The following is a 72,089-nucleotide window of genomic DNA, read 5'->3' as shown; positions in this document are numbered from 1 at the left end:
ACCTGCCAACATCAGAACCCAGCTCTCACATCACAGCAAACAGCAGAATGCCAAACACTCCAGGAAAAGGAGACTTAGACATAAAATCATACATCAAAATGATGATGGAGATCTTTAAATGAGAACAGGAGGAAAACCATAAAGAAATAGAAGCAGCTTTTAAAGAGGAAACTGCAAAAACACTCAAAAAAATCAAAGAACTAGAGAGAAACAGAACCAAAGAGATGACGGAATTGAAGAAGGAATTTAAAATGGAAATGGAAACAATAAAAAAAAAAAAAAAAAAAAAAAAAAAACACTAAAAGAGACAACCATAGAGGTAGAAAACTGAAAAAAAAAAAAATCAGGAGTCACAGATGAAAGCATCTTCAACAAGACTACAAGAGAAGGAAGAGAGAAAATCGGGAGCCAAAAACAGCATTGAAAACATAGACAAAACAGTCAGAGAAGATGCAAAAGCCAAAAAGCTTCTAATCCAAATAGTCCAGGAGATCCAGGTCTCAATGAGAAGAACAAACCTAAGGATAATAGGAATAGAAAGGGGGAGGAATATCAAATAAGAGGCACAGTAAATATCTACAACAAAATTGTAGAAGAAAACTTCCTTAGCCATAAGAATGAGATGACCATGAGTGTAAAAGAAGCCTACAAAACTCCAAATATAATGGACCAGAAAAGAAATTCATTTCGGCACATAATACTCAAAATGCCAAGTGCCCAAAGCAAAGAAAGAATACTAGAAGCAGTAAGGGAAAAGGGTCATGTAACATATAAAGGCAGGCCAATCAGAATTACACCTAACTTCTCAACAGAGACTATGAAAGCTAGAAGAGCCAGGACAGACATCATGCAGACCCTAAGAGAGCACAAGTGCCAGCCCAAGCTGCTATACCCAGCAAAACTCTCAATCACCATAGATGGAGAGATGAAGATATTTCAAGACAAAACTAAATTTACACAATATCTGACCACAAATCCAGCACTACAGTGAATCATAGGTGGAAAACCCAATACAAGGAGGGAAACTATATCCTAGTAAAAACAAGAAAACTCCTAAGCAAGAAAACCAAAAGAAGAAAGACACACAGGGAGAATTCTACATCCAAAAGCAAAAATATCAGGAAACAGCAACCACAATTCCTTAATATCCGTTAACATAAATGGACTCAATTCCCCAATAAAAAGACATAAGCTATCAGACTGGATATGTAACCAGAATCCAGCATTTTGCTGCATACAGGAAACTCATCTCAGAGACAAATACAGACACTATCTCAGAGTAAAAGGTTGGGCAAAACCCTCCAAGCAAACAGGCCCAAGAAGCAAGCTGGAGTGACCATTTTAATATCGAATAAAGAAGATTTTCAACCAAAATTTATCAAAAAAGATAAGGAAGGACACTTTTTACTCATTAAAGGAAATATTAATCAGAAGAAACTGTCAATCATTAAAATGTATGATCCAAATATAAGAGCACCCATATTCATAAAAGAAATCCTACTAAAGTTAAAAAAAAATACATTGCAACCCACACAATAATAGTGGGAGACCTCAACACCCCACTCTCATCAATGGACTGATCATGGAAACAGTAAGTTAACAAGGACCCAGTAAAACTAGCAGATTTTATGAAACATTTGGAAATAATGGACATCTAAAGAGCATTTCATCCTAAAACAAAAGAAAAGAATACACCTTCTTCTCAGCACCTTAGGACACCTTCTCAAAAATTGACCATATAATCAGTCACAAAACAAGCCTCAAGAGATATAAGAAGATTGAAATACTACCATGCATCTTATCAGATCACCATGGTCTAAACCTGGTCTTTAATAACAACAAAGATAATAAAAAGCCCATATACACATGGAAACTAAGCAATGCTCCCTCAAATGATACCTGGTTAAAGATGAAATAAAGAAAGATATTAAGGATTTTCTAAAATTTAATGAAAATGAAAAGACAACATATCCAAACTTATGGAGTACAATGAAAGCAGTATTGAGAGGAAGATTCATAGCTCTGAGTGCTTCCAAAAAGAGACTGGAGAGAGCATACACTAGCAACTTGACAGCACAGTTGAAAGCTCTAGAACAAAAGCATGAAGATACACCCAAGAGGAGTAGAGAGCAAGAAATATTCAAACTCAGAGCAGAAATTGACCAAATAGAAACAAAAAGAACTATTCAAAGAATCAACAAAACCAAGAGCAGGTTCTTTGAGAAAATTAACAAGATTAATAAACCCTTAGCCAAACTAACAAGAGGGCAAAGGAAGAGTATCCAAATTAACAAAATCAGAAAGGAAAGTGGAGACATAACAACTGAAACTGAAGAAATTCATGAAATCATTAGATCCTACTACAAAAGTCTATACTCAATAAAGCTGGAAAATCTGGAAGTAATGAATTAATTTCTAAACAGATATCAGATATTAAAGTTAAACCAGGACCAGGTAAAACAATCTAAATAATCCCATAACACCTAAAGAAATAGAAGCAGTCATCAAAAGGTTCCCAACCAAAAAAACCCCAGGTCTAGATGGGTTCGGTGCAGAATTTTATCAGACATTTATTGACAACTTAACACCAATACTCTCCAAACTATTCCACAAAACAGAGTCAGATGGAACACTACCTAACTAATTTTCAAGGCCACAATAAACCTTGTTCCTAAACCACACAAAGACCCTACAAAGAAAGAGAACTTCAGACCAATATCACTCATGAACAGTAATGCAAAACTACTCAATAAAATCTTTGCAAACGGAATTCAAGAACACATCAAAATGGTCATTCACCATGATCAAGTATACTTCATCCTTGGGATGCAGGGATGGTTTCTTGTACAGAAACCCATCAAAATAATCCACCATATAAACAAACACAAATTAAAAAAAAACACATGGTGATCTCATTAGAGGCTGAGAAAGCATTTGACAATATTCAAACCCCTTAATATTAAAAGTCTTGGAGAGAACAGGAATCCAAGCCCCACATGTAAACATAATATAAGCAATATACAACAAACACATAGTGAACATCAAACTTGATGGTGAGAAACTTGAAGCAATCCCACTAAAATCAGGGACTAGACAAGGCTGCCCACTCTCCCCCTACCTATTCAACATAGTACTAGAATTCCTGGACAGAGCAGTTAGACAGCAAAAGGAAACCAAAGGGATAGAAATTGGAAAGGAAGAAGTAAAAACATCTCTGTTTGCATATGACACGATAGAGAATATAAGTAATATCAAAAATTCCACCATAAATGTCTACAGCTTATAAACAAGGTCAGCACAGTGGCTGGATATAAAATCAACTCAAACAAATCAGTAGCCTTTCTCTACTCAAAAGGACAAACAAGAGGAGAAAGTTATTAGGGAAAAGATACACATCACAATAGTCACAAACATTATGAAATATCTTGGTGTGACTCTAACTAAGCAAGTGAAGGACCTGTAAGACAAGAACTTCAAAACTCTGAAGAAGGAAATCAAGAAAGATCTCAGAAAATGGAAAGATCTCCCATGTTCATGGATTGGAAGGAGTCATCATTGTAAAAATGGCCACCTTACCAAAAGCACTCTACAGATTCAATGCAATCCCCATCAAAATTCCTATCCAATTCTTCATAGAATTGGAAAGAACAATGTGCAATTTCATCTGGAATAACAAAAGACCTAGATTAGGGAAATCCATCCTCAACATAAGAAATTATCTGTGGGAGTCACAATCCCTGACCTCAAGCTATATTATAAGTAAATCGTGTTAAAAACTACGTGGTACTGGTACAGAGAGAGGGACATGGATCAATGGAATAGAATAGAAGATCCAGTAATGAGCCATCACATATATGGTCTCTTGAGTTTTGACAAAGGTGCTGTAAACATTCAATGGAAGAACAACAGCCTCTTCAACAAAAGTGTCAGTCCTACTGTCACTCGGCATGCAGAAGAATGAAAATAGACCCTTTTTTATCTCCTTGTACAAAGCTCAAGTGCAAGTGGATCAAAGATCTGCACATTAAACCAAGTACACTGAAATTGTTAGAAGAGAAAGTAGGGAAAACCTTAGAACACATAAGCACAGGAGAAAATTTCTGAACAGATCAACAATGGCTGTTGCTTTAAGATCAAATATTACAAATGTGTCTTAACGAGATTGAAAAGTTTCTGTAATGCTAAGAACACTGTCAAGAAAACAAAATGGCAAACAACAGACTGAAAAAAGATCTTTATTAACCCCACATCTGATAGAGGCCTAATATCCAAGGTATAAAAGGAACTCAAGAAGATAGATGCCAGAGAACCAAACAATCCTATTAAAAATGGGGTACGGAGCTAAACAAAAAGTTCTCAATTGAGGAATATCTTATGGCTGAGAAGCATTTAGGGAAGTGCTTGATTTCCTTTGTCATGAGGGAAATGCAAATCAAAACAACCCTTTAATTCTCCCTCACATCAGTCAGAATGCCTAAGATCAAAAATACAGATGACAGCAGATGCTTGCAAGGATGAGGAGAAAGAGGAACACTTCTACACAATTGGTTGGTTTGTAAACTGATACAACAGCTCTGGAAATCAGTCTGGCTATTACTCAGAAAATTGGACATAGTACTAACTGAAGACCTAGTTATTTCACTTCTGGGCATATACCCCAGAGATGCTCCACCATGAAACAAAGACACATGCATCACAATGTTCATAGCAGCCCTATTTACAATATCCAGAAGTTGGAAAGAACCCAAATGTCCTTCAAGAAATGAATGAATACAAAAATCGTTGTACATTTACACAATGGAATACTACTCAGCTATCAGAAACAATAACTTTATGAAATTCTTAAGAAAATGGATGCATCTAGAGAATATCATCCTGAGTGAGGTAACCCAGTCACAAAAGAACAGACAACCCAGAAACAACTCACAGAATATATGATGTTCAAGAAAGAGAAAGGCCAAAAAAAATCAAAAATAATCATGGTTAATCTTTACACACCAAGAAAACTTTGACTATTTCCAGGCGACATCTTTTTTTATGTGCACTTTATGCTCATTGTAACTAGTAAGATTTTTTTAACAACTTTATTTTACAAAACAAAGATAAATGTACAGATTTTAAGCATTTTTTGCATAAAATTATACAATACATTTTTGTCAGTATTTTTTTTTAAAGATTTGATAGTGTGATAAAGATTCACCAGTAACAAGATATATTACAAGGCAATTGTGCTGAAAACTGAATGGTACTGGTACAGAAATAGGCATGTGTATCAATGGAATAGAATAGAAGATCCAGAAATGAGCCCTCATGTATATGGTCACCTGATTTTTGACAAAGGAGCCGAAAACATTCAATGGAAAAAGGACAGCCTATTCAACAAATGGTGCTGGTCCAACTGGCACTCAGCATGCAAAAGAATGAAAAGAGACCTTTCTTATCTCCTTGTACAAAGCTCAAGTGTAAGTGGATCAAAGATCTCCACACTAAACCAGATACACTGAAACTATTAGATGAGAAAGTAGGGAAAACCTTAGAACACATAGGCACAGGAGAAAATTTCCTGAACAAAACACCAATGGCTCAAGCTCTAAGGTCAAAGATTAACAAATGGGACTTAATGAGATTGCAAAATTTCTGTAAGGCTAAGGACATTGTCAAGAAAAGAAAACGGCAACCAACAGAATGGGAAAAGATCTTTACCAACTCCACATCAGATAGAGGCCTAATATCTGGAAATTACAAATTTCCAGTATACAAAGAACTAGTAAGATTTTAAGGCATACTATGAAACCTTAAAAAAGCTAAGTACTAACAAAAATGTATTCATATGCTTTTATGCAAAAATTCTTTTAAATCTGTACATTTATCTCTGTTTTATTAAACAAAGTTGTTCAACTAAAATAAACCATTATGTTTAATCTTTACAGACGAAGAACATTTTGACTATTTCTATGTTATGTTTAGTAACACATAATTTATGATCTTTGTAAATTGTAAGATTTTAATAAATACTATCAAACCCTAAAAAATTAAGTACTGACAAAATATATTCATATATATTTATGTGAAAATGCTTTTAATTATCAGTTCATGTATCTCTGTTTTTTTTTTTTTAAATAAAGTTGTAAGAAAAAAAGAACACAAATTGGTTTTATAAAGTGGTCAGTATTTTTTTGTAGATAGGAAATACTTGGCAATCTCTCTTACTACTATTCAAACATTTTATTAATTTCTAGACAAAAGTGGTTTTTGATAGATAGAAAGTTATTTGGAGTCTGGACACTATCTTAAAATCTGAAATAAAAGTTCATTGTATTCCAAGTCTTCAAACCTATTGGCAAATATAATAAATGTCCTATAATCTTTGGAAAAATCCAATATTTTACAGGACATGTTATTTCAGGAGAATTATAAATTCCTTTTTATCATAGGAACAAAATTACCTTGGCATGTCTATATGTTTTTCTCATCTTTTCTTATCTCTAGCCATTTATGTTATTAGTGATAATTCTTACAGAAAATTCTGTCCATTTCTGTGAAAGACAAGTTGATGGTACAGAAGTATGAAGAAACCCTTAATAAATGTATAATTCTATACTCTCTGAAATTTAAAACTTATTTTTAATTTATCGACTTAACTTTTCTTATTGTTGCTTCTATAAATATACTCTATACATAAATTTCGATTCGTAACTTTTTAGTTAAATCTACCATAAAAAATGCTGCCAGGAAATAAAGGGACGAATAGAGGAGTAGGGATTGGAGAAAAGATCATCCAGAGACTGCCTCACCTGGGGATTCACACAATATGCAGCCACTAAACCACTCTTGCTGATGCCAAGTAGTGCTTCCTGGCAAGAACCTAATATGGATGCCTCCTAAGAGACTCTTCCAGAGCCATACTGATATTGAGGAGGACGCTTGCAACTAACCATCAGACTAAATAGGAGGACCTCAATGAGGGAGTTAGAGAAAGAACTGAAGGACCTGAAAGGATCTGCAACTCCATGGGAAGCACAAAATGATCAACTATCTAAACTCACTACAGCTCCCAGGGACTAAAACACCAACCAATGAGCACACATGGCGAGACCCATGGCTTCAGTTGCATATGTAGCAGAGGAGAGCATTCTCTGCAATCAGTGAGAGGAGAGGCCTTTAGTCCAGTGAAGGCTTGTTTTCCCAGTGTAGTAAAATTCCAAGTTGCTGAGGTGGGAGAGAGAGCTTAGGACAGGGAGAACCTTCATGGAAGCAATGGGAGGGCGAGGGGGGATGGGATTGGGGATAAAAAGAGAAAAAAAAGACTAATTTGAAAAACTAGAAAACTGTGATGGGGAAAGTAAATGTGGGCTAGGTAAAAGACTCAACATCAGTGGTTACATTGAAATAAATCATTAATGGCTTATATTTCACTTCATAGTTGATCAAACCTGAAGCCAAAGTTTGAACCTTTTCAATGCTAAAATTAAAAGGTTGCGTTCTCATGTTTGTGTTTAATTGTATATTTTATATGTTCACTCTGGATTTAAATAAATGTATAATGCACATAAAAATGAAGGAATATATTGTTTAATGTATTTTTCCACCATGTTTTTTGGTATTTATTTAATATATTAACAAATATCCACAAACAAATATCTTCTGTGATTTATTTATTGGAAAAGCATTGAATTTACAATATTTATTGTTTATAATGCAAGGAAATGAAAAGTTGCTGTAGTTCAAATCTAATATGCATAAATATTATTACTATTGCAATTTTAACATTACACATTATAAAGTAAACATGGAGATAGGCACATCTATTCATACTATCTATTCTGAGAGTTTATCTTTGGTCAGGTGATCATGACCTTCCTTTCTATGAGAATATCAAGGGTTTTTGTTTTTTTTTAAATACATATCTTGAACTTTTCTCTGTTAAATAGGTTCAAAGATTATGGTAATTTTGTACATTTGAAGCAATATTTATTACTCACTGCATTTGACTTTAATTCTTTTACTCTTCAGTATCAGTTTTATTTGTTTGAATTCTCACTTTATTTTACTGACTCACAGAGAACAAATGCTTAACACATAATTATTGAAAGGTCAGTAAAGGGCTTCATATTTTCACATATAAGTGTTTAATGAACTCTTTAATGAGGTACAAGTTAATTTTAAACAGGTCTAGAAGAGAAATGCAATGCTTCATTTTATTTTCAACTCTGACCTTTATTTTCAATACCAGGGAATTGAAAATTTCCATACAAAATGTTGATTTTTTTCCTCCACAGACAATATTTTCATTTGTTAATTGTAGAAACATATGTAGAACAGGAAGTTTTCTTTGTAAAATACAACTAACTTAAATGCAATTATACTTTCTCAAAAATTTAAATAAACAATTCTTCATTTTCAGTTAATATGCCTTTTGTAATTAGGTATCGTATTTTTGTAGTTTTAAATATTTTCAATCCACTATTTGGTTATTTTTAGTAAAGCTAATTCAGTCCATTAAAATTTTCCATGGATTCTTTAATAACAGTTATTTTCGAAAAGAATAATTTTACAATCTTCTTTACTTGCATATAAGCCTTATATGTTAACAAGGCTGGTTAATTTTATCAAAAGCTATCTCTCCTGATAAGTTTCTTCTGCTTCCATAAACACAGCAACAGAGAAATGATGGTTCTTATAATTTTTCCTTTTCATCATGATGCCTTCCCTGTTATAGAGGCCTGCTTTCCTTGTAGATTGACTGTAACCACTAAGTTCTTCATGAATACACATGTGTGAAATTGAAAAAAATATTACCTTGTTCTATCATGTAAAACAGTCTGCTAAACATCATGGCTCTACTTTTTCCATTTACAGTTACGATGCAGAACAGTTTTGAGCCCTTGACCTAGGCAAGCCCAGGAGAAAACAGAACTTACTTTTGAACAAGGACAGAGATCAGAATTCCCATCACTTCCAAATCAGCTTTGATGAGAAAATAAACTAAAATTGTGCTGTTGTCAAGTATACATTCTAGTATTTCTCTAACTCAGATCTAAATTATAGTCTTGAAATAGAACCCTGTCATCATATCCCGAGATCTTAAATCTTCGGTGATATAATCATCTCTTGCAAGTCATTTGGAAGTAGATAAGGTAGATGATTTCTTACTGACAGTAAAGACCAGAACACTCAATAACAGAGTCAACTGGTTATTTGTGTTGCCTTCATAAGAGTTTCTGGATAATAAGTTTTTCTCAGTAAATATGTACAGACACTTAACTAGAAATTAAAATTATGAAGTCCGTGACTTTTGTTTATAGAAACAAACTATTATGAAGTCCAATAAGAGAAAAGAAAATCTCAGAAATTTCAAAAAAAAGTCTTACAATGTATGAATATAACAATGTGGATTGTCAAAACAAAATTAAAAATAAAAATAAGTATCTTAGGATTTAATGAGATCGTTTAGGAGCTAAAAGCATGGGCTCCTCTTTTAGAGGACCTTGGTCAAATTTCAAGAGCTCAGATGGCATCTCAAAACCATCTCTAAATGATGTACCAGGAAAAACAATGACCTTCTCTGAACAAATACACATCATACAAAGTATCAGTGCACATTTATAAAGAATGCCTCATAGGTATATTTAAGTATTTTGATTCAGAATACCTCTAAAGCCCATAATAAATAAAAGAGGAGAGACATAAAGATAACATATAAGAACACGAACAGGATAATTAGACTCTATGAGAGGAGTAGGTATCATTATTGCCATATGGAACTGAAAAAAAAAAGAGGGGACTTATCACTTCTGCTAGCACCTGTCGTACATTTATCTACCCACAGACCATAGTCCTTTATCACCAACTCAATCACTCAACACCATAAACACACTCCTCACAGACTCTTTCAGTCTGTCTTGATGATAACTAAGGTCCTTACCACTCATTATAATAATTTCTATAGGTAACGTTTGGAGATCACAACAAATATCAGCATCAATCTTCAGAGTCCTGGAATCCAGTCCTAGGGTATACATCCAAAAGTATTCTTATATATTTCCTAAGAGAGGAGGACTCTTCAGAAAAGAGGACAGAAAAACTGGCAAGAAGAAACAGATCAAAGTGTTTCCTATAAGCCTTGTCTCCTAGTTTGTAGCTATCCTCATAATATCTCCGCCCCCTCATGGCTGGCCAAAGGTCAACTGAACCAGAATGAAACCAGTGCCCATGCCAAACTGGATTTGAAAAGGTTATAAGACCTCAACCCTACACAAAGCACTACAGGTAACAGAATAAAACTTGGAGCAGGGGAGGCATCTCTCAGACAGAAAGTGTTGATCAATTGGTTATCCACTACAAATGATCAGCTTTGAATAAATACAACTAACAATGCACAAATGTAGGAGGTTGTATTTAGAAATATTTATATATGTACAAGTACATACATAAATACAATAATGAAAAGAAAGGTCATGGATTTGGAGAAGAGCAGGGGAGGTATATGGAAGACTTTGTGGGGAGGAAAAGAAAGGGGAAATATTAAGATAAAATCTCAAATATAAACAACAAATAATACTGGAAGCTAATTTATTTTTGAAGAGATATTCAAAACAAACAACGGTTTCAAATTTAGAATCTGTTGAAATTTTTGTGACTCTTGTCAACTTTACCTTTCTAGTGCTTGGGTGTATAAATAATGCAGTAGCTGGATTTCAAAGTTTCTAGGGAGAAAGAGTCCTAAATGTAAGGATCTCAGGTATCAAGTAATGAAAATTATACTAGAGTAAAAGGGAAGACTTAAAGTTGGAATTTCAAAGTTGGGCAGTCTGAATATGATGAGTAGTAGGGGTTTCGATAATCTAAATGACCAAATAAGAGTAGGCATGGGGTTCTGGGACAGCAACATCCAGCTAACTACCCACACTTTTGAAGTGTTAAAGCAGTCGTTTTTAGCTAGGTGTTATATATCATATATCATGCATATCAGATACTTGCATTAAAGTATAAATGTTACAGTTCTGAATTATCATCAAAATACTTTTGAGATTGGGGATGAACACAGTATGATGAACTCTCATAATAAATAAAGGGTCCAAGAATAAGGGAGTTTGAAATTCACCACATTAATGAAGCATACATATGCCAGTATTGTCATTTATATCTTCTTGCTTCTAATGGGACCATTACTTTTCCGACTAGACAATAAGGATGTATGAGAATACTCTTCTATGGTCTATAGGTAGATAAATATAGGACAGGAAGAATACTCTTCCATTTATTTCAAAAAAGAGATGCCATATAAAATGTGTTACCTAAGAACAAATTTAGCTTCTTGGTAGTTGTGGAAATAAAGACAGTTCTTTATAATAATAGCAGTAGTGATACCTTTTAGAAGGGATGGAAGTAGTTCTGATCCAGTGGGTAGCAGGCATCTGATCAAGTGGGTAGCAAGGTAAATAGCATATGTATGATCAGAGATGGATAGAAGGGAGCTTCAGCATCTGGTAAATCAGTAGGCAGTATATAAGTAAAACATTATTAGCTCCTTAATATGTGGAAAACACATAAAAAATATATGACTTCCCTTGGCTCATTATTTGATACACAGGTAACTATTCCTCTCTCTCCTGTTTTTACCAAAACCCTATAAAATCATTATACAAGGCATTTCAAAAGCTTCTCTCTCTCTTAGGAATCCTAACTATCTGGAGCTCCTCTCAAATATCATTAATTTCTTACTCTTCTTATAAATTTTGACTGACATTGCATATTCACAAAATACCATGGCTTTATTAGTTACTGATGTGAAACAATAAACTTTAGGCAAAAGACTATAGGTGATCTTTAGAGACAAAATCTTGTGTATATTACTATTCAACTTTGAGTCCTGAACAGCTAGGCTGTGAGAGGTACTATATATTCTAAGAAATTTCCTGCTTCTAGGATGTAACTTACAAATTAGTTAAATCATTATTTTCTTTCGAAGAGTTATCTACATAAGACACAGACAATGAAATCACCACCTACAACATTCCTTACGCTTTAGACCTATAGAAACTATTTCCTCTCATTGTGCCATATCAATGTAACATGTTCAGGAGTGCTTAAATACTGGCATTAGCTGATAAGATATTATTCTCCCCCAGCATTGTAGTGAGAGACAATTACCCTGAGCCTACATCATCCTTGACTTTGGATATATGAGTGTTTCAATAGAATTTTCTTTTTAATCTTAATCATTTGTCTTTTCTCATGAGATATAAATCAGAAATCTTAGATGTCCCATTTGTGAATGTTTTCACTTTTACAGAGATGTAGGTATGTTTTAAGTGAAGTGATTAGATGAGCAAAGTATGGTAGATATAAGTTCATTGCTTAGTAGAATTATTTGGAAACATCCTTGAGTAAAAGGTGACAATGTCACTAATTTAAGAATCTTAAAGTCCAGATGGAACAGTTCAAATAGCTTCTAGTCATAACAGTTAATGTCTTATCTTGTGAATTTGACTCCATTTGTTCTACCCGTCTGTACGAAAGCAGAGGAAAATAAATAACACTGAGCTCTTAGGAAAAGCAGCAAGAGTTATAGAAAACGACATAGGAGACAGTAACATGTTTTTATTTAATAGACATGAGTAACTGACAGATGAGTCATACATATTGCTGGAAAGAGCCCAGATGCCCTTCAACAGAGGAATGGATGCAGAAATTGTGGTACATTTACATAATGGAGTACTCTTCAGCTATCAAAAACAGTGACTTTATGAAATCCCTAGGCAAATGGATGGAACTAGAAATTATCATCCTGAGTGAGATCACCCAGTCACAGCAGAACCCACATGGTATGCACTCACTGATAAGTAGACACTAGCCCCAAAAGCTATGAATATGCAAGAAACAATTCAAAGACTGAATGAAGCTCAAAAAGAAGGAAGGCCAGAAGATGGATGCCTCAGTCCTTCTTAGAAAGGAGAACTAAACATTCATGGGAGGAAAAACAAGGTTAAGAGGAGCAGATTGAAGAAAAGATCATTCAAAGACTGCCTCACCTGGGGATAAACCCCATATGCAGCCACCAAACCCAAGCACTAGTGCTGGTGCCAAGAAGTGCTTACTGGCAAGGACCTGATATGGATGGCTCCTCAGAGGCTCTGCCAGAGTCATACAGATACAGTTGGGGATGCTTGAAGTTAATCATTGGACTGTAAAAGGCTACCCCAATTAAAGAACTAGAGAAAAGTCTGAAGTTGCTGAAAGGTTTGCAACTTAGTGGGAAGAACAACATTATCAACTAACCAAACCCTCCAGAACTCCCAAGGACCCAGGGACTAAATCATCAACCAATGAGTACACATGGAGAGACCCATGACTCCAGTTGCTTATATAGCAGGGAATAGCATTGTCTAGCATCAATGGGAATAGATGCCTTTGGTCCAGTGAACGCATGTTTTCCTAGTGTAGGGAAATGCCTAGGCACTGAGGTGGAGAGGGTAATTGGGAGAGAGATCACCTTCATGGAATCAAGTTGAAGGTGAGGGGATGGGGGGGGGTGGAAGGGAGAAGGAGGTAACATTTGAAATGTAAATACAGATAACATCCAATAAAATACTTTTTAAAAATTCTGAGATCTGGAATATTATCTCAGTAATGCATTAAACTTTACATTGATATGACACTGCCATGAATTATATGTGCTATATACAAACATTCCATTGTTTTAGTTAATAACTTTTATGCATAAAGAATGCTACATTGCATTTTAAGAAATGGAGGAACCTGGGGACTTTAATATTTAGTTTCAAAACAATCTGGAAGTGTTTTTTGTTTTTCACCATTGTCTTGTCTTGTGTGATATGAGCATATGTAAAATGTATAGGTAGGTATGTATGAGTATGAACTGACATAAGCCATAATACACCATAATATATATATATATATATATATATATATATATATATATATATATATATATATATATTATATGTATATATATATATATTATATACATGTATATGTATATATATATATATATATATTATATACATGTATATGTATATATGTCAGCAGACAACCTTAGGTTTCAGTCATTACTGACAAACTTGTTTGAGAAGAGCAAATACTTAAACACTAAAACCCACATAAAAAAGGATTTTTGTGAGTAAACATTGATCCTAATTCTACCATAGCAATTGCTTTTCCAACATAATCCTCCCCCACATGCTGGAAATTTCTCCCGAGTGATAGTATTACACTGAAATATACTTCAGGATATCAGATTAATATATGTTTTAACTAACAATACTTATCTGGGAAATGTGTGAAAAAACAAACTGAGCAAGAGTTTATTGGTGTTTATAATAAAGAACAGTGTGAATTAAAGCAAAAGTACTCGAATGTTTCATAAACACCCATACAGGAACACAGTGCAGCCATTAGAGGGATGCATATTTTTAAACTGCTTTTCCAGAACTGGCTGTGTATGAGACACTTCTGCTCAGACTAATAGAAATGGTAAAGAAAAGCATAGCATTAGTTTCTCCTTAAATGGGTAAGAGGAACTTATTAAATATGACTCGTGGTGTTTCCAGCCACATCTCTTACAATATGCCAGACAATTTATTTCTATTCTGTCCTTTAAATGATCCAACTGTACAAATCGAGGGAAGAGCTCATTATAGCTGTGAAAAAAGCCAGGCTTGATACAAATATTATGCATCTTAACCACAATTACCTGATTTTTATACAATCATGGTAATAAAATAGACAATAACTTATTTAGTAGATTGAATTCTAGATTAATGCTGTCATTTTACTTACAAAAAGACTGTATCTTGTGACACAAGATAAGAATTGAACTTTGAGGTACTTTGTTTTAATGCACTCAAAATTAGTGAATTTTCTAAGCTTTTAATCAAAAAGCACCCGAAGGTCAGACAGCAAAAACAAGAAACAAAACAAAAAAATAGAGTGTAGTTTTATTCTTATTCAATTCTCTTACCTTTTGTATCTTAAAACACACATTATTTGTATTTTTTTCTCAGGCAACCAATGAAATATATACTTGAACACAGCATTGGATTTTCCCTTTAGATCTAATCTTGGAGTGGTGGTTTGAATAACAGTGGACCTCCATAGACACAGAGATTTGAATGCAGAGATACTCATAGGAAAGGTGCTTGTGTTGTAGAAAGTGTATCTGTTACTAAGAGAGGGCTTTGAAGTTTCAAAAGCTCCATCTAGTTCAAAGTCTATCTCTTCCTCCTGTCTGTGGATCTAGTTGTTGAAATCTAAGTTCCCATGTCTATGTCTGTGCTGATATGCTGTCTGCCATGATAATAATGGATTAAGCCACTGAAACTACACAAACCTCTGTTCAATGCCCCAAGAACTGATGTGGTCAGGATGCCTCTTTTACAGCAACAGAACGCTGGTAGAGAGATGGTAGGTATTCTAGTCCATCTCTTTTAAGTAAAATTAATTTGTTCAGTATAGCTAGTGATTTAGTCTAAGCAAGATTAACTACAAAAGGAAGTGTGGTGTAGTGAAAAAGGCGCTTCCAAGGATAGTTAGAATACTTCAAGTGGATAAAAAACACTCATAGAGGCAGGGGATGGAGGGCGGGATGGGGGATTTCAGAGGTGAAACAGGGAAAGGGGATAACATTTGAAATGTAAGTAAAGAAAATATTCAAAAAAATTATAAAGGAAATCAGTCAGCAAAAAGAAATTTAAAAAATTAAGAAAGGAAGGAAGGAAGGAAGAAGATATGTGCTACATTTTAAAAATATACAAAGGAGGAGAAGAGTCTTAAAAAGTAACTGGTGATGGCTCTGAAAGATCGAGTTCACCCTTGAACATAGCCTGGCTTTAGATTCTATTTTAAGGAAAGGTGAAAATTGCTGAAAAGTGGAACAAGTATTCAAAATGCTGTTAAACATTTCTTTCTGAATCATGCGTAATGCTGGTTAAACTTCCAGAAATGACTTTCTAATTATTCTAACAGAGACAAAGTAAACAGAAATATGAAATCAGTTTACTACGAGCCTAATGAAAAGAATGTACACAAAACAGCCACTGAAGTGCCATGAATAATTTTTCCATTATAGTAAACAGAAGCACCATTAGGAAAATAGAGAAATACTGAAACACTAACCCTCAATAAAAAGAAATAAAGATTTAGAGGTATTTAATTCAGGTATCTGATTTGTTTGATTAGTTCACTTTGAAGCACAGAGATATATTTTCTGGAGTTGAGTCTTACATTTTTGAATTTTCCCACCACAGTTTCTTTCCAGGGTTTCATGTCATGTCTTGCCAATGTCTGTCTCAAAAATGATTTGATATTTTTTGTAATTGGGAGCAGATTGTTTTCTTGAAAATCTGTTTCTCAAATGGATTAGTTAAAGCATACAATTTACATTATAGTGAGTTGTCATATTGCTTTTGAGAAGCATTAAATACTAAGAGTGTCCATATACACAGGATGGCAAAAATATGTAATTACAATGTAGCATGAGCTAGAATTCATCCTGATGTGCAAATATGATCATACAAATCCTCATTTTTAGGTTGAAGAGCTTTCTCTCTCTCTCTCTCTCTCTCTCTCTCTCTCTCTCTCTCTCTCTCTCCCACCCTCTTCCCTCTTTCTTCTCTCTTTTTCTCTTTGATCCTCAAAGTATACCCATTAACTACATAATCAAACACAGTTAGGTGGGAACAAGAAATGAAATAACTCTGAAGTTGCACCATGAAGTCATGGATGTGTTTGACACCAGAGTATATTAAATTAGATTTTATTTAAATTAGGTTTCTGAACAACAAATACAATCCACACATGCTGAGGTGAATGCAAATTGGGTAATTTAAAGCAAGAAGAAGCATTTTTAGAAGCCTTAAAATGAAGAGTAATTACACCCATTTAGATTACCATCAAATCTATAGGATTCAAATTTCAAGTGAATTAAGCATTAAAGAAGGATAGATTTATCTGACAGTTTCTGAAGAGCTCCTCTGATTTGCAATATTTTTGGTTGACACTCACGTACACAAGACCAACTACTTTGAAAATGAAGTGCAGGGAATAATGTCAAGAGATCAATTTGGTGCAATCACTGTTCTGGACTTAGCATTGCGCAGTGAGCTACAGTAAATTACTGAAGTGCCTCATTTTGAAGGGCACATTAAATCGCATTTAATTATATCTGCTCAAAACATGAAGGGATTTTAATGCAAAACCCAAAATATCTAAAATTAGATTGAAGAATATGTTAGAAACATTTGCATGCTCACAGGGAACTTCAAATCACTTGCTGTTGATAAAGATGCTATTTATTCTCAAAAAGTATATCCAGGGGGGGTTAGTGGCTTATCTCTTGCTAATCTTACTCTGAGCTCCTATTGACTCTCTTTGCTCTAATTGTTGACATCTCAAACAATTTCTATTTACTCTTGCTTAGCGTGATGCCTATAGCCCTGCAGGGAGCCCCTTTGAATTCACACACTTAATTACTTCCATCTCTCTAGGGAAGTGTTAACTCTGGCAGAAGGACAGGGGAAAGAGTTTATTAAATGGTGCCATAAAATAGACAGTGATATTGAAAAAGGCTGGGTATGAAAGGAGAAGTCAGAAGAGTTCTTCTTTGGAAAAATATTCTGAAGGGAAAGATGGCATGTCCCCTAATGCTTTATCTTCACAGCAGATGAAGGTCATCTAAATATATAGAAAAGTGCAGTATCATTTTATGTCTTCTCTAGTATTAATTAAAGGTCAAAACAACGTATAAACTTTTATTATTTAAAGGTCAGGCCAAGTACATAGGGATGTAATATGTATAAAAGATGCTATCAGATGACCATATTATACTAGTTTGGTTTTGATCCAATAGTCTTACTCAAATGTTATCTGGTTCTCCCATCTTTGAAGCCCTTTTATGCATCTGCTGTTATCTTCTCTGAATAAAGCCACATTCCATAGGTGCTTATGCTCTGCTCTGTTGAGGTCCTCATAGAGTTAACTCTACCAAGCAGAGGTATGGGATATAGACACATAGGGTGCATTAGATGGTCTTCATGTGTGATTCCCTTTCATTGCTTTTGCATGATCAACACTCCTTTGAGCACATCATACTGCATAGGTCTTCCAGTTAGTTCCACTTTCCTTACCATTGAGAAAAACACTTCACATGCAAAAGTGTCATTGTCCTCATGTTTCCTATGTTGTTGTTCTTTTCAAAACTCTACCTCACAATTTCTGTGAAAAAATACTCTGAAGATAAGGATATTCTATGATTTTATTATTGATTGCTGTGAATTTATTAAGCCTATAGATGTTCAATTATCTGTGGACCGGAAGTCTGTTTGCACTGATAACAGTATTATTTTTATGCATTTAACCCTTTAATAGAAATGTGAGTTTTGACTTCTCAAGACCACCTAAACATTAATGTGAGAAATAAACTGCCAAAACCTATCTCTGCTTACAGAACCATGGCTGGAACACTCCTCCCCACCCCATATCTCTTACCAGCATTAGGAAATCTTATTTAAAATGATTTACATGGTTTTGTCATTTTATTATTACATTTGGTATATTATATCAAATTGGCTTTCTCAAGTAATAAAAATAAGATTGCCAACAGTGTCTGAAAGCTCGGCTTCCTATTGTCATGAACTTAAAGGCACCTTCCAAACATAGGGAAAAAGAGCAGTTGATACCTTAAAACTAAATCACATGTGCATAGGTCCCAGCACAGTGACAACCAAATGATAACATCCTACAGGGTTTCATTTCTTCATCAACTTTAGAGATCTTGTTAATGCTTGTAAGTTTGTTTCATTTCATGGGATGGAGAAGAAAATGAACTGTATTTTTCCTTATCTAGTACTGCATTTTCAAAGTTGTTTCATCTTTCAAAGGCATGTAAATGTGATAATTATAATGAGAAAGGAAGTCTGAGTTGGTGGAGACAGGACAATTCCATTTATTATGCAGTATGGATTTGGTCATTTTGAGTCTTTCAAAATTCTCAATGGTTAAAAGATGAAACTCTGTATATTCAGTGCCATGTCTTAACTATAAAAAATGTATTTTTTACATTAACTGTGGTTTAAATTTTTTTATAAGCTGGAGACTAGAAAAAATAGAAAAGGTTTAATGTTCTGTTCTTAGTGTCAAGTACATATTCGAGTTGAGAGCTGTAGCTTACATGCAAAAATATATCTCAACTTATGAGTTCATAAGAACAGACTGTTTTGATGAAGAAAAATGTTTATTTTTATAAATATTAAACTAACACCATTGCTTCCTATTATGTCACATTATTATATTATACAATATCCGGCTACCATTCATGGCATCTTTGTTTAAATTTCGCTTGACTTTTTGAAACATGACTTAAGGAACCAAATTTGCTTCATGCGTTTTATGGACCATAAAGTGTTTATTTCCTCTCAAAGTGTGATTCTTTTTATGTGTGGTAAAGCATGGGTTGTCAACTGAATATGTCGAAATGTATAATCTTTAAACCTTTTATGGAGAATTCTGCAAATAGCACATCTTTTCCTATATATTTTCATCTGACAGTCAATGGGAAGCTAAACTTACTGCTACTGTTGGAACCTATATTCTGCTACTAATCTGAAAATAAATTCTCCGTCAAGGTTGTGGGCTTGAGATAAACTTCTGTTGTAAAAGTATGTTAACAAAATTAGTCCCTCTTGTTTTGACAATTCTGACAGGTGAACTTTTTAGGTCACTTATGCCCTGTTGATTCAAAGGGGCTAAAAGAATAAGAAGAGCTAAACAATCCAGAGCAAAATCTGACCTTTGAAAAAAGTAAAGGAGCTTCTTACATCCCTGGAGTCTGGGGCTTTCCAGTGGCTACCCCAGTTCCCAGGAGCCAACAGGGATGTCCTTAGCAGAAATACTCAACAAAGGGGAGATAGAGCCTGTAGACCACCTACTCTGCCTCCCAGGATCCAGTGTAGATGACCTTAGTCAAAATAACTAACAAGGGGGAAACACAACCTGTAGAAATCACTTTCAGTGGATAGGCATGCTCCTTAGTTGATTGATGGAGCCACCCACTTACCTCAAAATTGTTAACTTAGAGATGTTGCTGTCCAAAGAAAAGACAAGGACAAAAAACCAAAACAAAACAAAGACATCCAGAAACCACCTCACCTAGGGATCCATTCCATCTGTAGATACTAAACCTTACAACATTGCTGATGCCAAGAAGCACTTGCTGACAGAAACCTGGTATGGTTGTTCCCTGAGAGGTTGCACCAGTACCTGACTAAAACATATACAGATACTCTCACCCAACCACTGTACTAGGCCCATGAACTCCAAAGGAAGAGCTGGAGGAAAGACTGAAGAATTTGAAGAGAAATGCAACTCCACGGAAAAAGCAATATCAAATAACCGGATCATCAGAGCTCTCAGAGACTAAACCCCTAACCAAAGAGTATACATGGGGGCATTAAGGTCCCTGCCCCCTCTCAATACACACACACACACACACGCACACACACACACACACACACGCGCGTGTGTGTTTGTGTGTGTGTGTGTGTGTGTGTGCAGCAGAGGACTGCCTTGTCTGACATCATGGTAGCAGGCAGCTAGAGTTCCAGAGAGCTATCTATGCCCATAAGAGCAAGAGCAGAGTAAGCCAAGTGGAAGTGGGCTAAGGATATACATTCTCCAACATCAATCCCCTCAATAGAGATTTCACCCAACAAGTCTCATGAGTCCAAAAATCTATACTCTCCAAACACCACTACGAAGTGCTTAATACCTGAACCTATGAGGCACATTTCACATCCAAAGCATTACCTGTCTGTAGAAGTGGCTCTGTGATTAAAGAAAAAAAAAATTGCCTCTCTTGCAAAAGACATGGCTCCCTTCCCCAGCACTACACAGTAGGTCTCAATTGCTGTAACTCTAAAAACAGGGTATTGGATGCCTGCTTCTGAACCTCATACGGTTTCATACTGTAAACTCTTTTTCACATCAGTTTTAACTAATAATTTTATGTTATTCACAGAATCATTTAACACCTGAAACCAAAGTGATATAGAAATGTTACAAAGGTATATTCCACTAAATAGGTATTTATACTCATCTGACCCCAGAGTAGTTAGCTCACAGTGCTGTACCTCAGTGGGTTTCAGAGTATCATGTGTGGACATTGTGTGTTGACCTTTACATTAAATCTGAAAAATCAAAGCGATTTTGGTAGAACTCTAAGACATTGCACCTCTTTCTGCTTTCTGAATGTTTTCTGGAGTTTCCAGTCCTCAAAACTGGAAAGTCTAAGTTTGAGAGCTACAACACAGCGATGCTAAAAAGCAATAACATATGTTTCAAATACTTTCACCAACATATATATTTTACTATATATAAATTAAATATTTATACATAAATACATATATATATATATTAGTGACATCTAAAGGATTAGAAATAGGTAATTTCTGAGCTGGTTGGTGACTACACATATACATGTATATCTATACGTATATATGTGTATGTGTATGAGTACATGTGTATGTGTATATGTATGTATATGTATCATATAAAATGTTTAAAATATATAATTTGGCTATGGCATATAATAATTGTCCCTTTCCACCAATATTTTCTTAAACTAGGTTTAAACTAGGAATCTGAGAAAGGTTTATAAATCATAAATTTATGGAGAATTTATAATGTACCTTGTTAATATTAGAAAAAAGTTGATATGCAAAATAAAAATCCATTTACTTAGTGTGGAATTTATTATTGGGAACTGTAGTAACGCTAACCAAATGCAAGTTAAAATTATGTAGCGATCTCATAAGCGAATAGAGAAAACTGACAGACAAAATATTATTTAAAACCATAAAAAACAGCAGAAAATAAATATTAATTTCAGGGTTAAATAGAGAGAAGAAACTCAAATATCAAACTCTGAGCAAATTAAGGGTACTTTTACCATTGCAAACACTCTGCAAATTAAAAAAACAAATAAAAATTTTGCATACAATTAATATTTAAATATCTATGTTATTATGAAAATGTACTGAAAGTTACATTGAATTTTTATTATGTAAATAACACACAGTGCAATGCTAAGTCTTGGACTTTAATTATACATACCAATTTGTACAAAGTCTAAGCACAGTGACAAACAAGCTTAAAACTTTGATATTTCTTATGACTCATTTGCCTAATGTGCATCATAAAATCATAGCTATGTCATTGTAAAAGAGTCCATGTATGACTTTACCCATAATATGCCTACTTGGTGTTTTCCAAGCCAGTAAGAAACTGTATATAGATGGTTACATTTACTTTAGAATCCAGTCTGCCTATTCCACATTTTTTAAAGAGAGTCTTAGACTTCTTTTGTTTTATTGGATATTCTCTCTATTTACATTTCAAATGTTATCCCCTTTCCCACCAATACCATTCCCCTTCCCCTCCCATTGCCTCCATGAAGGCGCTTTCTCTCCCAACCTCTGTCTCTCAACTCAGCACCTTGGCATTCCCCTACATTGTGAAACAGAGCCTTTCATGGACTAAAGATCTCTCCTTCCATTGATGCCAGGAATGCTATCCTCTACTACATATGGAACTGGAGCCATGGGTCTCTCCATGTGAACTCATTGATTGGTGTTTTAATCTTTCAGAGTTGTGGTGGGTTTGGTTGGTTGATAATTGTGTTCTTCCCATGGGATTGCAAACACTTCCAGCTTCTTCAGTCCTTTCTTTAGCTCCTTCATTGGGATCTCCTTGTTCAGTCTGATGGTTAGTTCCTCAGATGGCTCTGATAGAGCCTCTGAAGAGGCATTTATATCAGGTTCCTGCCAGTAAGCACTACTTGGCATCAGCAATTAGTGCTTAGGTTTAGTGGCTGCATATGAGATGGATATCCAATAAAACAAAACAAAATAAAACAAAACAGAACTGAGGCAGTCTCTGGATGATCTTTTCTCCAATCCCTGCTTTTCTAGTTGTCCCTGTATTTCCTCCAATGAGTGTTTTGTTCTTCCTTCTAAGGACTGAGGCATCCTCATTCTGTTACCCAGTTACAAAAGAACATACATGGTATGCACTCACTGATTAGCAGGTACTAGCTCAAAATTCTCGGAATATCCCAGAAAAAATTCACAGAACTTATGAAGGTCAAAGGGTCCCTAGACTTCTACCAACTCATTTACTATGCAGCCAATATCAGACATTTATGGCCAGTGAAAGGTCTCAGTTGAAAGACCTACTTGGAGCCTTGCAGAGAACTCAGGTCAGCTCCAAAAACTCACATCAGGAATCTAACAACCACTGTAACTCTAGATCCTGAGGGATCTGGAACCTCTGGCTTTTATGAGCACCAATCATTTACCCAATAATTATCCATAATTAAAAACAAATGTTAGGTAATAAAATAGTTTAGATATCAAGTTTACTAGACTCAAAACATTTTCATCATTGAGATGTGTTTCCCTCTCCTAGGATATTCCATCTTCATATGCATTTCAAATTAGAGTATCAGTATACTGAAATACAATATTAATGTACATATTGTCAGGTTATTTGAAAATAATAGTCTCATGGAGGGAAAGGAGGGATGGGAGTGGGGTAGGGTAAATGGATAATATCTCAAATGTAAATACAGAGTATCTAATTTAAAAAAGAACAAAAAAAAAAAAGAAAAGAAAATAGTACTCTGGAATAGATGCCTCCTCTGAGTCTCTGCCAGAGCCATACTGATACAGAGGAGAATGCTTGCAGCTAATTATCAGACTGAACACAGGGACCCCAACAAAGAATATAGAGAAAGGACTGAAGAAGCTGAGAGGGCCTGCAACCCCATGGGAAGACCAACATTATTAACTATCCAAACCTACCATAGCTCCCAGGGACTAACTCGCCAACCAATGAGTTCCCATGGAGAAACCCATGGCTCCACGTGCATATGCAGCAGAGGATGGCATTGTCTAGTATCAATGGGAGGAGAGGACTTTTGCTACAGCAAATGGTTATTTTTCCAGTGCAGGGGAATTCTGATGTAGGCAGGGAGGGTAGGAGAGGGAGGTTGAAAGAGGGAGCCCTTCATGGAGGCAATGGGAGGACAGTGGGAGATGGGATTGGCTGAGAGGGAATGGCACCTAAATTTTAAATACAGAGAATAACCAATTATAAAAGAGAGAGAGAGAAAAAGAGCAGCTGCCCTGTATTATTCAGAAAGCAATGTTTCATCCAAGTTTTCCCTTGCCATTTCCTCTTAAAAATCTTTCCCCTCACTTCCAGAGTGATCCTTGAGCTTAGGTGAGAAAGGATTGGAAACATATATTCCACGTGAAGGAGGACACTCCATGAATCCTTTCACCTGTACTCAATTATTTTTGAGTTTCTGTTAGTGCTACAAAGTAGAAAATTCGGTAATGGGATCTGATTGAGGAACTAATCTATATGCATACAGTTACAGATGCAGTGTCAACTCTGGCAAAAATATCCCCCAAGAAATGCCTCTGCCTCAGAAAAAAAAGTTTTACAAAAATCACTCCCAAGACATATTTTATATTATTGTAGGTATGTTGTTATTAAAGACCAGCCTTAGTCCATGGTGATCTGATAGGATGCATGGGATTATTTTGATATTCTTACATTTGTTGAGGCATGTTTTGTGACCAACTATATAGTCGGTTTTGGAGAAGATGCCATAAGGTGTTGAGAAGAAGGTATATTCTTTTGTTTTAGGATGAAATATTCTATAGATGTCTGTTAAAGCCATTTGGTTTATAACTTCTGTTATATTCACTGTGTCTCTGTTCAGTTTCTGCCTCCATTATCTGTCCATTGACAAGAGTGGGGTTTTGAAGTCTCCCATTATTATTGTGTGTGGTGCAATTTATGCTTTGAGCTTAGTGTGTGTAAAAGCATAGACCAAAACTTCTGCAGAGGAACTACTCATTTGTTTCACCGAGCAGTGAACATTGAGGACATCATTTAGTGCATGTAAGTGTTCATATAGCTCAGGAAAATTCTCTATGGCTGAGCTGTTGCTGTTAGGAGGATATAAAGGAGATTCTAGGGTTATGCAAATTTAGCCTTTTTATATTTTACATTTTATACTCATTACCCCACACTGGAGACACTAGATGGCAAAAATCGAGGCAAAAAAATAGCAATAAACATGTTTTACTGTATTTTCCAATAGTAAACATAGGAGTTATGAGAATTTTCATGATTACTATACATATAATCATTCTGTTTTGCTTCTAATTTTAATAATATGTGCTTACTGTGAATAAATAATTGTATTGATTATAAATTTAGAGATGCAGACATTACACACATTATCCCTTACACTCTATGTACTATTTTTGCATTTTGTTGGATATTTTACATATTTACCTTTCAAATGTTATTCCCTTTCTCAGTCCCCTTCTCTCCAGTACCCACTCTGCCCTGCTTCTATGAGAAAGCTCCTCCTCTCACCCACACACCCACTCCCACCTCAACACTTTGGCATTCCCCTACACTGGGAAAATGATCCTTCACAGGACAAAAGGTTTCTCCTCTTATTGATGCCAGACATAGCATTCTCTGGTACATATGTGGCTGGAGCCATGGGTCTCTTCATGTGTATTCTTTGTTTGGTAGATTTAACTCTGTAAGCTCTGGGATTATGGTTGGTTGATAATGTTTTTCTTCCTATGGGTCCTTCGGTTCTTTCTCTAATGTCTCTCTTGGGGCCACCTGCTCAGTCTGATGGTTAGCTGCAAACTAATCTGTATCAGTTAAGCTTTGGCAGAGCCTCTCAGGAGATATTCATATCAGGCTCCTGTCAGCAAGCACTTCTTGGCATCAGAAATAGTATCAGGGATTGGTGGCTTAATACTACATAGTAAATAATGTGATTATCAAGTGACACATATTATAGTTAATTTTGTGATCAATTAAGGTCATGATGAATGACAAAAATGCCAAGTGACTACGATCGTACACATGGATGGGAAATTCAAAGAAACAGGCAACATTTGAATTTTATAACGATTTTAATGGTTCTATAATGCTGGTACTGCTGCCTTCTCTGTAGATACCATGAATTATTAGGAAACCTTAAGAAACTATGCCTTACTGTGAGCTGAAAAAATCCTTGACTGACATTTACTTTTTGTTCTCCTACCACTTTTTCTCCTAGAAAATCCTCATTTACCTTCACGGTTGTTTTATAGCATTTGGAGTCTTGAATGTTAGCAACATTTGACCCCTGAACATTTCTATCTTCCCTCAGACTTGTCCAATATTAGCCAACAACAAAGGGTCATCTATCACGGTGTCACACTTGCCCGGAGAATTTCTTAAGGGCTCAAGAAGAATTATGTGGTTAGTCTTTAAGCCCTGAGATTCCTAAAGATGAATTCTCTCCTTGCTGTACAGAGATCATTCAGTCATTGGTGAAAGTGTGCAGTGTACCTGATTCATCTACTTAAGTTTCTTCTGCTAAGAGAACATGAATGATTATCTCTTTGGAAGATAGTTCAGCAGAAGCCTAGGTTATGCTCCATGCTAGATAGAATTAATTGTGCTGGACTGGTGGGAAATGGCCAAAGGATGCCTGACATTATAGTGGTAGTAACATAGCAAGTATGTATTGTTGTTTGTTTGTTATTTTCTTTGTTTGGAGGAAGAATTGGAGCTGTGTAAATATTTTTACATGATGCCTCAAAATGACAATGGATTCTCTGAAACACTGTTTGCAAAAATTTTGGAAAGAAGCCACAAGCTGAGCTGGACCTCATGCCAACCAGTAATTTTTATAAAAGAGTAGTTTTCTTCAGTAAAGGATTAGACATGCTATAATTTGTCTTTGTTCTGAAATCTTGAGTCTTGAAGAGCAAGATGCTCTGGACTTAAAACTGACATTACTTTGGACTTAAAAATGACAGAGTTCTAAACCTTCCAGCACTTCCAAATGGCCAGGCAATTACGTTCCTGGGCACTGATCTCAGAGAAATGAAAACTTATGTTCACACCAATACCTGTACACAGTTGCTGATGACAAGGTTATTTGTTACAGTCTCAGTGTAGAAAGAGCTCATATTTTCTCCCTGGTACATAGTTAAACAAACCATGGTTTGCTCTTGTAACAGCTCACAACTCAGTAATGGGAATTTTGATATTAATAACTAGAACATTTTAATAAATTTCAAGGTAGATCCACCACATTAAAAGGCCAGATTAAACAACATATATATTATGTAATTAAACATATTATATTGTTATATAATATGATATATATATATATATATATATATATATATATATATATATATATTAAATTTGCCAAGAAAAAGTAAAATGATAGAATTTATAGAGAAACATTGAGATGATAAATATGGATACAAATATTATGTGGCAATAATAGAGAAGGCTGCACTCACAGGATGGGGAACTTTAAGTACTGAGGGATAACTACAGCTGTAAGGAATAAATAATCATTTCTTTTTGTACCCAGTGGGTATGTTAGTAGAATTAGATTGGTTAATGTTCGATAAATGTTAGGATAAGCTACAGTGTGATACTTTATTCTGAAAACAATAGCATTAACAAGACAACAATGACAAATATTGCATTACATGGCCAAAAATATCTTGCACATTCTTTAAGTTCAGATTATTCATTTTTGAAAAGAAATATTTGAAAAAATGTTGTCATATGTAAAAATTCCAATTAATTACTCAGCTTGTGACCAAATCACAATATTAAAATTTGTACATCCAAATACATATTGTGTACAAATATTGGGAACACCAAGTTGTATAATTGTAATTTTTCTAAAAATTCAAATTATATACTAAAATGAGTACCAATGTACACACAACAACAGTATCTAGAACAGTGATAATGCAGCAATAATTTTTATATGTGCAGTCATAGAGATAACACTTAAAATAGTGTGAAATAAAGTTAGGTAACAAAGAATAATTCACAGTGAAAATGTTAATTTATTTAAAGTACAAATGATATTAGTCTGTGGAGGTAGAATTTTCTCATTATATTGCATTGTAGACACAGATTTGTAGAGCCTTACACAGTAAACATGTTTGTGTGATACTTTTAGCTTATCAAGGTGAAAATGACCCGAATTAACAATCCACATATATTTGTAGTACTTTATGATTTTGGTTTTCCATGTGCAGCATGCATGGGATAAATTCTTTCTGTGTTGTGGTTCAGAAATCATACTGATTACAGCAGATATGATATAAGGATTTTACTCAGCTCTTAGATTCTGAGATTGTGTTGCATTTGCTGATTTGCATTTCAATAACCAGTCCTCTTCATCCTCACATTATTTACATAAAAAGAGCATTTTCTTCTCTCTCAATATATCAAAAACTGGAGTCTGAGTACCAAAAAAAAATATTTGTTGCACTTCTAGAGGACCTGAATTCTATTCTCAGTGCCTATGTCACAGGGCTCACAATCATCAATAATTCCATGTTCATGAAATCTATGATTTCCAGCCTTTAAGGGTTTCTGCATTCACATGCATAAACACACATGCAGACACATGCATATGCATATAAAAAAGTAATAGAAACAAGTATTTAAAAATCTTTCACAAACCAAATAAAATAGAACTTAAATAGTTCACAAAGATTTATGGCAATTTTTTTTCTTTGAGCCAGAGCTGTCCTGTAAAGAGGTACATATTAAACAATAATTCAGGAATCAATTCTGAGTTCCAGAATACATTCTAGTCAGGCACTACTCTACCTTCATGATAAGCCTCTACAGAGGTTCAAATTGTTCTGCCTACTACAGATCTATTAATTAAGCAGTAATAATAAGTTATTAGATACGATATCTTTACTCATATAAACATTGTAGAGTCAATAGGTAAGTTAATGACCATTCAACTACATAGAAACTGAAGATATTAACATTGCAAGGGAAGGGGTATGATATAAGTGAGCAAGAGAATAAATTAAATGAAAAGTTAAACTACTACCTTAGCAATGACTTCTTTGATATGACAGTAACATTGCACCAAGAAAATCAAACTTAGACAAGGAGAAGCAAGTCTCTGTGTAATCTGCATATAAAATATGAGCTCACAGACTGAAAACACTCCTGAAGAATATGAAGGACAGAGTTATATACCATACGTTATATAAAGATTCATAGCAAAATATATTAAGAGCTAATAATTCAGTAGCAAACCCACATATTTATTAATGAACTAATGTACAAAAGACTTAAATATGCACTTTAAAAAGCTCTTTTTAAAAAATGTTCCATAGAGGTACCTTAACATTTATAAAACAACTCTGGGGCTGTACCAAATGCACAATCCTTCCAGATTGACATCGGCTCCCTTTGTTTTTTCTTAATATTGTTTAATTATCATTATACTGAGTTAATTAGTTAATCACTAGTCTCTAGTGATATGTAAGGCAACATGATTATGATATGTACAACAATAGTGTTTTAACAACTCCCTCAGTATAGAAATATCAAAGATAAATATTTAAAAAGAAGAGTTAGGAGAGCCAATGTATCTGATCACTTCCTGCAATTCCTGATGACCTGAGTTCAGTCTCTGGATTCTGTATGGTAGAGAGAGAATCAACTTCTGCAAGATGTCCTCTGACATCATATATGTGCTCTAGATTACACAGACATACACATTCATGTAATAAGTGGATGGATGATAGATGTTAGACAGACAGATAGATGGAACATTTTAATAAAAAAGAAAGAAAATAGTTTTGTGCATTACTATTACAGTGTACCATACTAAGACAGTGAAGGCATTTGTTTTTAGATATGAATGGATAGAGTGAGGCATATGCATAATATTCAAATATTAGCAGGCAGGACCCAGAAAAGAATTCTTGCTAGATACAATAACATTAGAATGAAACTGTTATACTAAGATGAGTCAAAAGTAGAAATATATATGAATCATGCTTATAAACACACACACATGCACGGTTTTAAATACTACATATTTATGTATATGGTCATTAAAATAAAATATATAGCAATGGAGAGAAGAGTGGTAGATCAAGGAGCTGGGAAAAGTCCACAAGGTTACTCTTTGAGAAGTATTAAGTGTCAGTTATGTAATGAGAACTAAACCTTCAGGTCAACCTTCCAGTCATGGAGACAATTAAAATCTTGTAATGACTTGACAAAACCAACTCAGCTGTTACAGTTTCAGGAATAAGAAATGATGAATCAAATAGAGCCAAGCTACAAAAATCTTCTAATCATCTGAGCCTATTATGACTGAAAAAAATGGTAATACTTATGTTGGAATTTAAGAATTCTCAAACTTCAGTGATTTTTTTCTGAGATTACATTTGCTTTATTCTTCTCTATTGTCTGTTCTCTTACGCTTTAAAAGAATTTTAGCAAGATCATTCAAACCATTATATCCATAGTAAAAAATCAGCAGTCTCATTCTGCAGAAAAGAAAATGTACATAGTAACATAAAATATCATTTCTGACACTTTATCAAAGGAGCCTTAAAAATAACATGCACACTGAAAAATCAAGAAAGAAATTTGGACAGAGTATACTGTATGGAAATTCTTGTTTGATGGTTAGGGTCTCTTTTCATGAAAAATCTACCTAATAATCTGTACCATTCATTTACCTCAATAAAATGTAGAAAGTTACTATGGAGAATACACTATTGTCTGTTCTTGTAAAACAATGATATGTCATTCTCCTGCTAGATTTACTATCCTTACTGTGAATTCACCAGAGATATTTACTATACTCACCACTAGCCTCTCTCAGTGATAAAAATAGTTTTTATTAGAAGACTAGAACATTGAGTTTTTATTAAAACACTATTGATCATTTTAAAAAGAAATGTGTGCTTCATTTTTTTTTGAAATGTAACCGCAGTAACTGAAGTGAACATGCAATGATGAATGTTCAATTTTCATTCCTTATCTTTTGTTCACACTTTCCAAGACGTCATCCCTAATCGTGAAAAGAGTCAAGCTAATTATCCTTTAATTTATCTACTAATATTTAAATCTCCTACTTTAATTGTATTGGAAACACAGGATGCTCTTCAGAATGAGTATATATCCTGTTGGAGAGAACATCAAGGTTCCAAATTCCTCAACTTTTAATGCAGATTTTTTTAACAACTTTATTTTACAAAACAAAGATAAATGTACAAATTTTAAACATTTTTTGCTTAAAATTATATATTTTTGTCAGTACTTTTTTCAGATTTTAAAATAATTTTTACATAAAACTATATGAATATATTTTTTAGTCAGTACTTGATTTTTTCAAAGGCTTGACAGTATGCATTGAAAACCTAATAGTTACAATGAGCGTAAAGCACATGCAAAACAAAAAGCAACATGGAAATAGTCAAAGTCTTCTTGTTTTGTAAATATTTTTTTTTTGTTTTGTTTTCTTTATTTCTTGGACTTCATACAGTCTGTGAGTTGTTTCTGGGGGAGTGCAAGCCTCTGGGGTTAGCATCCCACTATCAGTGACTGCATATTATGTCTGTTCTTTTGTGACTGGGTTATCTCACTCAGGATGATATTCTCTAGATGCAGCCATTTTCTTAAGAATTTGGTTAAATCATTGTTTCTGGTGGCTGAGTAGTATTCCATTGTGTAAATGTACCACAATTTTTGTATCCATTCATCTTCTGAAGGACATCTGGGTTCTTTCCAACTTCTGGCTATTATAAATAGAGCCGCTATGAACATTGTGGTGCATATATTTTTGTGTATTAAAGTGTCTCTGGGGTATATGCCCAGAAATGGAATAGCTGGGTCTTCAGGTAGTACTATATCCAATTTTCTGAGGTATCACCAGACTGATTTCCAGAGTGGTTGTATTAGTTTGCAACCCCACCAACAGTGGAGTCTAATGCAGATTTAAAAGACACAATATGGACATAGAGACTTGATTTCCACCTGGAAGGCCCTGTTGTGCAGACCAAACACTGAGGCCATTTGCCACCAGGAACAGCAGAGATCCAGGAACACAGGACTGGTGAGACTGCACTGCAAGTAGCCAAGGTACAGAGAGGTCTGGGCTAAGCACATGGAAAGTGTTACCCCCCTATTGTTTTAGGAGAGCAGGAACTCTGCCTTAGGGACTTGGTTTTCACCCAGAAGGCACTTGCATGTGGACCAAAAGCTCAGATCATTTGACACCAGAAACAGCAGAGATCCAAGACACAGGCCTGGTGAGACTGCACTATAATTGCCAGGATACAGAGAGGTCTGGACCAAGGGCATGGAAACTGCTGCCCCCTGACTGGTTCAGGGGAGCAGAAACTCTGCCATACAAACTCATTTTCCACCTGGAAGACACTTGCATGCAGATCAAACGCTCAGGCCATTTGCCACCAGGAACAGTGGAGATCCAGGGACTCAGGCATGATGAGATTGTGCTGTGAGTAGCAAGGGCACAGAGAGGGCTAGGCCTGGAGCACAGAAAGCCCAGCCCCTGGATTGGTTAAGGGGAGCAGGAACTCTGCCATACAGACTTGGTTTCCACCCAGAAGGCCCTTGCATGCTGACCAAACTCTCAAGACATTTGCCACCTAAAACAGTGGAGATCCAGGGACACATGTAAGGAACAAATCACTGACAACAAGATCATGTATAATCACAGACAACAAGATGGCAAAACGAAAGGGAAAGAACTTACACAATGGAAAACAAGACAACCTGGCAACATCAGAACACAGCTCACCCATTAAAGAAAACAGCAGAATGCAAAAAACTCCAGAAAAATAAGACTCAGACCTGAAATCATACCTCTAGATGTTGATGTAGATCTTTAAACAAGAATAGGAAAAAAGCAAAAAGAAATAGAAGCTTTTAAAGAGGAAACGGGAATAACACACAAAGAAATCAAAGAACGAGCAGAAAACAGAACCAAAGAGATGAAGGAATGGAAGAAGGAATTTAAAATAAAAAAGGAAACAATAAAGAACACACTAAAAGAGACAACCCTAAAGGTGGAAAACCTAAAAAAATGAAAAAAAATCAGGAGTCACAAATGCAAGCAACTCCAACAGACTACAAGAGAAGGAAGAGAGAATCTCAGGGTTCGAAGACAACATGGAAAACACAGATCAAACAGTCAGAGAACATGCAAAAGCCAAAAAGCTCCTAATCCAAAATGTCCAGGAGATCCAGGACACAAAAGAAGACCAAACCTAAAAATAATAGGAATATAAGAGGGCAAAGAATATCAACAAAGAGGCACAGGAAATATCTTCAACAATACAAGGAGGGAAACTACATCTTGGTAAAAACAAGAAAATATCTAAGCAAGGAAACCTAAAGAAGAAAGACACACAGGCAGAATTCTACCTCCAAAAGCAAAAATAGCAGGAAACTGCAACCACTATTTCTTAATATCTGTTAACATAAATGGACTCAATTCCCCAATAAAAAGATATAGGCTATCAGACTAGATACATACACAAAACCCAGCATTTTGCTGCATACAGGAAATTCATCACAGAGACAAAGACAGACACTATCTCAGAGTAAAAGGCTGGGAAAATACCTTCCAAGCAAACGGTCCCAAGAAAGATGCTGGAGTAGCCATTCTAATATCTAATGAAGTAGATTTTCAACCAAAGGTTATCAAAAAAGATAAGGAAGGACACTTTTTACTCATTACAGGGAAAATTAGTCAGGAGAAACTCTGAATCCTTAACATATATGCTCCAAATACAAGAGCACCCATATTCATAAAAGAAACCCTACAAAAGCTCAAAAAGTACATTGCACCCCACACAATAATAGTGGGAGACTTCAACACCCCACTCTCATCAATGGACAGATCATGGAAACAGAAACTGATCAAAGACACAGTGAAACTAAAAGAGGTTATGAACCGATGGGAATTAATAGACATCTACAGAAAATTTCATCCTATATCTAAAGAATACACCTTCTTCTCAGCACCTCAAGACACCTTCTCCAAAATTTACCATATAATTGGTCACAAAACAAGCCTCAATGGATATAAGAATATTGAAATACTTCCATGCATCCTATCAGATCACTATGATCTAAGGCTGGTCTTTAACAACAGCAAAGACAACAAAAACCCCATATGCACATGGAAACTAAACAATGCCCAATTAAATGATAGCATGGTCAAAGAAGAAATAAAATAATTAAGGATTTTCTAGAGTTTAATGAAAATGAAAACACAAGTTACCCAAACCTATGGATTGCAATGAAAGCAGCAATGAGATGAAAACTCATAGCTCTGAATACTTCTAAAAAGAAATTGGAGAGAGCATACACTAGCAACTTGACAGCACAATTGAAAGCTCTAGAACAAAAGGAAGCAGATGCACCCAAGAGGAGTGCACAGAAAGAAATAATCAAACTCAGAGCAGACATTGACCAAATAAAAACAAAAAGGATAATTCAAAGAATCAACAAAACCAAGAGCAGGTTCTTGAGGAAATTAACAAGACTGATAAACCCTTAGCCAGACTAACTAGAGGGCAAAGAGAGAGTATCCAAATTAACAAAATCAGAAAGGAAAGTGGGGGGCATAGCAACTGAAACTTAGGAAATCCAAGAAATCATCGCATCCTACTACAAAAGCCTATACTCAACAAAGCTGGATAATCTGGAAGAATTCGATGAATTCCTAGACTAATAACAGATGATGAAGTTAAACCAGGACAAGGTAAACCATCTAAATAATCATATAACACCTAAAGAAATAGCAGCAGTCATCAAAAGGCTCCAAACCAAAAAAAAAAAAAAAAAAAAAAAAAAAATCCCAGGTCCAGATAGGTTGAGTGCAGAATTCTATCAGAAATTTATTGACAACCTATTACCAATACTATCCAAACTATTCCACAAAATAGAATCAGATGGAACACTACCTAACTCACATTTCGAAGAAAGGGTAACCCTTGTTTCTAAAACACACAAAGACCCTACAAAGAAAGAGACCTTCAGACCAATCTCACTTATGAACATTGATGCAAAAATACTCAACAAAATCCTTGCAAACACAATCCAAGAACACATCAAAAAGATCATTCGACATGATCAAGTAGGCTTCATCCCTGGGATTCAGGAATGGTTTGATATATGAAAATCCATCAATATAATCCACCATATAAACTAACTCAAAAAAAAAAAAAAAAAAAACACATGGTCATCTCACTAGATGGTGAGACACATTTGACAAAATTCATCATCCCTTCATGTTAAAAGACTTGGAAAGAACAGGAATCCAAGGCCCATACCTAAACATAATAAAAGTAATATACAGCAAACCAATAGCCAAATTCAAACTTAAGAGTGAGAAACTTGAAGCAATCCCGCTAAAATCATGGACTAGACAAGTCTGCCCACTCTCCCCCTACCTATGCAACATAGTACTGGAATTCCTGTCCAGAGCAATTAGACAGTAAAAGGAAGTTGAAGGGATAAAAATGAGAAAGGAAGAAGTAAAAACATCACTGTTGGCAGATGACATGATAGTGTACATAAGTGACCCTAAAATTTCCAGCAGAGAACTTCTACAGATGATAAGCAAGTTCAGCAATGTGGCTAGATATAAAATTAACTCAAACATATAGTAGCCTCCCTCTACTCGAAGCACAAACATGCAGAGAAAGAAATTAGGGAAAAGATACTCTTCACAATAGTTACAAATAACAAGAAATACCTTGTTGTGACTCTAACTAAGCAAGTGAAGGACCTGTATGACCAGATATTCAAATCTCTAAAGAATGAAATCTAGGGATATCTCAGAGAATGGAAAGATCTCCCATGCTCATGGATTAGAAGGATCAACATTTTAAAAATGGCCATCTTATCCAAAGCAATCTACAGATTCAATGCAATCCCCCTCAAAATTCCAACTCAATACTTCATAGTTTGAAAGAGCATGGTGCAACTTCATCTGGAATAACAATAGACCTGGGATAACAATAGCTCAAGTGCAAGTGGATTAAAGATCTCCACATTAAAACAAGTACATTGAATTTATTATGAGAGAAATAGGTTATATCTTACAACACATAGGCACAGGAGAAAATTTCCTGAACAGAAAACCAATGACTGGTTCTCTAAGGTCAAAGAATGACAAATGGAACTTAATGAGATTGCAAAGATTCTGTAAGGCTAAGGACACTGCCAAGGAAACAAAAAGGCAGCCAACAGATTAAGAAAAAATATTTACCAACCCCACATCTGATAGAGGCCTAATATCCGAGGTATACAAGAACTCAAGAAGCTAGACACCAGAGAATCAAACATTAAAAAATGGGGTACAGAGCTAAACAAAAATTCTCAGTTGAGGAATAGCAAATGGCTGAGAAGTACCTATGGAACTGCTTAACAATCTTAGCCATCAGCGAAATGCAAACCAAAAAAAACCCCAAGATTCCACCTCACACCAGTCAGAATGGCTAAGATTAAAAATTTAGATGACAGCAGATGCTGGTGAAAAACAGGAACACTTCTCCACTGTTGGTGGGGTTGTTAACTGGTACAACCACTCTGGAAATCAGTCTGGCAGTCCTCAGAAAATAGGACTTAGTACTACCTGAAGACCCAGTTATTCCGCTTCTGGGCATATACCCCAAAGATGCTCCAACATACAACAAATACACATGCACCACAATATTCATAGGAGCCCTATTTATAATAGCCAGAAGCTGGAAAGGACCCAGAAGTCCTTCAGTAGATGATGAATACAAAAATTGTGTTATATTTACATAATGGTGTACTCCTCAGCCATCAGAAACAATGACTTTATAAAATTCTTAAGAAAATGGATGCATCTAGAAAATATCATCCTGATTAAGGAACCCAGTCACAAAAGACCAGACATAATGTGCAGTCACTGATAATTGGATACCTACTCCAGAAAGCCATGAACACCCCAGAAACAACTCACAGACTATATAAAGTTTAAGAAAACAAAGGTAGAAAAAAATGAAAAATCATTATGCTTAATCTTTACACACCAAGAAAACTTTGAGTATTTTCAGGTTAAGTCTTGTTTTACATATCATTTATAGTCATTGTACCTAGTAAGATTTTATTGCAAACTATCAAACCTTTAAAAAAATCAAGTACTGACAAAAATGTATTCATATACTTTTATGCAAAAATGTTTTTAAGATCCGTACATTTATCTCTGATATTTAAAATAGAGTTGTTCAATAAAAAAATAAAAGACACAATATCATAATCTGATATGAACTTGGAATATGTATTTTGACTATTTCAATTTTCCCGTTATCCTCTCAACTCCTCTAATGACACACACTCTCTCTTAAATTAAAATGTTTTTGTCTTATAACTACTATCACATATAAGTACACACACACACACACACACACACACACATATATATATATAAACATATACATACATACCTACAGATATATTGTATACATTTAGAGTTTTTTTTGTTTTGTTTTTTTTGTTTTATGTGTCTATAGGGACTAATTCTGGATAACCTCTCAGGGGCCTCATCCCTGGAGAACAAAATTCTTCCTCTCTCACTAGCCACTGGTTTCCATCTAGGGGTTGAGCTTTGTGAAACTTCAACCATGTACTTTGTCAGGCCATCAGGTCTCTATCTCCATAAAGTTCTGGTTTAGGTAACCATATTGTGTTATTACACTTTAATAACGAATTTTTATTTAAGACCTAATGAATGATTATGTGCAAAGAAACTTATTTTAATGAAATGAATACTTAAATTTTACTTGTTTTGTAAGACATTTCTGATATCTGAAGTTTCGATCCAATGCATTGTTCCCTTATTGATTTTCTTGCTTTCCGGTGAAAAACATGAACAGTAAACTTTTGGTGTCACTCCTTCTCTGTTTCATCTTTATGTATGTGCACACATTCCAAATCAACACAACTAGAGATGAGTTCAGTTTGAAGAAATCAATGACAATGCACAGTTTTCCTGTGTAGTTTCTGTGCTGATAATCAAATCACCAGTTTATACATAGTTATCTTCCTCCCATTAAGATAATAGACCATCAGTCCTTGTCCCTAAGGGTGCATTATAGTTTGCCTACTTTTATGAAAGTGAAGGCACATTTAGTGGCAATATTCTTTTACAATCTTTAAAATATGTATTGGCCTCTGTGCTTGTTCCCTGCTTTAGTATATTCACTCTTGCATTACTAATTGTCATTTCCTCTGTAGTTCAAACAGAAAGGAGCTCCTGGTGTCATGAAGACTTTGGTCACTGGGGAGGGATTTGTGTTGGAAGCATGGGAACCTGAGTCTGTCCCTCAGAAACTACTTGACAGTGCAAAATTGCATGATTCTACCTCTGTAGGGACACAAAAAGAATGGTGAATGGTACACTGCACAACTAATCTACTGTGATTGATGTTATTGAAGTCAGTGAGACCCACACACACCACACACATATGGATGACACCAGATGAACACTGTGGAAACACAAACATGTGCTAACTCCCTTATGCACATGGTGTACTACAAATTCACAAACTCAAAAAACCACCAAAACTAACTGCAAAACCAAGCAAGAAGATATGCGAGAAGCTGCAGGATTTCAGTTCTTAGCCACCTAGGTACTGAGAACTGCACATTACTTGATGAGAGATGAATGCTAAGTCGGCACTAAGCTACGAAATTGAGGCAGCTTTAACATCCAACCAGATGCAATCTGGTGACTCACACATTCTCCCCCAGCTAAGCCATTCATAATGCTGACCTGTGGAATGTGTGTAAGGCCACAGTCATTGTTTCAGCTTGCTGTGCTCAAGGAAAACTGATGTAGGTAGAAAGGAAATATAAAAATAGAATTAGAATGTTGATTTCCTTGTTGCTGCTTTACTTGCTTCTTCAACTTCCACTATTCGAACTTCCAATTTTCTAAACTTGGTCAAGTAAGTGCATTTGTATAGGGTGATTTCAGCGATACGCTCTAGTAAGTGTCTGCTGTTATTATATCAACCATAAGTAAGAGCAGTGTCTAAGCCAATAATACATTTTCCTTGTTGCCACTTTTCATTAGGAGATATAATATCAACTATTTCTAAGGTCAAATTTCAAAATAGGTAAAATACAAAGTTTAAGTGAAAAATAATCATTTATATTTCTGCTCAACAGCTTTATCCCAATCATATTTGGTTTTGAAATATAAAAAATGTTTTCAAATGCTATTAGAATTTTCACAAACAGAAAGTAATGGAATGCCATGAATCATACCATAACATAATATGCTCCACCTCTCCACCTCATAAAGTATGAGGGTTAACAAAATTGCTCAGTGTGTAAATGTGTTAATGTGTTTGCTGACAAGCTTCTCCATATAACCAACCTCTGGGGCTCTTGCATGGAAGGAAAGAACCGATTCTCAAAATTCAATCTCTATGTAATCTCCACATCCAACTTTAAATGCACATATATACCCATGTAAATAAATGCATTTTAGAAGCTTAGTTCAAAAATATTTTGAAATATTTATACACTGAAATTTTAAGGAGATAGGTAGTTCTATATTGTGTTACTCTTAGATCTAGGCAATTTCTTCATCAGAAGATGAAATACCACTCTTCCTCTGCATTTCTACAAAAAAAAATGCTTTAAAGAGTTCCCATTTTATATTCTCTACTTCTGACTGAATTTGAAAATAAAATGTGAAAAGGGAAATGTGTTTAAAAATAAAGCAACATGCAACAGCTTACACTCAGGTACTATCATCTGAAAGAAATATGTACGTGTTACCTGCTCTGGATACTTCATATTCTCTTTCACTGAATTTGGGAAAAAGTGTGTCTCTTAAGCCACATCTCATGGAATGTGGATGGAACTTCATCAAACATTTGCAGAGACAAATGAAAAAGTCAATTTTCTTCCAGTAACAAGGACACATGGGTTTCTGCCTCAATCTGTGCTGACAACATTGACTGTGGTCTGAAATTAGTCCCAATCTTCCCAAGCATTCTTTTTTTGGGTCTCTGCTGAATAAGACAATTAAAAATGATGACACTGGAAATCTGTGTGCTGCTGTAATGGGTCCACCTCATGAGAAGAGACAGCCAAGAAAAGCATGGAACACAACAGCACAAGAAAGCAAAAAGATTTCTATATGGAAAACACAAGTTGTGAACTGGTATACTGGAGGAATCAGAATAGATACTTGAGCATCATAAGATATAAGAGTTACACATGCTGATAAACTAGTAATGGGTCATTGAAAGAAATCAGGACCTCAAGAATTTCTTTATTTGTAAATATTCCAAACTGTGAAAGAACCCACTACTTTGAACGAAAACTCAGTGCTAGAAATGAGATATATAATGTAGTTTGCAGAAATGAGGTTAACTTAGGATACTGTTTCCCCCATCTTGGAACAAATACATGCACAATTTATGTTAAGTAACTCCTTATAACCAAGTATATATCACTATCAAGTTGATCATAATATTATCTTTAAATATGATAAAAAACTACCATATAGTCTTTTATGAGAAGGGGAGAACAATAACTTTAATTGCATTGACATATTCAAGTTCACTTGGATTTAATTAATTAAAAATGTAAAAAATATCCAAATAAACATGGTTCATTAAAAAAAAGGTCTAAAGGAAACCATTGCATTTTAGAATTACTATATATATGAGTTTCAATATTAATAAAATTCCTTAATTCACACTACTAAAACATAATTTCCTCAAACTTGGGGAACTGAAGAATATGGCATGTGGATAGAAAAAACAAACAAACAAGACCCAAAACCACAATTTAAGTATTCCAATTTGCAAAATTGGAAGCCGTTTTAGAAAGATATAGTTTGATAAACAATATCCAGACTCTAAAAAGATCATACTGCTCCATTTTTATTATATTAGATATAGGCAGAAATGCACAGGTTGGCTTGGTTTCCTCAACAAGTTAATTGCTAAGATTGTATAGAGAAAGGATTTGCAGATGCTAACAGGGGCTAACAAACTGTTTTGAAAAGCACAACCTACTTGCAAAGTAACATTGCCTTCAATTCTTTATTTTCATTGGTATTACAGTTCAACATCAGAAAGAATGTGATTAATGAGTTAAATTCCTTTACTCGCCATCCAATTTATGCTAAATATACAAAATTTTCTAAACATATTAATTATTTGTACTTATCGTTTTTCCATTTATCTTTTTTGTTATGTTCATTCAGGACTATGAGTGGATGGACACCAGCTACATATCTGCAAATTTATTTATTTATTTTTTTTGTATTGTTAACATTTGTAGGCAAGTGTGACATCAGTTGGGAATAGCAGCATAGAAATACTGAGTCATAGGTCACGAAACAACTGTGTAAAATCAATAGTATTTTGGAACTTTCTAAAATGACTACTAGCAAATAAGAGAAAATCTCGCAATCTGCAGCTATATTTTCAAACTATATCTTAAATGATAATTGTCAGAAATGTTTGGTAGATGGCTAAGTCATTTATTGTAAGCCTTCAGAATACTTCAGATATTGTAGACTCTAGATTCTACAGTTTAATAATTAGTAACCCACCAACTTCTGGCACTAACATACTCTCCAAACATGTGTGTATAAGTAAATTATAAGCTAAGCAAGTTATCCACAGACATCATGCAGGAGAGCAATTATTCTTTAGTGTTTAGTTAACCACATAAAAACTAGATGTTGATAATTCTTGTATTTAGTACCAAAACTCATAAAAATTCATGAAGGCTGGTGTAAACTTGCTGAGAGCAAGGAGATCATAGGATTTGTAAATGTAATTTATAGGCATTAACAGCATAGTTCTCATATTTTAGAAGCATTTAAATAAATATTTTCAATGCTTTGATCATTGCATTAATACTAATCTGAGATGCATAATATGCTAAAGAGTTCCATGTCAAAATTAATTTTAGTTTATAATTTATTAAAGTAAATACATATTCATCAATAATTACATCATTTGTTCAAATGCAAAAAATAATATACTATAATATTTAAAAAATCCCTTATTAACCTGAGCAGGACTAAACTTCCAGAGATGAATCTATGAGTAAAAATATACATGTTGGCCATCTTATTTCATGGGGCTGTCAACTGCACACAGCCAGACCAAGGTGAGAACTCCAAGTTTTCAAGAAAGATAGGTTTACTCAAATATGACAATTCTTATAAATGTTTAAGAAAAAATCAGTTTATCTCCCGTTTAAGACATTTTGGAAGGTCCTTAATAATTTTGGAAGAATAGACTAGTAATGTGTCTAGATATTAAATGAAGATTTTCTACTACCAAAGAGAATTCATGCAACCATCCTGTTCTACATATGGTTCTTTCTGTGGAAGATACCATATTAGGGGACTAGAATAAATGGATTACTGCATTTATTGACCTATGGTCATGTCCACTAAGGCCATGTCCACTAATTGATAAATAATACATTTTCAGTGGGGTTTTAAATTAGACTATCAAAATATATAATAACATAATTAATTCAAGAAAATAATCATTATTGTCATCATTACATACATAGACACATCTGCTAGTACACACTATTTTACTTTAGCTTCTAATAATCTTACCAATTTCTTTTTTTCTCTCTCACCTTTTAGTTTTGGTGTTGAGAGGTGTTCTTTCTGAAGAGCCCTGGCTGTCCTCAAACTCAATACTACATAGATCAGCCCTTCCATGAACCTCCAAACAGTTTCTTACTCCTGCCCCTACCTCCAAAGCACTAAAACTGAAAACATGGTGCTGTTCTTTCTGTAAAAAAATTACAAAATGAAAAGTAAAAGTATACTTTTAGAAAAAGTATATTCATAAATTCCTATATATTATTATGATATTATTATATGATGGGATGCTGACTTTGTGAATTTCCTAAGTTCAAATTTTAATTGCCTAAATATTACTATAATTTTAAACCAATCAAATTCCAGTTTTAATGAAATGTTTTTTCAACAATTGATTCTGAAAAGGAAAGTCATATTATTATCCTTTTTTATATACTTTAAAGTATTTATTCTAAGTGATAGCCTAAAATTTTAAGCAATGTATCTTTTATTTTTATCATTTTTCATTCATGTCTCTTACCAGTATTAATAAGCTATTCTTAAAAATTACATTTACTTTTTGCATTAAGAAAAAAGTCTTTTTCAAAAGACTTATTTACTCTCGTTTTAAAAAATTATCTGGAATATCTGCTAACTCATTTAACACAGTTGACTTAGAGAAAAAGTCAATAAAACTAATATAATTAAACATTCAGTGCAGTGACTCTGAGATTTTAAACAATGTATTTTAATGACACTGTACCACTCACATGACAATTTCAATATAGATCAGAAAATCTCATTTAGTTAAAAGTCTTTTAGGAGATAACTGTTTTCTCAACTCTGTTTTATATATGTTATGAATAAAATAAAACAAAAACTAGACTTAAAAACATGTATGTATAGCATTAGAATCTATTCCCAAAACATTCATATGTGAATAATTTCCATGGATTTATTGATTTTAATCAAGAAAGTTGTAAGATGCTAAAATGCATATAAGCTTCAAGAACTGAGTCACCTGTTTCCTGTGATTGGATAGATCTTTTTCTAGTGTACTCTCTATGAATACAAAAGGTATTGACACTCAGTGAACAACCAGATGGCCTCTTCTATCCTAGCCCTAGATTCTATTTCTTCCAAGTACATAGTGGTGAAAAAAATCATTTAAAGTAGTTTTTTAAAAACTATTTATTTAACTAGCTTAATAGCAGAAATTCTAATATTGAAATCTGGTTGATAAAATTCTTATTACCCTAAGCCCAAATTCTTTACTTATTGCTGTCTTATTAAGAGGTTGAACATTTACACAGGGCATCAGTCCAGTGTAAAAAGTGAGAGCCAAGCACTGGCTCAGGTTGTTGGACATGTGCTATAACTTGATTCAATCTCATGTTAGCTGCACTAGGGCCAGCTATTTATGGAATATCTGTCCTCCTCAGATGCAGCAACGTTATCAACAAAACACAGATAAAAATAGTACAATGGGGTTATTTTTCTGCATTCTTTGATGAAGAAAGTGGATCATGACAGAAACTTGTTCTTATTAATGGGAATGGGAGAGAGTGAGGGAGAGATGGAGGGGGAGAGAGAAATAGAGAAGAGAGAGAGAGAGAGAGAGAGAGAGAGAGAGAGAGAGAGAGAGAGAGAGAGAGAGAGAGAGATAAAGAGAAAGAACTCTGTATAGAAGGTCACTGAAGCAACATGTTGCAGATAAATTGGTTCTCTCCATTTCTGCTTAATGGGAGTTTTCTGGTAAATAACAGAGTATAGTTATTTATTTACTAGTTTTTATTTACTATTTTGTTTGTTGTTTTGTTTTGTGTTTTGAGACAAGTTCTCTCTATATTGATCTGCCTGTCCTGGACCTCAATATGTACAGCTGAATGGCCTTAAACTCACAGATCTGAATACCTCTGCCTCCCAAGTGCTTGGACAAATGACCTCTACACCTAGTTATTATCAGTGTCTTCATAAGCATGAATGCATGAGTGATCTGATAGGGCTGTCTACTATGTGAAACACAAAGAAAACATATACACGTTTTGACTATGATAATTATCTTTTATGCACTTGCATTGAGGAAAGAAAAAGTAATCATACTAACCAGAAGTGTGAAGTTATAAGGCATAATATTTTTATGTTACTTTCAGTTAAACTATTATTATGTACAGACTCTTCTTAGACATTATATAAGTAACCATATAATTCAACTCAGCAAGCCAAATAAATGTAAATAGTGTAGTTTAAATCTCAAAATATGCATGTAATTTTATTTCCTTCTTCCTGCCTGACACATGAGCATGGGGTGATTTCAGATTTGTGAGGTTTTTCTTCTTTTGTCACACCAAGCATCCTTCAGGGCCCAACTAAGTAGATTTTCTCTCTGCTAATGTACCACTTAACCTTCACAATATGGATGGTTTATTTTCTACTCAGGAAATAAATCAGCCCCGGAATCATTCAATCACTGTGGCCAAAATAGGATAGGAAATGGGGAAGTGTGAAGAGAGTTGTTTGGAAATTGGTGGTATTTACAATTATTGATGAATTATGCCTTGTTATGAAATTCATCCTAGTGAACTGGTGGCAAATTAGTGAACAATGCTGCAATCGTTCTTGTAAAGTGCCTCTGCACCCTAAATAAACACAGCTCTATGCAGTTTTAGGTCACCACAGTGTATGTCCAAGAGCATTTCCCTTAAGGACACAGGGGTAGTGGCCGGTGTACCATTAGGCTCTGCATTATTAATTCCTGTGGGGTTTATATGTGTTCTATCTTCAGAACTTGATTCTTCAGCTACACTCTTACTATGGATGGGTTACTCTCCGTTTGGATGGATTCACAAATGGATAAGGTTGGTGATATTTCTAGGCAATCAAATCAATATTTCTTTCTTATGTGAATAATGAATGAAGTTTATATGCACTATTTGAGAGGAGCTGAAAAACAAAATAAGTACTTCAAGGAAATATAGTGCAAAAGTCAAACACGGACACAACAAATTCTAAACGTAATGTGTGGCATATAAAGATATGCCTAGGATTTTTTTTTCCCCATGGCCAAGCATTTGCCTAAATATTGGTCACGAAAGCTGTTGCTCCCAGGGAAAGAACTTGCTTCTTTGCATCATAAAATCTAAAACTGCTATAATGACAGATGCTAATTGGTAGCCATTAAATTATTTTAAATTAGTCTAAATTGTATAAAAGGATGTGACATTTATCAGAGTGAAGCCTCTCTCCCTGTGAGGAGATAAACATCACAAATTGAAGCCAAATCTGAAATGTGAATGTAATGTCTATCTTGGGGGACTGACTAGGGATCTAGGAAAATTCCACAAAGAAGTCAAAGAGCCATGAAATGAATATGGATAATGGCTAAGAGGACTGTTACTCAACTACCAAAACATAGGCAGAAGTCACTTATATAAAAGCTAAAATTCTGAGTGGGTATCAGCATATGGACATCAATAGTGCTTTTAATTTTTAAACAGTAAGAAGTGGTAGTATGTGTTGCCTAATTCCATTACTATACTACTACCACCTTGGTTCTAATTCAACATCAATCTTGTTCCTTGGTAATAAGCCAAAGTGTGACTATGTGTGTATGTGTGTGTGTCGGGGGGGGTGGGAATTTGAAGGTATGATGAATACAGATAAAAGGGGAGGGATTGAAAGAGGTTGGTCACACAGAATTAACACAAAGACAGAGATCAGTATGGAATGGGGAACTTTCCCCACACAGGAAATTAGGTTAAAGTGTCTGGTGGGGACTGACTATACTGTATGACTCAGTAATTTTGATTCTAAAGCTATAAATCACTCATTCACAACATTTGAGGTTGAGGCCTTTGGAGGGTAATACAGGTTTGATGAGTCTTGATTGGACTCACTGAATGATGATGATGATGATTATGATGATGATGATGATGATGATGACAATGATGATGATGATGATGATGATATATTTTGATAGCTTTGCTCACAAAGTTGTCAGCCATGTTGACAGCAGAGAAATGGATGTCTGAATGTTGTCTAAGCCAGAGCTGAGTCAGTTCTATCAGTCAATGATGTGAACTGAATACAGAGGTAGGGGGTGAGCTGCCAAACATTACTGTGAAGATCTTTACTGAGTCATGCAGGGTCATGGATATCAGAGGAAAAAGGAACCTAGGAGCCTGCCCTCCTTTGGTGGGTGGGGTGTCTAATCACAAGTCAAAACATGCTCAAGACAAACTGAAACCTTGGGAGAGATTTTAGCTAAGGGTGTCAGCACAGAGACCTAATTTACAGCTCTGGAAAATAAAACAGTTATCTGAGTTAAAGCTGTTCTTTGAGAGCAATCAATTCTGGATAATAATTAAAGACAAATGTGAGAGTGGTAAGGAAGGCAGCAGAGAGGTAGTCTGGAATCCAGGATTCTCTGGCTATTACTGGCTAACAAGGTACAATATAACAAGCTTTGCTAAAACAATGGGAAGGGAAACAGCAGCCGAAGACAGTGGCATGGGGGATGGAGCACTGAGTAATAAGGAAGCCAACCTAGGTTTCTCCAGAAAACCCAAGATACAGACCACAGCACTCAAAAATCCTCAACAAGCCAAAGGGTCCAATTGAAGACTCCTCTATCCCACTGTGGAGGGAGAAGAAAACAATCACAAGGGGAGGTAAGAAGGGAGGGACCTAGGTGGTAAGGGGACAGGGAAGGGAAGAGGGGAACATGATCAGGTATTGGGGGAGGGGAAGAACTGAAGCCTTGAGGGCCAGCAAAAAGATTGGAAATAGTCAAACTAGGGAGGTAGGAAGTGAGCGGACCCTCCAGAATGTACCAGAGGTCTGGGAGGTGAGAGAGACACTCAGGGCTCAGAGCTCAAAGCAAGGGACCTTAGATCAAATCAAGTGGGCAGGAGGAACTTGAAGTGTCCACCTCCAGGGTTGACATTACACATTCCAAACCGACTCATAACTGTTCCTGTCTGAAAAAACTTCCGGGACAAAAATGAAGAAGAGTAAGAGGAGGTCCAGTGACAGGCCCAAAGTGGGATACATGTCAAGGGGAGGCCCCAAGGCCTGACACTTTTACTGAGGCTATGGAGCTCTCACAAAAAGGGACCTAGCATGACTGCCTCTGAAAGACCCAACAAGCAGCTGAAAGAGTCAGATCAGATATTTACACTCAACCGAGGGACAGAAGCTGCTGACCCCTGTGATTGAATTAGAGAAAGCTGGAAGAAGCTAAAGAGGAAGGAGGACCAGCAGTCTCAATTAACCTAGATCCCAGAGATCATCAGACCATGGGCCACCAACCAGGCAGCATACACCAGCTGATATGAGGCCCCAACACACATACAGCAGAGGACTGCTGAGTCTGAGTTCTGTCAGAGAAGATGCACCTAGCTCGCAAAACACAGGAGGCCTCAGGGAGTGTGGGGGTCTGGTGGAGTGAGTTTGGGGCAGTGGGAACATCATACTGGAGAGAGGGCACTATTAGGGAAGTAGGTATGGGATGGGAAAGAGTCAGAGGGTAGACCTTAATGGAGATAAAATCTGGAGTAGAAAAAAGAAAAAGAAGGTACCCAGTGCCTGAGGCTCCAAGATTGCCAGGCGGTGACTCTGAAAAGAGCTCTGGATTTTGTGGTTCTGGGAACATTGCCATCTGAAATAATACTTGTATTCTAGCAATGTGGCCAAATATTATTAGACTAGAAAGGGGAGCATTGTCATACATCAAATCAAACAATTTTCTAACACAAAGTAAATGTTGAGACGATCATTTGGCATTTTCTGAATGCTGAATGGATAACTTACCACCACATTTGTTACTTGACTTGCACAAGATTCAGAAGAGGAGAACTATGTGTCTGAAAATCAGTGATTAATAATCAGTTATGGCTCATGAACTGATTGGCAGCAGTTGCCATGAGAGAAGATGGTGTGTGGGAAGAATGAAAATTTGCTGGGTAAAGAAACACTTGTGGATGTGGAGAAAGAGGAACATGTCACTCTTGGTGGGGATGTAAACTGGTACAACCACTCTGGAAATCAGTCTGGCAATTCCTCAGAAAATTGGACATAGTACTACCTGAAGATCCAGCTATTCCACTTCTGGACATATACCCAGAGAAGCTCTAACATACAGCAAAGACACATGCACCACAATGTTCAGAGCAGCCCTATTTATAATAGCCAGAAGCTGAAAAGAACCCAGATGTCCTTCAGTAGATGAACGGATACAAAAATTGTGGTACATTTACACAATGGAGTACTACTCAGCTATCAGAAACAATGACTTTATGAAATTCTTAACTAAATGAATGCATCTAGAGAATATCATCCTGAGTGAGATAACCCAGTCACAAAAGAACAGACATAATATGCAGTCACTGATAATTGGATACTAACCCCAGAAAGCTCTGAACACCCCAGAAACAACTCACAGACCATATGAAATTCAAGAAAAACAAAGGCCAATAAAAGGAAAAATCATTATGCTTAATCTTTACACAGCAAGAAAACTGACTAATTCTAGGTTACATCCTGTTTTACATGTAGTTTATGCTCATTGTAGCTAGTAATATCTTAATGCACACTATCAAACCTTTAAAAAATTCAAGTAGTGACAAAAATGTATTCATATGCTTTTATGCAAAATTTCTAAAAATCTGTACATTTATCTTTGTTTATAAAAATAATGTTATTCAATTAAAAAAAAAAAGAAACACCTGTGATCAGCCTTAAGAGAAAATGCATCCTGTGAGACACAAAAAGTAGATGATAAAAGTGGGGGAGAAAGTCGTGGATGGAATGATACTGAAACATCAGAAACACAGGAAGACTTGCAATATTGAAGTTAGCCGTCAGAAGAGTAGAGATTTGTTAGCCAAACAAAAGAAGCAGTAATTTCCAGAAGAGTATGAAGATCCTCAGAGGTATTTAGAAACCTAGGTACTTGAACCACTTATTATGAGACAACAAAGTTACTAGAAATTTTATCATTTTTTTGCATAGGAACTATACAAATATGTGTGTGCAAGAAGATTTTTAATCAGAGAATTTCGTTCCCATGAATGTGGTGCTTATACATGTGATTTAAGTGAGGTAAAGAGATGCTTTAAAATAAAGGTGTAGAATTTATTATGTTTTCTTATTACATTTTCAGTTCAAGAACGAAGTCATACAACCAAACTCTACCTGTAGGGTGAATGCTGCATTTGTACCTTTGAAATTTTGTAGAAAGGTAGATAAAGAAGAAAGGAATGTTATACATATAAACAGAAAGAATTTTTAAAAGTTAAACATATTCATTCATTACAGGTTATAATGGATTTCCAGAAATCAAAACCCATTTTGTAAAAGTCATGCAACCAACTGAACGGAACCTACTAGACTACCATAATTAAAACACAAGGCTGAAATTGGAAGGTATATATCAATGGACACACATCTAGACATCCAGTCTCAAACAAGCAAGTCCCAGTAAATCAGAGAGTAGCTGCCCCAGATGTCTTTATACATGAGTAAGCAAAATATGTGAGTAATGGATAGGTAATGCTGGGAAAAACATAAAAACCCTAAGAGCAGAAAAATAAAAATATTGCACAGAGGCACCACAAAAAGTTCCCTACTAGGTACAAAGCATTTATGACATCTTTGGGGTCCCTGTCCGTTCTCTGTGATCAATAAGAATATACTGGTAGAATAAAGAAAGAAGCATAGGTATTACTAGAAACATACAAACACACACAGATATACACAAGTATATAAATATCAAAACATAATTGAATACTAAATTCTGCATGCGCATATCTATGCTGAACATGTGGGTGCACATATGTGTAGTTTATCATATAATAATGCATATGAAATTATAGTTTATATAATATACATATACTGATAAGTATAATATGCACATGCATTTCATTAATTTTTGTTTGGTTTTCATCCTATAATTATCGTAGGCAAAATAGTTTCAAAAATGAAGAAATATAAAGGCAAAGTCAGTGATTATAAAACAATTGGATTTTATGTATATTTCATAAAATTATTAATTAAATAATTTCAGCAGTTATTAAACTATTTTTATACCCCCTAAAATGTCTCATTTATATTTTCACAACAGCTAGAGATAAGATCCCTGCAAATCTATTACTAGATCATGCTATTTAATTTATCATAGCTCTACATAATATAACTCATAATTTTTTGGACATGTAGATACGTATATACATACACACATATATGAGTTATGCTGACAAAAATGAGTTATTCTGGTAGCATTAAAAAACTCATGGCATAGTTGTTCATAGTTATAAAGTTACATCGGTCAAAGTCAGTTTAATTTATTCCTCACAGATGAAACATCTATGAAAGCACTGTTGGTTTAGCATCTTGGTAGAGAAGTTACTGGATCCTTAAGGCCTTGGGTTTAGTCCTCCTCTCCAGGAAAGTCAAGACAAAAAGCAACCACAACTATTAATTGTCTATAAGAAGGAAGCTGTGGCAACCTCTGTGTGACTGGTGTAACAGCATCCTTTAAGTAAAGATGCATTTGTCCTTAGCAGAAAAAATAGGAAATACCTTCTTAGCAAGTAAGTGGCTTGAGAGAGCTTTGATGTTCTACAGCACACTGCTTTCTTTTAAGAGCTGTATAAGAGTGGTACTTTTGTCTGTGTCTACCTTTGATTTCCCATCCCTTTTACTCCTCTGGTCATTTTCTTTTTGAAGGATCCCACATCTTAAGATGGTTTTCTGGGTCATTTCTCGGTTATCTTTTCTTCAGGTCTTTCCCTCATCAGTATGTTCAGTTCAAACTCCTGCTTGCAGAAGTGACATCTTAGATATTCCTTCAGTATCCTGTACCCTGATCACATCAACTTGTTCTCTTTTTCTCTTTAGCTTTCAGTAACTGTCATTTTTGGATACCCAAGTGTCCGGAAGTTTGTGGTGACATCATTCCCTTTCATTGCTTCATATCTTACTCCTGACTATCTAAAATGGTAAGCCTTTCAGTCATTGTAACTCATGAAATCATATGTCTAGATTAAATTACAAAATTTTGTTCTCAATTTCTTACAGATTTTCTGTAAGAAAAATAAATCAATCAGTAAATAAATAAATAAATAAACACATAAATACATAAATAAACGGTCACACATGATAGCTGTTATTACTGGTGAAAGGCAATGTACTCTGGGCATAGGAAAAGTCTGGCTTTCTGCCATTGCACACATGAAGCACATAGTTCAAATATCCCATGTATAAGAAGAAAGCAAATAGTTTGAGTTGGGCTATGTACAATGGAACTTTATTTTAGAAAGAATTCTGTCATTTTCTTTGCCAAGTCATTAAGCTTGAACTGTGAGCTAGAGTTACCCTCTTCTCCCTCAAGTTGCTTTTGTCAAGAGAGAACACCAAGACTTAAGATGGTTGCTTAAATATATTAGTCATGTGATCCAAGTTCTTAAATCAGTTTAACACCAGTTTGGGGGCAATTCTGGTACATTGTAGCAAGTATCATTAGTTTGTCAAGGGCCTTAATCTTTAAGATGCAAAATACAAAATAAATTTAATTAATATTTTTGAGTGACAGCAGCATCATTTATTTTTCTGAGATTATAAGTGCATTCATTCACCTTTCACCTTTCCCTCTTCCCTAAAATTTGCCCTGCAATCCTTAAAAATGACTTTTCTTCTTCAGCGGTTTTTGTTAGATTCATATTTGTATATGCCTGATTGTTCATTTCCGTGTCCTCATTTAGTAGCCTTTAGACTCAGTGAATATCTTCTGTTTGTGGTTGAACTACATCTGTATAAATGCAGCATATGCTATCTATTCACTTAAAATCTCCTAGAGCACAGAAGGAAATGAAGAGATGAACATTCACATTAGGACATGTCATGTTCAGGTATGGCTTTATGGCAAGTCTTTAAAAGGGAGGATACTACATTATTTATCGTGATATTCCTAAGTACCTAAGGCAGTGCTTTACTAGATAATAGGATGTAAATATGTGGTGAATTGGATTTTGCCACATAATGTAGTCAAAAACTCCATTTGTACTATCCATAATATGATTTTACTCTATTATTTAGCTCTTTGAGGCAATTTAAGTGTTTTAAATTGGGCTCATTCTAATAAATATCTGCTGGACAAGTTTCATTAATTTTCTAGACAGTGTAAAGAGAGAATTGGAATGTGGAGAAAAGGTCCAAAAAGGCAGCCCTGTCTTCATGAGTACGTGATTCTAAGGGAACTTGGACAATGTTATAATATTCTAAAAAAATGTGTGGTTTAATGTTCTCCTATCATTTCTCAAGGAAATTCCACTTTGAATGCTAGTGAAAATATATGCACCAAGGCAGCATTATACCCTGTTGTTATGTCTGCATCAGTCTTAGCATCTGACTTTAAATTATAAAAATTAATTAACTCCCAATATGACAGCAGCTGTGTTGGTGAATGCTAAAATTCTCCACGGTAGCACTTTTAGAAAGAATGGTTGCTGAATAGATTTTATTGAACTTTTTCATTATCATATAGATATATTATGTGTATGTCTATATGCCTCTATCATATATTTCATATAGACAACTTTAGAGTTTAAATACTACTCCGCACTTTCACATAGAATTTAGGGGAATTCAACAATATATGTCATGCCACAATGATCCCTCTGAAAATCATTAAATAGACTTTGGTACAACGTTGTGACATGACACATATATTATGGCTTGTGGTTTGAGGGGTAAAGGATTCGTGTGTGAGAGACTGTGTATCTCTTAGTCTATATTTTTTAGTGCTTTTTCTTTGGCCTTTTAATAGTCTTTTTTGGCTATTTTGACTTGTTTCTGTTTAATTTTTTTGTTTATATTCTTCAGATGCATGCTTTTTATTTAATGAGAGACAGAAACTGTGTGGTTCTGGGTAGGAAAAGAGACACAGGAGAACCTGGGAAAAGTTGAAGGAAAAGAAACTATAATCAGAACATATTACATAAAAGCAAATCTATTTTCAATAACTGGGAAAAAGATATTTTTTTTTATCCTGGGTGAGACTCAGTTGGAGAAAACTAATCTTTCATTTCTGAATGATCATTAGTTGGAGATAACTTATGTGTTCGAGTTAGGGAGATGCGTCCACTTCTCCATTTAGTGTTGAGACTCATCAGGCACAGACCCAATGCTCTTTATACAATGCAACATGCTCTGCAACTGTGTGCATAGATCCTTCCTGCTGTGTCTCCAGAGCCTGGTTTCCAAGGTGTTTTCCTTTGTCTCCGACTCTTCTACAGGAGGAATTTGATAGCAATGACTGTTCTAAGTGCTCTAGATCTCTGCATGTTTTTTCTAGCTCTGTAATATTTTCAGGAATCATTCATTGTATTAGGAGAACAGGAGCATTTGGTTTTCTACTACTTCCCTGGCTTTTTTTTCTCTCCCAGTCTTGGCAGAGCAGAGTTGAACTTAAACTGAAAATCAGTGCGTGGACTTGATTTTTCAATCAGATATTGGTTGGTTATTTCCACAAAAATTGTGTCACTGTTACACTAGCAAACCGTGTAGGCAGGTCATCATGTGGACTGAAGAGTTTGTAACTGGTTTGGTGTTTACCATTTCCCTTGATAGCGTGCAGTGTATCTTGCAGTACCACAAATGCTATCAGTAGTGGCCAAAGCTCTAGTTTTGTAGTCAGATTTAAACTTAAACCCCTTGCTGTTACTAATACAACTTTCTCTGAAATCAGGAATTTTTAATCTTAAATAATACAGATTACAGAAGAAAATCTTTCTTTGCTCATCTGAGTAGTTTAGGAATAGAATATGTAATATTAACACCTACATGTCTATGATCCACAAAGATACAAATACTCAACCCACAAACCACAGAAGATATTAATATAAGGTTCAATCAATGGATAAAAAATACATCATTTCACAAATACTGGTAGGACATTTGGTCAATCACATAGAAAATATAAGATTTGATTATTTCCTGAAGAGTGATTCAAAAATTGCTTCAGAGGAGACCAAAAATGAGCAGATGTAAAACTGCACATAAAAATGAGAAGTTGTTTGTAATATGGACTCAGAAAGAGCTTAATAATTATCATCTGAAAATGACAAGTGAAAAATTAAACTATATAACTTAAAAACAGCTACATCCAAAAAGCATTAAAATAAATATGTTTAATCCTTTTTTAAATAAAAAACCTCTAAAATCAAATAAGAATGAAAAAGTCAACAAAATAAATTATTGGATATAAATTTCAGCTCAGAAAATCATAGAAAGATGTTATTAGATCACATACAGTTAGAAAAAATAAAGATTATTTACCTGATAAGCAACGACTTCATTTAAGATATATTTACAATACTGTGCAAAGAAAACTTTTCTCTACATTAAGATCAATAAGCATGATGAGAATATAATCATTACTGCATTTATATTATAAGTTTAAGTAGACCAATGGGTTTTAAACACTTGGTACTACTCTAAGCTATAGTGAGGTCTATAATGGTTCTTTAGGGCTTAGAGAGAAAATAATTTCCAGGCCAAGTTATATTTCTGCTTAATTCTGAGGAATTAACTGTTGTGGAACAATTTTTATTTCAGTAAGGCATTTCTTCCTTTCTGTCTAGCATAAAGTAAGCTTCCAGTGGGAAAAATTCAATAGGGGAGGATGAACATGAATGCATTTCTTGCTCCGAGAATGTTTCAGTTATACCCCGATCGAGCTGGGTCAGATGCAGCATACTCATATTTCTTCTTATCCATTTGTGATATGGCTGTAAGAGCTTAAAATTATTGCAAAATGGGAGTCTTCACAAAATGATCGAGATGCTCACAAATGGTAAGTTTAAAACATTACTTTGGGAGGGGGATTTTGTATACATCAGACAAGATCAACCCTGTCAAAAAAGCATCAAATGCTGTCATACAACTTAACAGTCGATCTGCGATATTGCCAGGTCTGGTTTCGACATGATAATCCACTCCTACGTCCTCTATCTGTTGCTAACAAGATCCATGTTGGCTGTGACAGAGGCATTTAAATCACTGAGCTGCTGGGTACTTTGCTGAATGTATTTTTAATCTACTCTTTTACCTGGAAATTTTGCTTTCCTCTTCAAAAATGTGTTTGAATTTGTGCTTTATCATGTTAGCTTTTGAGACATTTATTTTGCCATTATACCCTGAGTGAATACATGAAAAATTAGCAGTTATGAAATAACTTAATAAAGGGCCACACACCTTTGTAGTAGCATTCCTGATGTGTTGCTGAGTGCTGAACACATCTTTGAACAAAATATATACCAAAGATAGATAGGTAGATAGATAGATAGATAAATAGATAGATAGATAGATAGATAGATAGATAGATAGATAGATAGATAGATGATAGATTGATGATGGGTGGGACACATGATAAATAGATGAATGGATGGATGGATAGACAGACAGATGATGGCTGGATGGATGGATGGATGGATGGATGGATGGATGAATGGATGGATGGATAGATGGATGACAAATAGATGGAGATATATTTTTACATATTACATTTTTTCTTTGTTTTAAAACTTGTTTTTTATTGGCCAGTATAATGTCTTAATTGGCTGCAGACAGAATACAATGACTTCAGTTCATTCATCAACATCTGTACTGTGAAATCAGTGGATTATTCCCACATTATCACCTCACTTAATATTCATATCTGTTCTCTAGAGCATACATATAGAAAAAAAAAAAAACTAAAAAAAAAAATTCCCAAAAGCTCACTTCTTGTGGTTTCTTATTAACTTTCAGTTATAGTGGGCCATTCATGTGTAAAAATTCTAGAATGCAAGGCTGAAATTTATAAGTCAATGAAACTTTATTATTCTATTTGATTTTGTCTAGGAAGCCAAGAAGCTGCTTTTGAGAGGCCAAACCTATTCCAACTTGAGACTGGCTTCCATCTTAAAGAAAAACCAAGACCGAGAACTTTACCCACAGCTGAACCTAAGCTACACACAAGTACAAGGAAGGACCAGACAGCTTTTCCTTGGCCAGAGTTACTTCTTATATATTTCCTAGCAACAGTTAATCAAAGATTAGTCTGTTTTGTATGTACTTTCAGAACCTTTGTGATTGTATAAGGTCTTACCCACTTGTCAGTGACAACAGACCTTCAGCTAGATGCTTGATAGACTAAACACTTCTCACAAAATTCTATTCTCCTATAAAAACTTGACCCCATGAGGGTTTGGAGCTGCTTTACTAAACCATCTTGTGGGTCAGCAGAGAGTCAGAGTCCCTAATGTGATTGCATTGAAAAGAGTTCCTTGATAGTCTTTTGGGTTGCACAAATGCTTTAGGTTTTTTGAGTTAATTCACTCCATGGAAATTTAGTGATTATTGGGGTACATGGAGACTGAAATAACAGTTAAAAGTCATAAAAAATTTCAAATGGTGCTGGTTCAACTGGCAGTCAGCATGCAAAAGAATGCTAATTGATCCATTCTTATCTCCTTGTACAAAGCTCAAGTTCAAGTGGATCAAAGATCTCCACATAAAGCCAGGTACACTGAAACTAATAGAAGAGAAAGCAGGAAGGAGCTTAGAACATAGGTAGAAGGGAAAATTTTGAACAGAACACCTATGGCTTATGCTCTAAGATCAAGGACTGACAAATGGGACCTCATGACATTGCAAAGCTTCTTTAAGGCAAAGGACACTGTCATAAGCACAAAACAGCAACCGACAGATTGATAAAGGATCTTTAACAATCCTACATCTGATAGAGGGCTAGTATCCAATGTATACAAAGAACTCAAGATATTAGACCATACGAATCAAATAATCCTACTAAACGGAGTACAGAAGTAAACAGAGAAATCTCAACTGGGAAGCATCTAATGTCTGAGAAGCACCTAAAGAAATGTTCAACATCCTTAGTCATCAAGGAAATTCAAATCAAAACTCTGAGATTCCACCTCACACCAGTTAGAATGGCTAAGATAAAAAACTTGGGTGACAGAATTTGCTTTCTAGAAAGTGGAGAAAGAGGAACACTCCTCCACTGTTGGTAGTGTTGTAAGCTGGTACAACCACTCTAGAAATTCATCTGGTGGTTCCTAAGAAAATTGGACATAGTACTACTTGAGTACACAGCTATACCACTCCTGGACATATACCAAAAATAAGCTCCAAAATCTAACAAAGACACATGTTGCACCATGGCCAAAGCAGCCCTATTTATAATTGCCAGAAGGTGGAAAGAACCCAGAAGTTCTTCAGCAAGGGAATGGATACAGAAAGTGTGGTACATATAAACAATGGATTACTACTCAGCTATTATAAACAATAATTTTATGAAATTCCTAGGCAAATTGATGGAACTTGAAGCTATTATTCCAAGTGAGGTAACCCAGTCACAAAAGAACACTCATGGAATGTACTCACTGTTAAGTGAGTATTAACACCAAAAGCTTGGAAATACCCAAGAAACAATTCACAGAAACTATGAAGCTCAAATAGAAGGAAGGCCAAAGGGTAGATGCCACAGTAATTCTTAGAAGGGATAACAAAACACTCATGGAAGAAAATAAAGGGACAAATAGAGGAGCAGGGATTGGAGAAAAGATCATCCAGAGACTGTTTCACCTGGGGATCCATTCCATATGCAGCCCCTATACCCATACACTACTGCTGATGCCAAGAAGTCCTTACTGGCAGGAGCCATATATCGGTGCCTTCTCAGAGGCTGTTCTAGAATCATATAGATATATTTGAGACGCCTTACACATAGCCATCAGACTGAACCTGGGGACCCCAATAGAGGAGCTAGAGAAAGGACTGAAGGAACTGAAAGGGTTTGCAACCTCACTGGAAGTACAACAATATCAACCAACCAAACCCTCCAGAACTCCCAGGGACTAAAAGCCAACCAGTGAGTATACATGGAGAGACCCATGGCTCCAGTTGCATATTAGCAAAGGGTAGCATTGTCTGTCATTAGTGAGAATGCATTTTGTGCATTTTCCCAGTGTCGGGGAATGCCAAGGCACTGAGGTGGAGAGTTGGTTGGGAGAGGGAACACCTTCATGGAAGCAAGGGGAGGTGAGGGAGGAATGGGAGTGTTTGTGGGGGGAGGATAACATTTGTCATACAAATACAGAGAATATTCAATAAAACAAGTACAAAAAAGTAAATGAGAAGAACTTGCTTTCAATATATATCTCACGTGCAATTCTAAGATCAGGAGGGTGTGAAAAGATACCATTGAACTATTGGAAATGGTTATGCTATAGGTAAGTGTTTTCATGGTGCTCTTAAATGCATAGAAAATTTAAATTAAAAAAATAGAAAGAACAATGCAGTGAACCAGCCTTCAAATGGTTTTAATTTCAACCTCAAAGTTTGTGATTGAAAAGATGCCAATACACTTTCAATGGCCAGTCAGTTATTTAGTCTCTGATTTCTGATATGGGTTTCTGGACGAGACAGAAAAAAAATATTTTTTCTGTATGCTAGGAAATAACTGGCAGGCAGTTAACATTCAGAGGAGGTTATTATCTCTAAATAATTTGGTCTGTATTAGGAGGCTCCATTTCCTTTCTTTAGTATTTCTCTAACTTCAAACAAGTAACAGAAATACAAAGAAAAATATAATTTAAAAATATTTCTAAAGCATCACGAATATATTCTCATGGAGAAGTTCCATGATAGCTGGAAATACATTGTTCCCTCTCTATTTTATCCTTTGTGACAACTCAAACCAAAGAACTAAACTGGATCACATAAAAACTGACAGTGCGTTTATTTATAAGACCTAAATACCAGGCACAAAAGTCTTTAAAAAATCTGCAGCCACACTTAAAGGCATTTCTATTATATGACCATGTAATCTTCTAAAAAAGAGTGTATTTAAGGGCTCATATTTAAGCCATAGATTCTGACAACTGCCTAAAGCTGTTGTCCACCTCTGGGTAAAATGGAAAGCTGCAGATCAAGGGCTATGCTATCCTCTGCTGAGAAAGAGCGCTTGCAGAAAAGTTATTGTCAGCCAGAGATGCAAGGACACTATACTCTGCAGAAAAATGATTACCTAAATATTCTCCCTCTCTGCTCCCACTACTAGATTATATTTCATTTGATATAATGTAACTTCCCTACAATTAAAAAGAACAGAAATTTAATGTTTTTCTATCTGAAATTTGTGAGATTGAATGATATTGTGTAAGCATATATATGTTTATATATATATATATATATATATTATACATATTGTCACTTGAAACATTATAGTAGAGGGAAGTTCAAGAAGTGTCTTTCTACTTCCAACTTATAAAAATTCTATTTTCTGCTTCAGAAGATATTGTTTTACATCATGTAGAATTTTTCAACACTATATAATTACGTACACATACATACATATATAAGTATCTCCATTATATTGTGTTCATGTTTCTGGAAAAATCAAACAGCTTAAAATTGAACAAACAGCTCTATAGAAGTCATTTTATAAGTGCATAAAACTAGTCCTTCATCAAAAGTATTACTCACCTTTGACTGCTCTAACTAAGAGACCAAGCATCAAAGGTATGATGTATATACTTATTCAATCATGGCACTAGTGTTTAAAATGGTTAAAGCATTTTTCATCTTATTTTGTTGTGTTAGATTATCAATACTACATGTGTGTTTGTTGGAGGATTGAATACTGTTGATTAGCAAAATTGTAATTGCATCAAATTATCCTATATATATGCGATATGTACATATACATCATATACATATACGGCATCTACATCTACATCTACATATACATATATAACCATAGGTAAATAGTTCTCTTCCCCTTAATCAGTGAAGTGACTTTCATGAGACTGGTGACAAATGCAGAGATGCATGGCTGCAAAACTAGCTGTACATAAGAGGACAAATAAATACTGCACTCTAAATCATTTCTACCTCCCTCTCTAAATTGCAGTTAACATTTTAGAGGAGAAATTTGGGGGACTTAAAAGCCAGAAAATAAGAGAAGAGCTGTGAAACACTGCTTTCTGGGCAACAGATATCTGAAACATAAATTGTCAGTTGACGTAGATACATGCACCAGTAATCAATATACTGAGTCCATTGGCACTCAGTTGTACATGTACTATGATTCTCAGGGCTTTTGAAACTGATGCTGAACTATTTTTGGACAATAGATTTGGGGAAAAGAGAAAGTGATTGTCTTAATGAGCAAATATATATGCTATTATTTCTAGAAAAAAAATTTCTTTATTGAATACAACTCTGTAAGCCATACTTAAAGAAACAAATTGATGAAATCTAGTCTGATTAATTTAAATTTTGTGTAATTTATAAAAGTCAAAAGTGAAAACAAAATTAAAATGATTTTTTGTCACAGTTTTCTTCCAATTATTACTGATATGATAATATTGGAGACTTTATATTCAGGTACAACATATTTTGGTTTTTTTAATATTATGTAATCAAAGCTAATGCTTGACTAATTAACATGTGTCCAAATACTGAAGATTTTATCCTTCTTCTTGTCTAATTAAATTCTCACAGATTTTATATAAATACTAGCATAACATGAAGATACCTCCAGGACCTAAGAGGACATGTGAATCATGACACATCAGGTGGTATCAGTTTCTTAAATATTTGTGAGAGATGTGACATTTTATGATGTATTTTTTGTCTTATATTCACATGAGACATGAGATTATAACTCTAGTCAAAAGTCTTTGAAACAATAACTTCACAGGAGTCTTTAACTCTAGAATGTAAGTTATGAATTACTAAATTGCTAACTCTGTCGTATGCATATGTGGGCCAGGCAATGTTGCTCCAAATTTGTAATCTCAATTTCCGGAAGGCTGATGAACATCCAAGTTGATGAGGAGCGTAAACTACATCATAGGATTATATTTCAAGACAATAAAACTATCCAAACATAGCCAGAGGACTCTTAGAAATTATAATGATTGAAAATATTTTTTAATGCTACAGACCCTTCATTCTGAAATGCACTATGACAACATACATGAAAGCAGATCAATGCTGTATCTCATTTTAAGGAACTTATAATTCCATTCATCTCATTATAAAGTTAAATTGTTGGGTTTTTGGAGACAGGAATTCAATTTTAACGGAATATTTTTGGTCTAAAATGGCTCCATGGTTCAAAGCAGTGGTTAGTCTGGCAGCAGATATAGGTTCAATTCCTAGCACCATCCTCATGGCTAACATCAATCTGTAACTACAGTTCAAAGAGAACAGACTCTCTCTTCTGACCTATGTGCACTACAAGCATACATGTTGTACACATTCAGACACATAAGATAAAAGAAATAAATCATATGGAAAAGGGTATCGTTATTTATTACCTTTTTACGTTGTCATATTCAAACGACTTCCCAGATCTAACTTGAGAAAAAAAGTTTATTTTGTTTTGTCATTCAAAGGAATACCATCCACACTAGCAGTCAAGGTGTTGGAGCAGAAAGGGACCAGGCTGCAATCCTAAGTGCAGATGACATCAAACTGTGGTCAGGCCTTTACATTTTAATAGCTGCTGCACTGGTGCATTCTTTCTGAGCAGCTCTACCTTTTAAGGATTAAAACCATGCACACAATTGTGGAGCAATTGTTCAGAGAAACAAACTAAATATTTGGATTCCACTGACTACAATGATTTTAGGAAAAGAGTTTTAATGTATAACTCCTGAAAAGAATAATGTAGATTGCATATGTACATTGATTCACTGAACACCTTCATAAAATGTAAGTATGATTCTTCTGTCTCTGATGAGGAGATTCCATGCCTTAATATAACTATTGTTTATTGTGAGTTCAGGTTTTAAACAAAAATCCTGGCCAGTATATACATATACATACATACATACATATATATGAGAGATTCTCAGCCTATTAAATTCATTCCATCATGTGCTCATTTTAGAGATACCTATTCATTTGCTCTAGTTTTTCATTGGTCATGCAGACTTCCCTAAAATCACAAACTGCCAGGCCTGTTCCTGCATGATTCATGGCCATGCAGAAGCTCTACGAATAACTAAACAAGGATGAGGACAAAACATTGGGTCTTCCACCCTGCAGGACCAGTAGTCACAATTAACTGGACCCCTGAGATCTCGTAGACACTGGACCACAAACAAAGCAGCATATACCAGCTAATATGAGGCCTCCAACACATAGACAGCAGAGGAATTCTGGGTCTGGGTTCAGTAAGAAAAGATGCAGCTAACCCTTAAGAGGCTGGAGGCTAAAGTGGTCTGGTACCTCTAAACTTCCTTTGGGGTGGGATTATCCTCATGGAGACAGGGGAGTAGGGAGAGGAGATATGGGATGTGGAACAGTTAGAAGGTGGACTGGAAGGGAAATAAAATCTGGACTGTAAAAAAAAAGAAATAACAACAACAACAATAATAATAACCATTATGGATCTGCCTGCATAGTATCTCCTTACTTCCAATGGTCTCTGAGCAATGACATTAATGTTTATTGAAATTACTGAATTACTGATCATGTTAATGTGCTAGATTTTTTGACATGTTTAAGAAATGATCAATAGCTCAACTCAACAAAGAAAAAGAAAAAAAGCCAAAGTAAGCATAAGGTGCCTAAGAGCCTAGCACTGGCATTGAAAGCAAACATGTAAGAGGTTTATGCTATTGTCTTGGCATGAATTTAACTCATGATCTCTCTACCTCACTGCTACATAGCAGTAAAATCATGCGATCTATATCTTTCCAGATAATAATCACATATGGGCATTTTAATAAAGTGTATGTTTACTGTGTAAATTTTGAAAAGTGGAAAAAAAATATAAATCTATAAAAGATAGCTGATTATTCATTTAAAATTGCATCAAGGAATCATCTTTAGATGCCACCAACACAAGTAGACAGAGGACATTACAAACACCACTATGTCATTTCTACTCATTTCTCAATTGTCTCTTGAATAAAATTTGATTTTCAACATGTATGGTATGTCTTCATAAGCAGGTATGAACTAGATAGTAAAAGACATAATTGTTCTATATTATGACATATTTGAGTTATTAACTTGAAAATAAATCCATGACTAAATGATTTGTGTATCTTTTAAGTAGTTTTATTTTCTCTGAACCTGACACTCAGAAGTTGATCTTTCTAAAGATGTTAAATTCAAGACCTACTACTAATTCTTGCTCAAGGAAAGATCAAATCTACCTGAACTTGAAATAGCTCACTAATGTATTATGGAGTTTTATATTTTAGACTTTTCATTCACTCTTTTCAGGATAGACAGAATCTGGTCATATGAGAAATATTTATCAAGTCTACCAATGGTTATTTCAAGATCCCCATATTTTCCTTTTGTTCCATGAAAAAAAAATCATAACAGTTTCCAGTGCCAGGTCTAATGTGGACTACTCCTTGCTCATCCAAATATGAGAGAACAAAGATAAAATAAACTCATGTAGATGTGTAGTGAAACTAGAGTAGAAAACAAGGTAGACTGACACTGGGCACTAAGACAATCCAATATAAACAAACTGATCTCTACTGAAAACCCTTCCAGGGATGATCTCCTTTCATTTTCAAACAACCACATCAGATCCCAAATTCATCTACAGTACACAGAATGCAAAAATTTAAATATAGAGAATTTATATAAATTATTGTTTGTCACACGTGTGTAATCCTGAAAACTGTATGGGTTATATTACATATCAGAAAATATGATAGCAAATTCATTATCACATTTATTAATACAAAACATTGCATGAAGAACATAGGAACAAGGGATATAACAAAAAAATTCATATGCAGACACTATATGTTGCAAAACAGATATAAAGAAATGTTAAATTCTTTACTGGTGTTTTTAAAAACTTATTTTTTAATTATTTTATTGGCTATTCTCTGTATTTATATTTCAAATGGTATCCCTTTTCCCGTTTGCATCCTCCCTTCCACTTTGCTTGCTTCCATGAAGTTGCTCCCCCTCCCAGTCATCCTCCCCACCTCAGCACCTTGGCGTTCCCCTACACTGAAAAAAAAAAAAAAGCCTTCACTGTACCAAAGGCTTCTTCTCCCGTGAATGCCAGGTAATGCTATTTTCTGCTGCATATGCAACTGGAGCCATGGGTCTCACCATGTGTACTCAATTGTTGGTGTTTTAGTCCATGGGAGTTCTGTTATTTAAGAACCAAAACAGACAAAACTTCATCTTATAAATTGTGGGCAATGATAAAGAAGTCTTTTCTATCTTTTAAACAACAGCATTTGTGTTCTATCATGATTTAATTCAAATTGGAAGCACTGATCAGATGGTTAACATCTGAGAGCCAACATAAATCTCTCATGGCTAGTTATCCACAAGAAAAGAAATGGTAGCATTGTGAATAGAAAAATTTCAGATCAGCTCAATCAAGAGACATAAGATGTCAGATCCAAACAGGTCACCTTGAAACTTAAAACATACCCTTTATTGTATTGTGAAGACGAGATATTTCCAGAAGATCGTGATTATCACCTTTTATGGCACAGAACTCAGTAGCCATCACTCCTTTCATACTTACACAGTAGACAGGGCTATTTTTTCAAGACATAATACAGGACTGGGGAAGGAGAGGGCTCAGTGTAAACTGCCTGCTTTGCAAGCATCAGATGCCCAGGAGTGGATTCTAGAGTCTGGATTCTAAGAAATCAAGCCTCATTAGATTTTAAATACATGTTCAGTGAGAGTGTGTCTTTAAAGGTATAAGGCAATAGCAGAATAAATATCAATCTGGCCTCCATATATAAAAGCAAAGCTCTACTTGTGCGCACGAACACACACACACACACACACACACACACAAACACAATCCATTAGGGTCTATAGAAATAGCTCAATGGCTAAAGGATTTGCCATAAATAATGAGACCTGAATTTGAATTTTCCAATCTCATTCAAAACTGAATGCTCTAGTAGTCACTAAACCCAGCAGTGCTTTGTCTATTTTGTAAACACGATAATGTACAGCAATAAGACCTTGTCTCAAAGAGGCTTTCCACCAACCACACAAGCAGAATGACAGAATGGCACCTCCCCCACACACAACACAAGTGATTATATACCAACAATCAGGAACACATAGAGATAAACACAAATATGTCCAAAATTATAACACACTTTTCTAGTTTCCTTTGCTTATTTCTCCTGTGAATCTTTTTTTATTGAACAACTTTATTTTAAAGAACAAAGATAAATGTACAGATTTTAAGCATTTTTTGCATAAAAGTATACATATACATTTTTATCAGTGCTTGTTTTTTTTTTTTAAGGTTTGATAGTGTGCATTAAGATCCTACTAGTTACAATGAGCATAAAGTACATCTCCTGTGACTCTTAAAATAAAAAGATGACTAAGTCTCAGTTCTTCATAAGATTTTGGCAAGTATACTTTAAATATAGTCGTTCTTTTTGTTTGTTTGTTTGTTTGTTTTAAAAAATCTCTTATAATAGTGAACACAAATCAGAAAATACTGAGGTAAAATCTACCAGCAATCCTGCCTCACATCATGTATAGTATTTTAATAAATTATATCATGACTTTGTCATGCCTAAAAATTGCTCAGGAATATTGTAGTCCTTATATTTAATTAACAAAACGATCGCTCTTGGTTTAAATTCCAATTCTCCAGTGATAATTTTATGTCATTTAAATCTAATCTCAGTTTTGATATCACCTGTCAAAATAATGTCAGCTTAGCTCCAATTCTATCATATTATGGCTCATTTTTTTCTCTGTTTTATGGTTCTCAAATAGAGAAATCATTTGTAATTCCAACAATGAAATCTCATTTTCCTGAGTTACCATGAATTTTAAAATTTGGAATGAATATTTTTCTCCTAAATAGGTTTTGTATTTAAACCCTAGATATCTGTGAACACCCTCTTCCCTTATTCTGATAATGTTTTTGTTTTTTTTTTTTTTCTTTAAGTACAAATAATGATAGCCTTAAGTTATGAGAACAGCTTCACTTAAGTAGAAATCCTAAAATGTGGTATTGTCGTCAGCTACAAAGTAGAGATTCAAGTTGTCATTCTACTGCCATACAGTTTTGAGTTATTGCAAATGTGAAAAATGTCACAAGATTACATTTTTAGCCACACCCACGACCATAAAGTTTATTACCGATTTCTTCTAAATCATTTTTCCTTTTGGAAATCTTTAACATCTCTCCATTAGGAATTTACCTACGGATCCCTTTACTTTGCACTTTGTATCCCTGCTATCTGCAAGTATCTTCCTCTACCCTTTCCTGTCTGTAGCTATAATTCATCTTCTCCCCTTCCTTTATTCATGATGTAGTTATGACATTTTCCTGCTGTGAAAACAGACTTGGCTCCAATTTCACATTTCTGTCATTATTACTAATGATATCTGTTGAGCTGAAGATTATGTGCAGAAAGAAGAGCTTGGATGTTCAGAATTGAGCCAGTAGCACACCAAGTTCTGTATCTTAGGGTCCCGAGTGTTTCAAACAAGGGTGAGTTTACTCTCCAAGGAAGGAAACAAATCTAGATCCTGACAGTTCAACACAATGAAAGAAATGGTCATTTCTCATTCATCATGGTGACTTCTTCCCTGTACTTCGGATTCCTAAACCCAAGCAACATTCTTGAAGGAAGGATATCCACAAAATAGTCTCTGATTCCACTTTCCCTAAAGTTTCTTAAACATTTATTCACCAAACATTTTTTCTAACAGGTGTGTCGAGAACCCTATGCTAAAAATGAAGGCAAGAATAGAAGTAGTGTAGAAGAAAGTTATTAGGGATAATGAAAGATGTATTTCAGCCCTGGGAGAAAGAGAAATTCATTAGAATGAGACAAAATGTGCCTTTAATGTGAACACACAGAGGCATCTGGCAGCAAAGTCTTCCTAACACCCTGTGATCACATACATGATTCCTTTGATATTTTGGTGTATTATTTGGGAAACTGCTTAGATTAGAATTTTATTTCATTAGTATATTTTAATCTTTTACAAAACAATATGTGATTTCAGAAATTTCATTTTGTTCCTCTCTCTCTCTCTCTCTCTCTCTCTCTCTCTCTGTGGGTGTGTGTGTGTGTTAGTGTATATATGACTGTCAGTTTGTGTATGTGTCTGCTTTTCTCTGTCTCTCTGTGTATTTCCTGCTCTTACTTTTCTCTTTTCCTACTTTCCTCTCTTGTGACAATATTTTCTTCTCTTGATACCATCTCTCTTCCTTTATACACTCATTAACCCCAAAGTTGTCAACTTTTCGAATACTGAGTGGAAAATCAAATATTCCTCTCTAGCAGAAACAAAAACAAAACAAAACTACAAAACAGATCTTTTGGGGTTTGGGTTTTAATAATATCTAAGTGTAAGGGGTAAAGAATGTCTTTTCTTTTAACTTAATATATTATAATTTTTCCCTAGTTTCCCTAGTTAAACATCAGAACAATTTATGGAAGAATGCAAAATAACGAAAATGTTAGTAGAAGTCTTTATTACAAATGACCCTGGGCTTTATGTTTTTAAGCATCTGATACTGTGTTGCTGAAAGCTCTGCCATAACTTATAATAATGTTGAATTTCCACTAAAAATCCTGATAATATCTTGCATTTATGGTTTTAATATACTTGACACTTATTTGTTATGATTTTGATTTGGGAACATTTTCTTTATTTTTTAAGAAAAACATAAAACAAGAAGCTAAATTTTAAACTTTGGTATAGTTTTAAAGTGCTTACTACATTTTTTTGAAGTTTAAATGCTACAATATTAACACAATATTAATGATAGCTCTCCTGCAATAGACCTGTAGAAACGTGTCCATTGATGAGTTGAGTATTCACATATAAAATCACCATCATGTTAAGAAAATTTTTAAATGTAATTGTTAAAGATGTCAAATATGTTAGATAAAGTAGTCCACTAACCATAGATGTATAATAATTACACATCTATATATAACAATTATACACAATTACACCAATGTATAACAATTACACAGTGATACTATGGCATCTGTGGAGATTTCTCTTAAATTTCAAAACTAGTTTCATTGGGGAGTAATGTATATTTATCATGTTCATGCCCCCTCTTACCTCTTGTTAGATTCAACCTTCCCTCTTCACAGACTTATCTCTGTATCCTTGGTTTCTGCTTTAAGACCAATTTGTGCCACAGAAAGACTCTTGGATAAAAGGCCTTCCACTGGATACAGTGGATTTACCAGTGTGTATTCTCTTAAAGAAAACTGACTTGGGACCTTCATAAGGCCCATTTGAGATTTTGATATTTGTTAATTTTTTTTTATTTTGCTAAATGTTACACAATAACTTGTAAAACACAGGAGGGAGCTTTGTAATAATGCCCTTCAATGTGCATTTGTGCTATCTATTCCCACCAGGAACTCTTAGGTCCAGCCTTTTGTATGCCACTTACAGCCTTGTACAAGTCCTGTACACCTCATTATGTCAAGAGATGTCAAGATGTCAAGATGATTAAGATAAGATCTATATCGGTGTCCTCCTAAGACATTTATTTAGTTTAACAGCTTTTCTTTGTGTGGTATGATATTTACATCCTATCAACATCCTATTACTGTAATCAGTGGCTGTATGTGTATGCACATGAGGCTGGAAGAAAGTGATTATAGCCCCTGAAGCTGGAGTTTTCGGGTGCTTGTCAGTTGCCTTATATAGGTGCTACAAAAGGAACACTGCCATCTGCAAGAACTGTGTTTTCCCTCTCCAGCCCAAGAACTGATATCTGTTACAGTAAAAATACACCTAAGTGTTCTCTCATTTCCACCAACATCGTACCATACTCCACACAAGTCATCTTCAAAAAGTATACATTTTATAATTTCTTTGGTGATCTAATGAGTAGCCATAAGTTAGAGCAGCTCTTTAGTGTAGTGTCTGCTGAGCTCATTAATCAGGGTGAGTAGAGTCATAAAAGTAACTGTTTGCTATTCCCAAGAATTTATCAACAGCATTTATTCCTTGCTTTATGATTCTATATCTAATCCAGGTTCAAGCATACAGTTAATGATATTTTAACTATTATGCAAGGGGCTGAAACAATATTTGAAAAGGTTACAGGGTTAGTCTCTTTAAAAAACTGAATCTTGTCACAGGCAAACACAAGTTAGTAGGAAACAACAATCTCCTCTAAAATATCCTTTAATGTCTACAAAAGTGTAATTGAGTACACATGCAAATGCATGTGCTCACGTGTTGTAGAAAAAACACCCCCACCCCCTCCCATACACACACACACACACACACACACACACACTCACACACATACACACAAGTAAATAATACCCAAAAGCAAATATTAATCAGAAACACCCTTCCCAAAGTGACAATACAATGAAGTGAGTTCTCTGGGAGACCCTGTCATGAGATGGCATTCTCATCAATGGGATGAGTGATCTTCAGGTGGCTTACACAGATTTATAATCCAGCTTACTTTTTAAAAAAACCATTAAAAAGTATATGACCCATAATTTTCTAGTCACCAAATACAAAATATATGGGCAATATGTTCTCCCATTTCCAGCCATGATCTCTCATGAACCAATGTAACTTGTTAATAAGCCACTCTATTACGTGTCATACCAGCCTATACAAATTAATTTTGTACTGTTCATACTGCATGAGGTACATGTCTAAGTGAGAAAATGTCTAATACATGTACTCTAATTTTATTACCAATATATTTTAAGCATCCTCAGCATAGTACTCTGGTTAGGGTAAAGAATGTCTGGTGCCTTCCTACCTTGCTATATAGGGAAAAATACAATTTGAGTCCTAAACACATGCTACTGAATTCATCAGTTGAACTTTGAAAAAACTGTGATTAATATGAATGCCTCATCAACTCTGCATGGGCTCCTTTTATTTTCCCTTGCACCTTTCCTTCTGTTTCAACCCTTGGTGTTTCTTAGAAGTCTAAAGTTTTCAGTTCTGTTTAGTTCCAGTGCAGGATGTTATGATCAGAAAATTGGATCTCAAATAAGAAATAAGGCATGGATACAATTAGATAACCATCCAGCATCAAAACGTCCATAAAATCTAGGACCCAAATCATTAACTCGATTTTCCAAGGCCACGTTTCTATTTCTAGTCTCTGCTGCATGTCAGGAGGATACAGCCATTTGGAAGAAGAATTTACAAACTTATTTCTGATGACTTCCTTTGAATGGATGTAGATGTGATTACCTTTCAACAGGTTTTCTTCGCCTCCTGGAGTATGATATATGAGCATCAACCAGGATAAAGTCAAGGTTCTTGCAATGTATAATCTACTTCAGTCACTGCTTGGCTGACAAGTTAATAAATGATGCTGCCAGTGTGAACTGATTCTCTTGCCCCAAGTTCATGAGCAAATGAAATATGTTCTCTCATTTTATTCTACAGTGCTATAGGACAAGAAATATGCAGAATTTCTGAGGAAAATGTGCATAATCAAACTTTGTAGAAAACCACATTGATCTCTTATTATTTCCATTCTAATCCACAATTCTACTTTTTTTCATGAAAAAAAATACTCTGACGGGGTGAATCCTCCTGAATAAATTCTCCAGGCTGACAGATGTTATCTCTCTGGTCTTATTTTGATCTGCTTCTAGGGCCGCTTGCTAGAGACAGATTGGGGAAAGAGAATGATTTGACATCAGTATGAAAGGCAAAGCAATGTCAACAAAATATAAGGGTCAAAAAGAAGCTTTCTGCAAGCCTCAGATGAATAAGCATGTCAAGATATGCTCTGACCTACCAGGAGAACTAACCAACGGGGCAGCTGGGCTGAGAAACCTGACCCTGACAGTTTGATTAACAGCACACAGCAAATCCAGCACTTAGTTATGGACAAGAGTATTACTACTGAGCACTCTCTGCAGTTGACCCTTATACTTCACAATAGAATGATATCTCTTTTGTGGTTACTGCTATCTGAGTCCATTGTCAAGAAACAATGCTAGAATCAACATCATGAAGACCAATGATTTGCAAAATGTTTTGTGTCACAACATCTTATCTCAACTCTCTCAGGCAGAATGTAAGGCAGAATAAATTGTCTTCCATAGTCACTTTTTTTTCTTCAGTAAGAAAAGTGAGAATCAGACGACTTAAAAGATCTGACAGGCATATAGAATTGTTATATGGTAAAGTTGAAATTCAAAGGTGGTCTCCTGAAATAAAATGCCATTTTCGTTCCACTCCACATATGAGTCTAAACATGAATCCTGAGATAGAGTGCCTACTGTAAATAACCAAGCTTATAAAGATATGAAAGCCACTCCATGCTCTAAACTGAGATGGGGTATAAATGCCATATTTAAATAACTGTTCTCTATCCCTTCACGTGTCATAAATTAATATCTAACTTCAACAAAAATGAAAGCAAACCAGTTGAACAATTTTTTAATCCCAACATATAAAAAAAAAATCACAACATAAGCCATGTATGTGTCTTTAA

The sequence above is a fragment of the Micromys minutus genome (genome assembly GCF_963924665.1).
Source record: "Micromys minutus genome assembly, chromosome: 20".
Taxonomy (NCBI): Eukaryota; Metazoa; Chordata; class Mammalia; order Rodentia; family Muridae; genus Micromys; species Micromys minutus.
Note: the sequence above shows the minus strand (reverse complement) of the source record.